At 50.3% G+C, this 58,891-nt stretch overlaps 1 protein-coding gene across 1 annotated transcript; it reads left to right on the top strand.

Moving 5' to 3' along the window:
* Window positions 1–19,310: 19,310 nt before the first annotated feature.
* LOC122478623 (liprin-alpha-1-like) lies at window positions 19,311–52,325 on the top strand. Its single transcript, XM_043572172.1, has 13 exons — window positions 19,311–19,545; window positions 25,284–25,385; window positions 25,657–25,863; window positions 26,620–26,766; window positions 28,286–28,432; window positions 29,962–30,096; window positions 31,640–31,723; window positions 33,690–33,821; window positions 36,704–36,783; window positions 39,907–40,057; window positions 44,755–44,906; window positions 45,572–45,744; window positions 51,955–52,325. Exons 1-12 carry the CDS (start codon window positions 19,378–19,380, stop codon window positions 45,738–45,740), a joined length of 1,674 nt encoding a protein of 557 aa, XP_043428107.1. The 5' UTR covers window positions 19,311–19,377; the 3' UTR covers window positions 45,741–45,744; window positions 51,955–52,325.
* The last annotated feature ends 6,566 nt before the right edge of the window (window positions 52,326–58,891 follow it).

Below are 58,891 nucleotides of genomic sequence, written 5' to 3'. Positions count from 1 at the left end.
GCCACGCAAGGAAAGCAGGTGCATTGCGCACACACAGCGCTCAAGGGTTGGCTCAACATGAAGCGAAGAACAAGCCAAAGCCATCGCTGGTGAAAGTCAAGACCGTGGTTACCTTTGGAGGACGTTCGGTGGGAGTCAGTAGGAGGTAGGAAGCACGGTAAGGTTCCATTTCTTCATCCAGGTGGTGGTTCCAAGAATGTGTTCGCTGAGTGGAAGGTATGGAAGATCAGCTGAAAGTAGTGGCCTAGGATGTTCCAAATGTCCACCGTGTGCCACACAAAAATGCAGCTCTGTGCGGGCTGCTAACCCCCAAGAGAAGCAAGGAAGCCCCACCCATCTGAGTGCAGAATCAGGAAAGAGCATCCAGACACCCCAGGAGCTACCGCCACACCCTCTTCGCCTCCAGCTGTTCATCTGGGGGAGTCCACATCGCCTTCCTAAACATAATTGGCCACAAGACACTGAATGCAGAAGCAGCTGGAAGAATAAAGATCTTGCACTAAGCCAATGCCAATGCCAATGCCATGCTTCTACACAGCGTTGTTCTGAAAATGTACGTATTTTTTGCACGAAAGGTATGAGTACGTTAATCTGTACTAATTTATCGTCTTTAAGTGAATTCATCACATGTGAGATGCTCGGATTTGGTTTGGTTTCCTTAATGTTTGTTTTTGACACAGAGACAAAGGACACGTGAGGGGAGGGGCAGAGGGAGAGGGCCACAGAGAATCTGAGACAAGTCCAGGCTGGCAGCACACAGCCCCACATGGGGCTCTAAACTATCAACTGTGATATCACCACCTGAGCCAGAGTCGGACCCTTAACACAGAGAGCCACCCAGACGCCCGCGTCAATTCTCGGTTTAACCTCACCACAGAAGAGATCAAGAGACACAACCCCCACACACGAAGGCTCTCTGGGGCCCTCAATAATTCCCTGATGTCCAAGTGTCCCGACACCACCGAGTCTGAGAAACACTGACCCAGGGAACAAATGACACTCTCCCCTTCTTCTCCTCAACTTCCCAATTTCTATAGGGTTTCCCCAGCTCACCAGACTCTCTAGGGCCTGGCCCACAGGACGCAAGGGCCTAATCGGCCTTTGTTTGTGGCAGCCGCCTCGGGGGACAGAACGTGTGCAGCCTGTGCGGGGTCAGGGGACGGACAAGGCGGGAAGGTCTCCGACAGCCTCTGAGAGGGCGGGCGGCACACTCCTTACACGACAGCCGCGGCTGAGGCGGGCACCCGGAGAACCTCCCAGAAGCCACTACCTGCAGGGAGAAGGGCCCTTACCGCCTGCCGAGCGGTTAAGCCAGCACTGCCACGGGAGGCGCTCCCACACACACCCCACCGCCACAGAGCGGCCACCATGACTCACGAGAGCCTGCGGGCATCCACACGGACAGGCCGGCCTTCCGCCCGAGGGTGGCCAAATGCTGTCCCCCAAGTGAACAGAACCAGGGCGCCCCGAGCCACCCGGCCTCTCACGGCTGGCACTGTGGCCTCTGCGGGAGTCCGAGCGGCGCTGGGTCCACCAGAACTCACCTGCCTCGATCGGGACGGTCTTCGGAGAAACAGGGGCCCCAGGGCGACATCCTCCTAGGTGGAACACTTCTAGCAAGGGGGAAGCCTGATGCTCAGAAGAGCACCTCCCTCACCCCCCACAGCGCATGCGGGCTCCTACCGCCTGCAAGAGCCGCCGGCCTCCCGCCCACCTCTCCGCCTGGCAAATGCGCTGTGGCGCCAGCACCAACGGAAACTACTGTGTCAGGGCGGAAAGACTACCGGGTGGGATGCTGCACCCACCCGGACGCACTGGGGTACAACGTCAGAGGCGAACCCGATCTCAGCTGCGGACCTTGGGCGATGGACACACATCAGCACAGGTTTGGGGCTGTGACAAAGGCCTCGCCCTGGTGGAGGGTTCGGATACCTGCTCAGGGGAGAGGCTGTGCCTCAGTAAGGGCAGGTATGTGTGTGAAATCTCTGGAGGATCCTCTCACCTTTGCTAAAACTGCTCTAGAAAAGTAGGCAAGAAGCCAAAACCACCCCCAAAAATATGCATGGGCGGGCCTCCGTGCAATCACGGAGCTTAGCCTGTAGCACAAGCCTGTTACCTTGGAATCACTGTCTTCTTTATCCACTGATAGGATGGCAAGGGAAAACAGTGAACTCCAGAAGCTTTCCCTCTGTTTCTGAAGTAAGAACACAGGCATCTTGCCTTTGGGTTCCCACGGTAGATGACGGAAGCTTCCCTTTGCCGTACCCTTATGTGTTTCATATCTATCCATATCTTATTCCTGAGACCATCAGCTTGCCAGGAGGTTGTCCTAGTCATTGCATCCTAAGATTTATCTCATTTTCTGGACCACATGCTTCCCTGGGGAATTCCATCAGACATCTAAAGCAGTTAATATCTATGCTTCTCAAGCTGTTCCACAGAATAGAAATGGAAGGAAAACTTCCAGACTCATTCTACAAAGACAGCTTTACTTTGATTCCCAAACCAGACAGAGATCCAGAAAAAAAAAAAAGACTACTACAAGACAATATGCCTGATGAATGAGAATACAAAAATTCTCAACAAGATACTGGCAAATCAAACGCACAGCATATGAAAAGAATTTTTCACCATGATCAAGTAGGATTCCTATCTGGGCTATAGGGCTGCTTCAATATTTGCAAATCAACCAATAGGATACATCACATTAAGAAAATCAGAGGCAAGAACCACATGATCCTGTCAATACAGGCAGAGAAAGCATTTGAAAAAACATAGCATCCTTTCTTAATAAAAACCCTCAAGAAAGTCAGAATAGAAGGAACATATGAAAACATCTTAAAAGCCACGTATGTTACAAGCCCACAGCTAATATAATTCTCCTGGGGATAAACTGAAAACTTTCCCCCTGAGATCAGGAACATGACAGGCAGGTCCACTGTCACCACTGTTGTTGAACATAGGTTTGCAATTCCTAGAACCAGCAATCAGACAACAAAATGAAATAAATGGCATCACAATGGCAAAGATGAAGTCAAACGTTCACTCTTCACAGACCATATCATACTCTACCTGGAAAACCTGACAGAATCCACCAAAAGTCTCCTCGAACTGATACATCCATTCAGCAAACTCACAGGGTACAAAAGCAATGTACAAAAACCCATCGCATTTTACTATACCAATAACAACGAAACAGAAAGAGAAGTAAAGAAACTGATCATGTTCATAGTTGCACCAGGACCATAAAATACCTATCAATAACCTAAAAATATGAATGAACCAATCCAAAGATATAAAAGTTCTGTATGCTAAAAAACTATACAAGGGTTATGAAGGAAATTGAAGAAGACAAAAAGAAATGGAAAAACATTCCAATTTCATGGATTCGAAGAATGAATATTGTTAAAATGTCAATACCACCCAAAGCAATCTACACCTTCGATGCAATCCCCATCAAAATCATGCCACCATTCTTTCCAAAGCTAGAACAAATAATGCTAACATGTGTATGGAACCACAAAAGACCCCGAATATACAAAGTAATATTCAAGAAGAACACCAAAGCAGGAGGCATCACAGTCCCAGAATGTAGCCTCTGCTACAAACCTGTAATCATCAAGACAGTATGGAATGGGCACACAAACAGACACATAGGCCAATGGAACAGAATAGAGAACCCAGATTCAGACCCACAAATGTATGGCCCACTAATCTTCCACCAAGCACGAAAGAGTATCCAATGGAAAAAAACCAGACTCTTTAAGCACTGGTGCTGGGAGAACTGGACAGCAACATGCTGAAGAATGAAACTAGATCACTTTCTTACAGCATACACAAAAATGAACTCAAAATGGATAAAGGACCTGAATGTGAGACACGAAACCTTTAAAACCCGAGAGGAGAAAGCAGGACAAAACCTCTCCGACCTCAGCTGTGGCAATTTCTTACATGACACGTCTCCAAAGGCAATGGAATTAAAAGCAAAAATGAACTATTGGGACCTTATCAAGATAAACACCCTCTGCACTGCAAAGGAAACAAGCAACAAAACAAAAAGACAACAGATGAAATGGGAAAAGATGTTTGCAATTGACGTATCAGACACAGGGCTAGTATCCAAACACCTATAAAGAACTCACCAAACTCCACACCTGAAAACAAATAATCGGGTGATGAAATGGGCACAAGACATGAATAGGTACTTTTCGAAAGAAGACATCCAGATGGCCAACAGACATATGACAAGATACTCAGCGTCACTCCTCATCAGAGAAATACAAATCAAAACCACACTGAGATTCCACTTCACATCGGTCAGAGTGGCGGAAATGAACAAATCAGGACACTATAGATGCTGAAGAGGATGGGGAGAAACAGGAACCCTCATGCATTGTTGGTGGGAAGAAAAACTGGTGCAGCCACTCTGGAAACACTGTGGAGGTTCCTCACCACATTAAAAATAGATCTACCCTATGACGCAGCCATAGCACTGCTAGAATTCAGGGGATTCAGGAGTGCTGATGCACAGGGGACTCGTACCCCAATGTTTATAGCAGCGTTGTCAACAATAGCCACATGATGGAAAGAGCCTAAATGCCTGTCAATGGACAAATGGGTAAAGAAGATGAGGTTTCTATATACAATGGAATACTACTTGGCAATGAGAAAAGATGAAATCTGGCCATTTGTGGCAACGTGGAAGGAACTGCAGGGTGTTCTGCCAAGTGAAATAAGTCAGGCAGAGAAAGACAGATACCATATGTTTTCATTCATATGTGGATCCTGAGAAACTTCACAGGAGACCAGAGGGGAGGGGAATGGGGGAAACAAGTTGCAGAGAGGGAAGGAGGCATACCAGAAGAGACTCTTAAATACTGAAACAAACTGAGGGTTGATGGGGGGTGGGGGAGAGGGGAAAGTGGGTGATGGCCATGGAGGAGGGCACCTGTGGGGATGAGCACTGGGTGTTGAATGGAAACCAATTTGACAATAAATTATATTGAATACAAGAAAAAACAAAAGATGCTCAAAGTCACTCCTCATCAGGGGACTACAAAGCAAAACCACACTGAGATGCCACCTCACACGGATCAGAGTGTGTCTGTGGGTGGGCAGTCAGCACTGCTGCTTTGCTGGGACACAGTGCGTCCTCCAAAAGCGACAAGGGGTGGGGGGTCTCACGCTTTGGGAAACATGCACAATCAGGAGCAGCGAGGCTCCAACGTAGCTCAGGGTGTCCCGAAGCTGGCCCAAACGTGGCCCATCAGCGTCACTGGGGCTCTTACAGGCTCCCGAGCCTCTGTCTGTGGACGAGGAGGGAGGTGGGGGAGGGGCTTGGAAAGAGCACAGACTTGGGTTATGATTGCAAGGAGGCCCGCCCATGCATATTTTTGGGGGTGGTTTTGGCTTCTTGCCTACTTTTCTAGAGCAGTTTTAGCAAATGTGAGAGGATCCTCCAGAGATTTCACACACATACCTGCCCTTACTGAGGCACAGCCTCTCCCCTGAGCAGGTATCCGAACCCTCCACCAGGGCGAGGCCTTTGTCACAGCCCCAAACCTGTGCTGATGTGTGTCCATCGCCCAAGGTCCGCAGCTGAGATCGGGTTCGCCTCTGACGTTGTACCCCAGTGCGTCCGGGTGGGTGCAGCATCCCACCCGGTAGTCTTTCCGCCCTGACACAGTAGTTTCCGTTGGTGCTGGCGCCACAGCGCATTTGCCAGGCGGAGAGGTGGGCGGGAGGCCGGCGGCTCTTGCAGGCGGTAGGAGCCCGCATGCGCTGTGGGGGGTGAGGGAGGTGCTCTTCTGAGCATCAGGCTTCCCCCTTGCTAGAAGTGTTCCACCTAGGAGGATGTCGCCCTGGGGCCCCTGTTTCTCCGAAGACCGTCCCGATCGAGGCAGGTGAGTTCTGGTGGACCCAGCGCCGCTCGGACTCCCGCAGAGGCCACAGTGCCAGCCGTGAGAGGCCGGGTGGCTCGGGGCGCCCTGGTTCTGTTCACTTGGGGGACAGCATTTGGCCACCCTCGGGCGGAAGGCCGGCCTGTCCGTGTGGATGCCCGCAGGCTCTCGTGAGTCATGGTGGCCGCTCTGTGGCGGTGGGGTGTGTGCATGGGAGCGCCTCCCGTGGCAGTGCTGGCTTAACCGCTCGGCAGGCGGTAAGGGCCCTTCTCCCTGCAGGTAGTGGCTTCTGGGAGGTTCTCCGGGTGCCCGCCTCAGCCGCGGCTGTCGTGTAAGGAGTGTGCCGCCCGCCCTCTCAGAGGCTGTCGGAGACCTTCCCGCCTTGTCCGTCCCCTGACCCCGCACAGGCTGCACACGTTCTGTCCCCCGAGGCGGCTGCCACAAACAAAGGCCGATTAGGCCCTTGCGTCCTGTGGGCCAGGCCCTAGAGAGTCTGGTGAGCTGGGGAAACCCTATAGAAATTGGGAAGTTGAGGAGAAGAAGGGGAGAGTGTCATTTGTTCCCTGGGTCAGTGTTTCTCAGACTCGGTGGTGTCGGGACACTTGGACATCAGGGAATTATTGAGGGCCCCAGAGAGCCTTCGTGTGTGGGGGTTGTGTCTCTTGATCTCTTCTGTGGTGAGGTTAAACCGAGAATTGACGCGGGCGTCTGGGTGGCTCTCTGTGTTAAGGGTCCGACTCTGGCTCAGGTGGTGATATCACAGTTGATAGTTTAGAGCCCCATGTGGGGCTGTGTGCTGCCAGCTGCCAGCCTGGACTTGTCTCAGATTCTCTGTGGCCCTCTCCCTCTGCCCCTCCCCTCACGTGTCCTTTGTCTCTGTGTCAAAAACAAACATTAAGGAAACCAAACCAAATCCGAGCATCTCACATGTGATGAATTCACTTAAAGACGATAAATTAGTACAGATTAACGTACTCATACCTTTCGTGCAAAAAATACGTACATTTTCAGAACAACGCTGTGTAGAAGCATGGCATTGGCATTGGCATTGGCTTAGTGCAAGATCTTTATTCTTCCAGCTGCTTCTGCATTCAGTGTCTTGTGGCCAATTATGTTTAGGAAGGCGATGTGGACTCCCCCAGATGAACAGCTGGAGGCGAAGAGGGTGTGGCGGTAGCTCCTGGGGTGTCTGGATGCTCTTTCCTGATTCTGCACTCAGATGGGTGGGGCTTCCTTGCTTCTCTTGGGGGTTAGCAGCCCGCACAGAGCTGCATTTTTGTGTGGCACACGGTGGACATTTGGAACATCCTAGGCCACTACTTTCAGCTGATCTTCCATACCTTCCACTCAGCGAACACATTCTTGGAACCACCACCTGGATGAAGAAATGGAACCTTACCGTGCTTCCTACCTCCTACTGACTCCCACCGAACGTCCTCCAAAGGTAACCACGGTCTTGACTTTCACCAGCGATGGCTTTGGCTTGTTCTTCGCTTCATGTTGAGCCAACCCTTGAGCGCTGTGTGTGCGCAATGCACCTGCTTTCCTTGCGTGGCTGTGCTGGTCCTCCCCTGCTGTCAAAGGCCCAGTGTGTGAGCACAGCACGGTTTATTCTTTCTCCTGTGGGTGCTCCGGTTTGTGCAGAGGCTGCCTGCAGATCCACATGCATCGTATTGGGTTGCCTTGGAGGAGCAGGGCGTGAGTGATGGCACGTGTCTGTTCCCCACGAGCAACAGCGTACGGGAGCTCAAGGCTGGCTGATGCCTGGTATTGCTTCTACTCGTGTGTTAGCTGGTTGCTGGGGCTCAGGTGCTGGGAGGTAGGGTGTATTCGTGGGACCCGCCCCTGTGTGTGTCTTGGCCACTTACGTGTTTCTTTTGTATAATAATTGCCTTTTGGAAGCCACTTTGTGATTAGGTTGTGTGTTTTGGTTTTTGTTGATTTGAATGAGTTCTTTCTATGTGTGTGGAATCCATCTGTGAATGGCAGAGGTTTTCACATTCTTGTGTATGTCTGCCTTACATTCTCTGTGTTGCCTTATCGTAAGTTTCTTTTGTTTCTATCCAATAGTATAACCATTTGTATGTTTCTTGCCTTGGATTGGCTAGGGCCTCCAGTACTGTGTTGAATGGAAGTGGTGAGAGTAGGTGTCCTTGTCTCCTTCCAGATACGAGAGAGAAGGTTTTCCTAATGTTTTGTATACTTAATATTTTTTAAAGTTTCTTTCTTTCTTTATTGATTTAGAGAGCATGCATGGGAAGGGGAGTGAGAGGGGGGAAAGCGAGTGGATCCCAAGCAGACTCCGCACTGTCAGCACAGAATCTGATGCGAGGCTTGAACTCATGAACCGTGAGATCATGGCCTGAGCTGAAATCAAGAGTCAGACGCTTCACCGACTAGAAGCCACTCAGGTGCCCCAAAGAGTTCAGTATTTTAACACTACATATGACACTTTCCGTGGCATTACTGGTAGATAGTTGGATCAAAACATGAAAATTCTCCTCTGTTTTTAGTTTGCTCTGATTTTTTAACAATCATCAAAGAAATAATAATACTAAATTTTCTGAAATGTGTTTTGTGCATCTTTGGGGACAAGTGATTTGTTTCAATGTTGTGGTTTAACTTAAAACAACTTTTGCCCGTCTAGAATAAATCAAACCTCATGTCTATGCATTCTCTCTTCACTGGATTCCATTTGTAAATAGTGTGCTTTGGATCCTTGCATGTGTATTCAAGAGAGAGGTGGGTGTTCCCTTGCACCCTCTTGTGCTGTCCTTGCTGGGGTTTGGGTTACAGGTCGTGCTGGCCTCCTAAAACAACGTAGGAAGAAGCACTCCTTGTGCTTTCCCAGAAGAGTTTTTGTGTGTGTTCTTTGCTTTCTTTTGGGAAGAAGTGCTAGGCCAACAGCTGGTGTAGGGTTTTCCTTGTGAGAAGGGTTTTCATTGCAGATACCTTTCTTAAGTGGAAATAGGATTTTTCTGATTTCCCATATCTTCTTGTGTCTATTTAGATGAGGCATTTTGTTTTCTAGGAATTTGCTCTGACCTCCCAAACTTTCCAAGGAATAAGTGTCAACTGGTTTCTAATAGCCCTCCTATCTGCAGCATCTGGTGTGATATTGGCTTTAGAACTTCTTGATATTGGGATTTTGTGCTTTGTTTCTTTTTCATAGAACCAACTTGGGCTTTTCTGATTTCTGTCATTTACTATTTGTTTCCTGCAGCACTGATTTCTGCCCTTTTGTTTTCCATCTACTTGGTGATTGTTTGCTGTCCCATCTTGTAGTTCTTGAACTAAATCCTTCATTTGATTTTTAGCCTTTGTTCCTTTCCAGTATGTGTATTGTATTTATTTGCTTATTAGTGTGTTGATTCATTTTAGAATGAGAGCATGAGCAGAATCAGTGAGAGGGAGAGACGGAGAGGAGAGTGTGGAGGAGAGAGATCTTGTAGGGATGAGATTTGGAGAGAGAGATTTGTTTCTGCAGCATGATCTCCCTTTGTTTGATTGTGTGCCATATTATCTTGAACTATCTCATTTGATTTTTAGCCATCAAGTGTTATTCATTTTTTACAGAGAGACGGAGAGGGAGAGGGAGAGGGAGGGAGAGGGAGAGAGAGAGGAGAGAGAGAGAGAATAGGAGAGAATCTCGAGCAGGCTATGAGTCAGCCAGGAGCCAGGATGGGGATTGATCTTGTGGCCGTGGGATCATACCCTGAGCCAAAATCACGAGTTGGTCACCAAGCAACTGAGCTATCCTATGATATATGTATTCTAAATCTATGAGTCTCCCTTTAAGCACACCTTTACCGATCTCACACCTATGAGATCGGCCAAATGTTTATTATCTTTTATGTGAAACTATTTCCTAACTTTCACTGTGGCATCTTTTTCTTAATTCATCACAATGTTTAGGAGCAGAAGACATCTTGATGTTTCGGGGATTTTCTCGTTCTCTTTGTGCGGATTTCTAGCTTAATTCCATGAAGGTATCTGTCTCAGTGTTTTGGGGTAGTTGTAACAAAATACATTGACTGGCTGCCTAATAAGGAACAGAAACTTCTTTCCTACAGTTGAGGAGACTGGGAAGTTCTCAAGATCAAGGCATCTACACATTCAGGGTCAGGTGAGAGTCAGCTTCCTGGTTCATCAACAGCCTGCTTCTCCCTGTCCTCCTGTGGTGGCAGGGGTGACAGTGCTCTCTCAGCCGCCCAGGACTGGTCATCACCGGAAGTCTCCCTGTCTTCATCCCATCACTGTGGGCATGATGAATTGTTGGGGTAAATGAACTGTGAATCTAATGCAATCCCTAAATATGCCCTGCAGTATTTCAGTCCTTTGAGATGAGCTGACTTTCCTAATGGCCTGGCATATATTGGTTTTCATGAACTGTTCCTCGGGCACGTGAAAATAACGTGTATTGGGGGAATGCAGTAGTCTCTATTTATAGGTTAGATGAAGTTTGTTAATGACAGAATTCAGATTTTAGTAACCACTTGAAACCAAGTAAGGAATAGGCGAGAATGAGTTTACTAATATAACTAAGAGCCACATCCAAAATATCATTTCAGTGTATAGCCGGTGTGAGCAAAAATTATGAATGATTTTGAATTCTCTTTTATCACGTTGTCTTTAAAATGTGGTGTGCATTTTATACTTTCCACACGTCGCACTTTGAGGAGCCGCGTTTCAAGTACTTGCAATAGAGCACGTGACCGCATATTGGACAGCCCCGTCCCACTGCCTTGAGTTTTCTGTTGTCGTCAGTTCTGTCAGATACTGAGAGATGTATCGTCAAGACTCCCATCGTGCTTATGGATGTGGCTCTTTTTCCTTTTCTCTGTTTGTGAATTTTTCTGTATTTTGAGATTGCGTTATTAGGTATATGCGAGTTTAGAAGTCTTGTTCTCTTGGTAGATGGAACTTCCATCGCGAAATGTTCCTCTTGGTCTCCAGTAGAGCTTTTTGCAATAGAGGTTACTTTCTTGGAGGGTCCCAGTGGCCACATCAGTTTTCTGTTCGGTAGGGTTTGCCTGGGGATCTTTTCCTTCCACCTGTCTGTGATCTTACGTTTTAAGGTGTACCTTTGTGACCAGCGTATGCTTAGTTTCCTTCTAATGAATTTGAGAGTCAACCTTTTGCTTGCAGCATTTGTGCACATGTCATGACTGATAGAGTAGTTTACACGTACCGTATTATTAGTTTCTTCTTTGTCCCAGCTGTTCTGGGTTCTTTTGGTCTCTAGCCTTCCTTTAGAAGTAGGAGGGAGTTTTTACTTGTACACTGATCTGTTAGGTAATTGGAATATATCTATTTCTAGAGGCAGGTGCATTTTCAACTGACCCCTGCCTGATTCAGGACTTGTACTGCTTCCCTGACACTGCTCTCTCCGTTTATCTTTTCTTTAAGATTTATTTGTTTTTTGAGAGAGACATAATACAATCGGGTGAGGGGCAGAGCAGAAAGGGAGACACAGAATCTGAAGCAGGCTCCAGGCTCTGAGTCATCAGCACAGAGTCTGACGTGGGTCTCCAACTCACAAACCGTGAGATCGTGACCTGAGCCAAAGTCGGACACCCAACTGACTGAGCTACCCAGGCGCCCCTGCTCTTTTCTTTGACACTTGAACCACACTGAACTCCTCTTCGCCTTTTGTTGGGTAATATTTTTAAGTTTTAGGTGGATTTTGGCGTTGTTGTCATTGTTTCGTGCACTTAATGCTTGTGAAGGTTTGTTCTCACAGTTACCCTTTCTGTTGTGACGTTGTTCTGCAAGCCTTGTTTTTTCATATTTCTTTCAGAGACTACATTTCTTTTGTGCAACAAGCTGCTTTAATATTGATTTTAGTTTGTGACTGTAGTTGATGTGTAGTCATGGTTTGTGTGTGTGTGTGTGTGTGTGTGTGTGTGTTGTTTTTGTTTGTTGTTTCTGTTTTTATTTTTGTTTTTGCTTCTGTTTTGCCTGAAAAACATCTTTACTTTGCCTTCACTGTGAAGAATGTTTCTGTTAGGTAAAGACTTCCAGGTTGGTGGCTATTTTAGTTCACCTTTCATACATGCCAATCCATCATCTGGCTTCATTTGCTCGTCTTGAAGAGTCAGCTGGTAGTGTTGTTGTTGTTGTCCCATGGAAGGCGGTATCTTTGTCCTCTCATGACTGTTAACATCTTTTTGCCTCGGGTGTTCTTTGTGGAGTCACTCTCATGGTTCTTTTATCAGTTTTGATTCTTATCTTTGTAGCGAAGTGGTACTACCCATTCTGTGTTTCCTCTACTTTGTGGGTTCCTATTGGACCTTTGTACCATATCTTCTGTGTCTTTTGGGCTTCTGTATTTTCTGGACGTTTTCTCTGTGTATGGTCTAGATATATTTTTACCTAACTATCTTTCAGTTCACTGAGTCTATTCACCTGTGTCTACTCTGATGTGAAACCCACAGACTGAGTTCTTAATGCCATTAACAAGATTTTTTAGTCTTTTAATTATGTTAGAGAGCTAGACAGACTGGGAGCAAGGGAAGAACAGAGAGAGAGGGAGACACAGATGCTGAAGCAGGCTCTAGGCTCTGCACTGTCAGCACAGAGCCCAACGCGGGGCTCAAACTCCCGAATCACGAGATCATGACCTGAGCTGAAGTCAGATGCTTAACCAACTGAGCCACTCAGGCACCTGGAGATCTTAATTTTAGCTCCGATAATTTGCAGTTTGAGAATCTGTTTTGAGTCTCTGAAAATTTCCCATTTGTCAAGAATGGTTTTTGGACAGTTGACTTTTGCATCCAATAACTCCAGTCTATGGGTCTCCTCTTGGTCTGTTTCTCTTCTTTCTTCTTTGGGTCGATATGATGTAAAACCTGTTTTTTTTTTATGTTTATCTATTTATCTTGAGGGAGAAAGAAGGTGAGAGCAGGGGTGGGGGTAGAGGACGGGGGAGAGAGAGACACTGTTGAGGAGAGGCTGTTTTCTGTCAGTAGAGAGCCCAACACAGGGCTCAAACTAACAAACGTGAGCCGAAACCAAGTGTCGGTCACTTAAACGAGTAGACTGAGCTATCCAGGTGCCCCTCTTTTTTTTGTTTGCTTGTTTGTTTCTTTCCTTTTCTTATTAAAATAATTTTTTTTAATATTATTTACTTCTGAGAGAGAGAGAGAGGTAGAGACAAAACTTGAAGAGGGGAGGGGGAGACAAAGTGGGAGACACAGAATCCAAAGCAGGCTCCAGGCTCTTCACTGTCACCACAGAGCCCGACACGGGACTCAAACCATAAAGCGTCAGATCACGACATGAACCAAAGTGGGATGCTTCCCCGACTGAGCTACCCAGGCATTCCTTTCATTTCCTTGCCTTGCTTTGCCTTGCCTTGCCTAGCCTTGCCTTTCCCTTCCTTTCCTTTCCTTTCCTTTCCTTTCCTTTCCTTTCCTTTCCTTTCCTTCCCTTTCGTTTCCTTGCCTTTCCTTTCCCTTCATTTCCTTTCCTTTTCATTTTCTTTTCTTTTCTTTTCTTTTCTTTTCTTTCTTCTTCTTTTTTTCTTTTCTTTTCTTTTCTGTCTTTTTTTTGTCTTGTCTTATCTTGTCTTTTCATTTCTTCTTTGTTTTTATTTTTGTGCTGGACTGTATGGAGAAGCATAGAGGCTCTTCGTGTGCTTGTATTCCTTCAGCATTTCATCCCATACACCCCGAGTGTGGCGGTTATTGGGCCCACTCAGGCGTGAGTGAGTTGAGACTGGGGCTCAGTCTTTGTAAGGTGCAGTGTGAGCTGGGCTCACGCTGTCCCCCACCCCCATGTAGACCTCCAGGGTCCCCATTTGGAGGCCTGGAGTATTTCCGACGACCCGTCCTTGATGCTAGGTCCCAAAGCCCAGTTATTTTCTCCACAGCACAATGAGATGATGGAAGGGTCAGCTTCTCAGGCAGTGCTTGCCGAGTGCCGGGCTCATTTTCGGTGCCTCCCTGTGCTGTCCACAGCTCGGTTAGCTGCGACTTTGTGCTTGCCTTTCTGTTAGGTTTCCTTTGCAGCTCGTTGGTATCTTGCCTCCAGTCCCTGAGGAAATTCAGAATCCTCACATGTGTTGAGGGAGAGAGAGGACTCTGAACATTAGAGTTGGCTCAGCGGGCTTCCCTTTTGTTGGGGCCTCAGTCCTTCCAGTTGTGACTGCCTCGGGGTCTCCTTGATGCCTTCAAACATGCTTCAAATTGAACTCATCTTTCCTAGTTCACGATGTGGTGATTAACAGGCTACTCACATGTATAAGAGCAAGCCAGGGAAGACTGAGAAGTCCTAGCAAACATTTTGGTCATCAGCATTTGTTACAGAAGAAAAGAAAACCCAGTAGTCCTTGCCTAGTACCCGTCGTTCTTCTAAACTGGCCATCCAGTTTGCCCACGCTCAGCCTGAGTCCATGGGGTGGTGACGGTGTCAGCCTCCCAGCTCCCTATCCCCACTGCCATGGCCGCCCTCCTCCCCTGTCAGGTGCCTGCCCAGGGCAGGCTTTGTGATGACGGGCTGGCTATGGCAGGGCAACTAGATGAAGTGGATCGCTTAAGTGACAGTTATTTTGGGAGTGTTTGATCAGTGTCGTTTGTTTCCTAATTTTCATAATGTTTATTTACTATTTAGAGAGACAGAGAGTGTGGCCAGGGGAGGGGCAGACAGAGGGAGACCCAGAATCTGAAGCAGGCTGGGAGCGGGATGCCCCTCAAGCGTACAGGGTAGCCCCCACAAAAAAGGCTTCTGTGTTGGTGCACCCGAATCATCTGCAGAGACACAACCACCCACCCTTGTTGAGCCCTTTTGTGACTCTGCACCATTGTGGTCGCCAGGCTCTGGCTGCTGTGCTCCTCGGAGATGGTGGTGGAGGCACAGTTGAGAAGAGTGTATCTGGACGAGTGAAGGGGATAGGAGGAAATGTCGCTTACTTGTGCACCGTGGTTCCGGAAAGGCCTTTTCCGGAGAGGTCGCTCGGGAGCTGAGGCTGACCGAGCACTCTCCCAGCAGTCTGACTCCGAGGCCAAAGGCCGGGGTCAAGGAGGAGCTTGGCTTTGTTGTGAGCGATGGAAGCGGAAGCGGAGCCAGGTGAGGCACCAGGCAGCTGGTGTTGGGACAGAACCTACCCCGTAAGGAGTTGGGTTTTCAGATAAGGGCCTGGGGTCGTTGTGTCCTCAGGGGGAAGGACTGGCATGATGTTGTTGAATTTTTTATGTTTATTTATTTTTTTTCAGGATATGAAATTTATTGTCAAATTGGTTTCCATACAACACCCAGTGCTCATCCCAAAAGGTGCCCTCCTCAATACCCATCACCCACCCTCCCCTCCCTCCCACCCCCCATCAACCCCGTTTGTTCTCAGTTTTTAAGAGTCTCTTATGCTTTGGCTCTCTCCCACTCTAACCTCCTTTGTTTTCTTCCTGTCCCCCATGGGTTTCTGTTAAGTTTCTCAGGATCCACCTAAGAGTGAAACCATATGGTATCTGTCTTTCTCTGTATGGCTTATTTCACTTCGCATCACGCTCTCCCGTTCCATCCGTGTTGCTACAAAGGGCCATATTGCAGTCTTTCTCATTGCCACGTAGTACTCCATTGTGTATATAAACCACAATTTCTTTATCCATTCATCAGTTGATGGACATGTAGGCTCTTTCCATCATTTGGCTATTGTTGAGAGTGCTGCTATAAACATTGGGGTACAAGTGCCCCTATGCATCAGTACTCCTGTATCCCTTGGGTAAATTCCTAGCAGTGCTATTGCTGGGTCATAGGGTAGGTGTATTTTTAATTTTCTGAGGAACCTCCACACTGTTTTCCAGAGTGGCTGCACCAATTTGCATTCCCACCAACAGTGCAAGAGAGTTCCCGTTTCTCCACATCCTCTCCAGCATCTATAGTCTCTTGATTTGTTCATTTTGGCCACTCTGACTGGCGGGAGGTGATATCTGAGTGTGGTTTTGATTTGTATTTCCCTGATGAGGAGCGACGTTGAGCATCTTTACATGTGCCTGTTGGCCATCCGGATGTCTTCTTTAGAGAAGTGTCTATTCATGTTTTCTGCCCGTTTGTTCACTGGGTTATTTGTTTTTTGGGTGTGGAGTTTGGTGAGCGCTTTATAGATTTTGGATACTAGCCCTTTGTCCGATATGTCATTTGCAAATATCTTTTCCCATTCCGTTGGTTGCCTTTTAGTTTTGTTGGTTGTTTCCTTTGCTGTGCAGAAGCTTTTTATCTTCATAAGGTCCCAGTAATTCATTTTTGCTTTTAATTCCCTTGCCTTTGGGGATGTGTCGAGTAAGAGATAGCTACGGCTGAGGTCAGAGAGGTCTTTTCCTGCTTTCCTCTCTAGGGTTTTGATGGTTTCCTGTCTCACATTCAGGTCCTTTATCCATTTTGGGTTTATTTTTGTGAATGGTGTGAGAAAGTGGTCTAGTTTGAACCTTCTGCATGTTGCTGTCCAGTTCTCCCAGCACCATTTGTTAACGAGACTGTCTTTTTTCCATTGGGTGTTCTTCCCTGCTTTGTCAAAGATGAGTTGGCCATACGTTTGTGGGGCTAGTTCTGGGGTTTCTATTCTATTCCATTGGTCTGTGTGTCTGTGTTTGTGCCAATACCATGCTGTCTTCATGATGACAGCTTTGTAGTTGAGGCTAAAGTCTGGGATTGTGATGCCTCCTGCTTTGGTCTTCTTCTTCAAAATTACTTTGGCCATTCGGGGCCTTTTGTGGTTCCATATGAATTTTAGGATTGCTTGTTCTAGTTTCGAGAGGAATGCTGGTGCAATTTTGATTGGGATTGCATTGAATGTGTAGATAGCTTTGGGCAGTATTGACATTTTGACAATATTTATTCTTCCAATCCATGAGCACGGAATGTCTTTCCATTTCTTCATATCTCCTTCAATTACCTTCATAAGCTTTCTATACTTTTCAGCATACAGATCTTTTACATCTTTGGTTAGAGTTATTCCTAGGTATTTTATGCTTCTTGGTGCAATTGTGAATGAGATCAGTTTCTTTATTTGTCTTTCTGTTGCTTCATTGGTAGTGTATAAGAATGCAACTGATTTCTGTACTTTGATTTTGTATCCTGCAACTTTGCTGAATTCATGTATCAGGCCTAGCAGACTTTTGGGGGAGTCTATCAGATTTTCCATGTGTAGTAGCACGTCATCTGCAAAAAGGGAAAGCTTGACTTCATCTTTGCCAATTTGGATGCCTTTGATTTCCTTTTGTTGTCTGATTGCTGATGCTAGAACTTCCAACACTATGTTAAACAACAGCGGTGAGAGTGGGCATCCCCGCCGCGTTCCTGATCTCAGGGAAAAAGCTCTCAGTTTTTCCCCATTGAGGATGATGTTAGCCGTGGGCTTTTCATAAATGGCTTTTATGATGTTGAAGTATGTCCCTTCTATCCCGACTTTCTCAAGGGTTTTTATTAAGAAAGGGTGCTGAATTTTGTCAAAGCCCTTTTCTGCATCGATTGACAGGCTCATATGGTTCTTATCTTTTCTTTTCTCACTGTGATGTATCACGTTGATTGATTTGCGAATGTGGAACCAGCCCTGCATCCCAGGAATGAATCCCGCTTGATCATGGTGGGTTATTCTTTTCATATGCGGTTGAATTCGATTTGCTCGTATCGTATTGAGAATTTTTGCGTCTATATTCATCAGGGATATTGGCCTGTAGTTCTCTTTTTTTACTGGGTCTCTGTCTGGTTTAGGAATCAAAGTAATACTGGCTTCATAGGATGAGTCTGGAAGTTTTCCTTCCCTTTCTATTTCTTGGAATAGCTTCAGAAGGATAGGTATTATCTCTGCTTTAAACGTCTGGTAGAACTCCCGTGGGAAGCCATCTGGTCCTGGACTCTTATTTCTTGGGAGATTTTAGATAACCGATTCAATTTCTTCGCTGGTGATGGGTCTGTTCAAGCTTTCTCTTTCCTTCTGATTGAGTTTTGGAAGAGTGTGCGTGTTTAGGAATTTGTCCATTTCTTCCAGGTTGTCCAATTTGTTGGCATATAATTTTTCATAGTATTCCCTGAGAATTGTTTGTATCTCTGAGGGATTGGTTGTAATCATTCCATTTTCATTCATGATTTTATCTATTTGGGTCATCTCCCTTTTCTTTTTGAGAAGCCTGGCTAGAGGTTTGTCAATTTTGTGTATCTTTTCAAAACACCAACTCTTGGTTTCATTGATCTGCTCTACAGGTTTTTTTTTAGATTCTATATTGTTTATTTCTGCTCTGATCTTTCTTATTTCTCCTCTTCTGCTGGGTTTAGGCTGCCTTTGCTGTTCTGCTTCTATTTCCTTTAGGTGTGCTCTTAGATTTTGTATTTGGGATTGCTCTTGTTTCTGGAGATAGGCCTGGATTGCAATGTATTTTCCTCTCAGGACTGCCTTCGCTGCATCCCAAAGCGTTTGGATTGTTGTATTTTCATTTTCGTTGGTTTCCATATATTTTTAAATTTCTTCTCTAATTGCCTGGTTGACCCACTCATTCTTTAGTAGGGTGTTCTTTAACCTCCATGCTTTGGGAGGTTTTCCAGACTTTTTCCTGTGGTTCATTTCAAGCTTCATAGCCTTGGGGTCTGAAAGTATGCATGGTACAATTTCAATTCTTGTATACTTATGAAGGGCTGTTTTGTGACCCAGTATATGACCTATCTTGGAGAAAGTTCCATGTGCACTCGAGAAGAAAGTATATTCTGTTGCTTTGGGATGCAGAGTTCTAAATATATGTGTCAAGTCCATCTGATCCAATGTATCCTTCAGGGCCCTTGTTTCTTTATTGACCGTGTGTCTAGATGATCTATCCATTTCTGTAAGTGGAGTGTTAAAGTCCCCTGCATTGACCACATTCTTATCAATATGGTTGCTCATGTTTATGAGGAATTGTTTTCTATGTTTGGGGGCTCCTGTATTCGGCGCATCGACATTTATAATTGTTAGCTCTTGCTGATGGATAGGCCCTGTAATTATTATGAAATGCCCTTCTTCATCTCTTGTTACAGCCTTTGATTGAAAGTCTAGTCTGTCTGATATAAGTATGGCTACTCCAGCTTTCTTTTGGCTTCCAGTAGCATGATAAATAGTTCTCCATCCCCTCACTCTCAATCTAAAGGTGTCCTCAGGGCTAAAATGAGTCTCTTGTAGACAGCAAATAGATGGGTCTTGTTTTTTTATCCATTCTGATACCCTATGTCTTTTGGTTAGCGCATTTGGTCCATTTACATTCCGTGTTATTATAGAAAGATACGGGTTTAGAGTCCTTATGATGTCTGTATGTGTACAGTGTAGCCCCCACAAAAAGGGCTTCTGTGTTGGTGCACCCGAATCATCTGCAGAGACACAACCACCCACCCTTGTTGAGCCCTTTTGTGACTCTGCACCATTGTGGTCGCCAGGCTCTGGCTGCTGTGCTCCTCGGAGACGGGGGTGGAGGCACAGCTGAGAAGAGTGTATCTGGACGAGTGAAGGGGTTAGGAGGAAATGTCGCTTACTTGTGCACCGTGGTTCCGGAAAGGCCTTTTCCGGAGAGGTCGCTCGGGAGCTGAGGCTGACCGAGCACTCTCCCAGCAGTCTGACTCCGAGGCCAAAGGCCGGGGTCAAGGAGGAGCTTGGCTTTGTTGTGAGCGATGGAAGCGGAAGCGGAGCCAGGTGAGGCACCAGGCAGCTGGTGTTGGGACAGAACCTACCCCGTAAGGAGTTGGGTTTTCAGAAAAGGGCCTGGGGTCGTTGTGTCCTCAGGGGGAAGGACTGGCATGATGTTGTTGAATTTTTTGAAAGCTGGTGCTGGTTCTGTGTGGATAGTGGGTTGGGGGAGGAGACAAGAATGGATGCAGTGTAGACGTCATTGGGTAGAGTGGCTCCTTCTAATGTGTGGGTTGAGCGCTAAGATTCGTGCTTTAGGCAACAGGTACAAGCCCCTCACATCACCCATCTCATAAAGCACAGGACAGTGTGCGTCTTTATATCCTATACAGAACTACGTAATGTTTAAAAGCAGCGTGTGTAATATTTACGTGTGTGGGTACAAGGCGTACACTAAAGTATTCACCTGTTCTGGAGTGCGTGGCAGGCACGGTACTAGGTGCTGAACACTATGTGCTGCAGTTACCTCGCCCAGAGACGTATGCGGTTTTACGGAGAGTCATAGAACGGCATGGGAGTGTGTGGTTCGGTGGAATGGGGGAACGTGTGCACAGTGCGGCTGCAGGGTGGCCGTTTTGTCCCATGGGTCGGTGTGGGTCAGACTCGGGGAGGCGGTTTTCCTTGGGAGGTTCGGCTGCCCTGTGTTCTCCTTCATGCACCCCACTCTGTCTCCCGGACGTCTTTCCAAGCACCTCGTAGTGAAGGTCCATCTGGGCGGACTGTGGGCTCTTTGAGTTCCACACGGGCCACCACCCTCCTCCCCACACCTGTGCCTCCTCCTGGGAACAGAGCAGCTTGCTCCCTGGTCCGGTGGTCAGAAGCCAGGGAGATGGCTTTGCCTCTTTCCTGCTCTTCCCTCTCCCTGCTGGTCCGTGGGTCCTGTGGCGTGGAGCTTGCCTGTCTCAGAGGCCATCTGTGAGGTCTCTGGAGATCTGTACCCTGTCATCACTCGGGTGGACTCGGGGAGGGGCCGAGTCCTGCGGTCTTCCCTGCGCCGGCCCCACTCACCTCGCAGCTGCTTGGCTGTGGGGCGGGGGGCGCCTCCTGCTGTGCAGAGATGCTGGCGTTCTGCCCCATCCGTGTACAATACGCCTCTCTCTCTGAGAAGACGGCCTTTCTTTCTGAATCTGTGTCCTGCCTGCTGGCACTTAGTGCTGGGTGTTCCTGAGCAACTTGGTCACTAACTCCTTTGGGGAAACACGTATGCCTTGTGTACAAGGACCGTCTAAACTTCTCCTTTTCTGCTCCTAGGTTGCTCAGTGAGTTAAGCGGCTGACTTTGGCCCCGTCATGAACTTTTTCTTGGCGAGGGAACCCCCGAGACGGGCTCTGAGCTGACAGCCCAGAGCCTGGAGTCTGCTTTCAATTCCTTGTCTCCCTCTCACTCTGCCCGTCCCCTGCTGCTCTCCGTCTCTAAGGAATAAAGAATGACATTACAAAATTAAAACAGAAAATCTATTTCTATTTTCCTCTTTTCTGTTGTTCACAAAGGTCGTGCTTGCTTCGTTCTTCCCCGAGGATGAGTAGAGCTGTCCGTAGAACAACTTGGTGTTCGGGGTTCCACCCTGCCCACAATTGAAAATCCATGTATAAGGTTTGGTCCCCAGAACACTTAACTGTTCAAACTCTCCTGTTGTCCAGTAACCTGAGTAGAGAGAAAAACAGTGCATTAGCACCTGTATCTTGTATGTGTCATATACTATATTCTTCGAGTCAAGTAAGCTAGAGAAACAGTTTTACGTCACAGGGAAATAGGTGCACAGCTCTGCGCTGTATTGATCCCTGAGTTTATTCTCCATCTGTTTCTAGAATGAATTGTCTATCAGAACCCACATCAGTGCTGTCTCAGGTGACACACTACGCTGTTGTTACGTGTATCCTTAGCACTGTGCATCAGAAATGGGAGGAATTGGAAAGATTCCTGTGTATTTACGGATGTAACAATTCATGCATTACCAATGAAGGGTGAATGCTTCATGATGGCCTGGTGTACTCAGTACGATTGCTTCGCCATGGCCTAGGAGATACACGGGTGAATGCATGGTTACAAAGCTTTTCTAGCCTGCAGTTTTACAGCCATATTCCTAATACAGTCTGGACACATTGTTACATTACAAAAACAGCCTGTGATAGTAGGCTGAGAGGCATTTTCTCTGGGCGGGGACCGAGAGAGACCTGCCAGAAGGAAATGTCATTTTTTGAAAGCCAGGTTATGGAACAACACGTTATTCGTTTTATGTCAGATCTTACTGCCCTTATGCCCGTGTGAGGATAGGCTGTCCAAGTGCACACAAGTCTCCACACGATGTTCCTCCTGATGAACGCTTAGGTGGTGGTGACACACATGCGTCCCGGGCGGCCTGGCTGCATGCTCCCTCGATTTTCACGCACAGACGTGTGCATGGCAGGCGAAGTGGTTCACTGAGCACCTTGGTGAGGATTTGCTGTCTGGAAAGTGGGGGTGGGTCCTCACAAATGTGCTGATATGCAGACCTGCATGGGGTGGGGGGGACCCGCTAGATGGGGCAGTCTTGGGCCTTGGGGCCTGGCGGTATGGGGGTGGAGGCGGGCACTGTCTGTGCAGCTTTCCACAAGGGCCTCTCTGTTCCTGGCCAATGTTTCCATAGACGGCTGGCTGGCTTTAGTCCCAGCGCCCTTGTCATGGAAGGGTCCATGTGGGAAAGGAGCCGAGACTCTGCCGGATCACTCCTGGTGGCAGCGTGCTTTCCAGCGATGCCGCTTCCATGCCACCTTCCTCGCCCTCCGTCTGCTTCGCCAGATCTCCTCTCTCTGCTGTCTTCTTCTGTGACCTCCTCTGGGCTTTTCTCTGTGCTCGTGACCTTCTGTAGGATACGCATTTTGAATCCCTGCATCCCCCAACTCTTTTTCTTTTTCTTTTTTTTTCTTTTTGCCATATGCACAGTCTCAGTCATGAGTTTCCTGATTGGCTGTGTCATAGGTCCTGGAAATCACGCACGTCGTATGGACAGTCATCTCTAGCAGGGATTTCTTGATTGTGTTGGGCTTGATGGTTTCCCCAGAGTTTTTTGTAACGTCCCTTGGCATCTTCCTGACTTTCATAATGTTCCCTCTGTGGCGGTTCTCTTTGGCAGCATTGACTGTCCTTCTTGTAACGTGCCTGTGCCATGAGCCTCACAAGTCCTCGTGGCCCCTGGTCCGCAGGCTGACTTAGACCCGCTGCGCTCCGGAGCGAGTGAGCCACCAAGACACGTTTGGTGGTGACCCGTGGGGTTCTGGGTGGCCAGGACATTGTCCGATGTCAGAAGAACTTTAGAGGACATTCCCTTGCTCTCAGCGTACTTCCTGAGTTGAGGGACAGAGCCGGGATGGAACTGGTCCAGGGCAAGGGCTCTGGTTGTGCAGCCAGACCACTGGCCACTGGGACTTGTTGCCTTCAGGAACCTGGGGTGAGCTTCCTACACAGGGCCAGCCGCCCTGCTCACACCCCCGCCTGTATCCGCTCATTCGGTCGCTGCTTCACCCCTTCCTACCCAACATCTTGGTGCTCACTTGTCTTTCTCGTGAATAAATGTCGTTTGTGGCATTTTCCCCCCGACAGGGCACCTCCTTCTGCATGAAAAACCTGTGCAGGCAGCCATGGTCTCCTCAACTGATTTTCTTGGGTTTTCACTTTTTGTGTTGGAGTGGTTGACATGCGGTGGATGGTAGTTCCTGCTTCTCTGCAATCTTCTCTCGGGCGTCTGGGAAACTGTGTCCTTCTTCTTCGTGGTGGAAGCTGCTTCTCCTATCGTCTGGACCATTTTCAAAGCCAAACCCCTTTCTAAAATCACCAAGCTATCCTGTGCCTGCATTGAAATGTGCCAGTTTTCGATCCTTCCCTTCCTTCTGCCTTACGTCGTGATGTCAGGTCTTCACTTGTCTTGCAGTTTGAGTTGAGTCTGCAGGTGTGCCCGTCTCACAGCAGTCCTACATCCACAGAGATGCCACATCTTCCACACGAGACACAAAGATGTCTCACAAATAGCACCAGGTTTTTGCGTGTGCTGGGGTAGCCGCAGCGAGAGCTTCGAGAATTTCCCTTTCTTTGTGCCTCCATGGTCCTCACGCTGGCCGGCTGGCAGCTGCAGCTGTGGACCTCAGGACGTGTCAGGCCATTCAGCCTTTTCTTGTCATACCATGAGTCTTCTCTGCATCGCGGGAGCACGTCCAGCATCCCTGGGGACACTTCAAATGGGTCCCAGGATGTAATTAAGGTTCATGGTATTGCCCTTAACATGGTGAAAATGATGCAGGAACCCTGAGAAATCACTTCTCCTGTGGTGCTTGATTTACTGGAGAAAGGAAGTGCTTACCAAGAGCTGAGTAGGAGATTCGTGGATTCGTGCAACACTTGAGGGGACCTCAATAGCAACAGGAGGTGGTGCACACTTCCCCCAGAGGACAGCGTCTGCTACAGCTTGTGTTATGCGGTTAGGACTTAATCCTGCGTCTCCACATTGGTTTGCCTTTCTCTTGACTGCAAATGGCACCATGTAGGTACGGTCAGTTTCTGTGTGCAAAATGATACGTTTTCTCTTGTTAGAGTAGGTTTGTGTATGTTTTCGGGGAGGAAATGCTCTAATAGCCTAGTATCTGCGTATATTTCATGCACTCGTGGCCTCCCGTTTACTTACTAGTTTTGATACTTCGTAGCTGCTCAGCTCATCTGCCAGTCTTTCCAAATGTCACACATCTCCAGAAAAGTTTCCAATGTATTTATTGGAACAAAAATCCCCACATAGAAATGGGCCTGCACAGTCCTACCTCAAGGATCAGATAGGCTTCTGTGGGTTCACCTTGTCAAGTCAGATTGCAAGGAACGTGGTCAGTTCTGTGGTGACATTCCGTTGATTTGGAAAGGGTTAATTTATGAAAGAAATTGAAGTATGTCACCAGTTTGTACTTGGATTTTCTAGAATTGCTGAAATCAACAACTCTCTTTATTTGGAATGTCAGTTGTTAAGTGAACGTTTATCCCCTCGTCTGTCCTACAGAGACCAAAGCTCTGGGGCGCCTGGGTGTCTCAGGGCATTAAGCGTCTGACTCTTGGTTTCAGCTCAGGTCATGATGTCATGGTTCAGGGATTGAGCCCTGCACCGGACTCTGCGCTCGACTGACTGGAGAGTGTGCGTCCACCTCCTTGGAGCCCACCTGTACGCCATGTCCTGGGCGGGCGCTCAGTATTGGCGGGAGAGAAGCCCCACGCGGGGTGGTGGGCCCTGGCATCACTCTCCTCAGAAACCCTTCCTCCATAATATTTCCTGCTTGCCTATGGAAAGAAGTCGTAAACTCGCCCTTTCGTCAAGAGTCCTACCATCATTTTTGAAAAGTCCATCGGGTAGGGTTGAGTCTGATTGAGCCAGGGGTTCAGGCTAAGACAGCAGCTTTTGAGGACCGTCAGCCTTTCCCCACTGCCGCTCCACAAGCCTGCTTGCCAGACGAGGCCAGAGGCTGCGGATGGGCAGGAGGCTTCTCGGCCTGTTGCTCCCGAGTCAGCAGAGTTCCTGAGTCCTAGACCTGCCAGGCACCTGAAAACGTCTGTCCCCTTGAGTGTCGGTCCCTCCGAAAATCCCCGGGACTCCTGTGGGTGGTGAGGAGGGGACTGGTGTGTGTGATGCTACTTGAGGGTGGTGGGTGCTGGGACTCTGGAGGGCCACGGAGGCCTGGTGTGCTCTGGTAAAGACCCCCTGTGTCTCTCCACTTTTGTCCCCTCTCCGACCCCAGGAGTGTGCAGCTCTCGCTGCAGAGCTCCACACCTGCAGGGAGCAGCTAATGCAGAGAGAGGAGGAGATCGCCAACCTGAAGGCGGAGAGAAACAACACCAGGGTCAGTAGGCGCACTGCCAGTGTCTTTAAACACAGGACACCATTCATGCCCCTTGTCCACATGTCCCCGTGGAGTTGGCTGGGACCTATTGTTCTCAAACCTTGTTTGATCCGTGAGGAGGAGTAAGGCTATTTTCACACATTCGAGGGGGTGGCTCCCTACCTGGGATCTGAATTGAAGGGATTCAGACTTGGTTTTGCATTTGGTGAACTTGAGGCCCGGAATTGAAGGTGTTCTTGAAACACGGTTTTCCTTTTGCCTCTCCCGCCAGCTGCTGCTGGAACATTTGGAGTTCCTCGTCTCCAGGCACGAGAGAGCTCTTCAAAAAACAGTCATACGGCGACAGGCGAAGACTCCTGCCGGCGTGTCCAGTGAGGTGGAGGTGCTCAAGGTCCTCAACTCCATATTGGAGAAGGACAAAACCGAGGCTGAAATGGTGTGCCTAGCCACAGCGGTTCTCAATTTGTGCACATGCTGTGTGTTCTAGGCACACTTTGTGTGTTTGTGTGACTGGAGTTTCCTTTTCATCTTCTTGAATTCTTGTAAGAAGACAGGTCTGTATGGTTAAAAAGCAGTAGTTGGTGGAAATGTTGTGTGTATCGATTGGCTAGTACAGATTGCATAATGTAATTTATTTCGGGGAAGATTTGTCTCGAATGTAAAATTGAAAGGGGTTAACAAGCAAGTTTGTGAACAGGAGCATCCGTGAAAAAGCTTACCAGCATTCTGTCATGTTCTTTGAGGCGAAGGGGTCTTAGGGTAACTGTAGAGTAAGGACTAATGAAACACCTCTGTGTACCAACTCAATCCCTTTGTTTCCAGGTGAGAGAGCAGTTACGTGTGGCACTGGAGGGGTGTAGTTTCGTAGAAGAATTAGGGGCCACACGCAGAGTTCAGCTCCAGACATCATCCCAGGATTTGATTGGAGGGGGTTTCCTTTTTATCCATTGTTTTTAAAACAACACGGGGGGCCTGGGTGGCGCAGTCGGTTAAGCGTCCGACTTCAGCCAGGTCACGATCTCGCGGTCCGTGAGTTCGAGCCCCGCGTCAGGCTCTGGGCTGATGGCTCAGAGCCTGGAGCCTGTTTCCGATTCTGTGTTTCCCTCTCTCTCTGCCCCTCCCCCGTTCATGCTCTGTCTCTCTCTGTCCCCCAAAAAATAAATAAACATTGAAAAAAAAAAACAACATAGGAAGACTAGCAGTGGGGGCCCTCACATGTTGCTTCCCTTTCTGAGTGTCAAAGGTGCAGAGCCAGGTGAAAGAGCTCCTGACTACCCTGTGCATTCTCGTGGCCAAGCTGGAAGAGGACCTAGACACCTCAAGGAAAGACCTCATCCTTTCTGAAGCAAGGAACACCATATTACAAAGAGATGTCCGTGAAGTGAGTGTCAGTTGAAATGGCCACGCCATCGTCGAGCCTAACGTGGGGTGTTTGGTTCGGCCTTGCCCCGTGTGTCCTTCGTCTCCCACGGGTTTTGAACGTTTGGAGTTTGGTAGAAGTAGCAGCAGAACGGGACGTGACTCCGGGGCCTGGGCGGGCTGCCTCCCCGTCTGTGTGGTGGAATCTGTCCTCCCTGGACTCTCCCCTGCAGAGGCCTGGCAGGCAGGCGGCAGAGTGGCCTCGGGTGTGGAGTGTGGGCCACCTGAGCTTGGCCCATGCCATGCTCTCGGTCCGTTTTGGGAACACACTCGGCACGTAGGAACCAGCGTGGTGCTGCCAGGTCGTTTCCGGGGGCACGGCCTTGCGGGGGCGGCGCTGCCAGGGGCCGTCACGGCCACCTCTGCCGCCCTGCCCTCCTCCCAGGGGTTCCGTGCCCCTGGTCGTGGCGGTCAGAGTGAGCGAGGCGCAGCCCGCTGGTTCTGGTGTAAGGTCATGGAGGAGTGCGGCCGCTTCTGCACGTGTGGACGTCGATGGGAATCTGATCATTGTCACAGAAACTAGTAAGGGTAGGATGGTTTCTCTGTGCCTCCTCCTGTCACTGTGAGCTGCCCTTTGCGGACAGTCCCCGCACACCCCACCCCCAGCCCGGAAATGCCACCTCGGAACACCCTGTCAGACCCTTGAGGGTGTAAGTGCACGAGCAGTCTGTTTAGTACCCTAGTGTGGGGGAGATCGTGTCAGAATTTAAAACAAAAGTATTTGCAGAAATTATAGAACCTGTTCAGTGAAGTTGTTGTTTGGCAAAGGTGGGGAGAGACCCCTCAGCAGAGTTCAAGATGCAGAGAATTTAGGAAATCATTTCTTAGGACTCATCACTTTCACTCTTGAGACTGCTGACATAAATTGCTTAGTAAACACGGAGGGCTGGAAGAGGAATCTTTCCCGTGTTGGACAAGAAAAGCAGGGCAGGACGTTCTGGTTCCATTGGCAGTGTCAGATACCATGGGATACAATGTTGTTACAGGGTTAGGCTATAGAAGATGACTTCCAGTTATATGAAAGGTGGAGTTTGGCTTCCATTTGTTAACACTGCTGCTTCAACTCTGTGGTAATTGGATGAGATTTCATCCACCTTTTCCCCGGAAAAAGGATGGTTGTCTCATGGTGTGTGCCTCCAGAGGCAAGTCGCTGTTCTGTGGAAAGCTCAACGGTGTCCGGAGGCAACCGAGGTGATTTCCGGGAGACTTTATTATCCGTTTGTCTTTGAACACCTGGGAAAGAATAAGCCTGGGTAACTGGTCAGAATCCTGAGCAGCCTCCGCACTGTCGGTACAGAGCCTGACGCGGGGCGGGCGCCAACTCACAAAGCGACACCGGCTGAGCCACCCAGGTACCCCGAGGATGCTACTTTTCTGTTTGTTTGGAAAATGAGGATTTCGCCCGGTTTTTGTGTCTGGAGCGTGTTAATGTGTCGTACGCTAATTCTTTCCCTGTTTTCCCTCTGAAATACCTGCTGTAGGCCGTGGCCCAGAAGGAAGACATGCAAGACAGGATCACTACCCTTGAGAAGCGCTGCCTCAGGGCACAGCACAAAGCCACCTCTCTGCACGACCTCAAGGATAAACTTGAAAACGAGATCGCAAAGAAGGACTCTCTGCATCGACAGGTCGTTGGTTTCGTTGAACTTCATTCCACTTTTATTAATTACAAGTCAAGTTAAGGACCAAGTGTCAATGTCAAGGTTTTAGGATCTTAGAATCTTGTGTTGACCAGCGGGGTTACTTCAACGTCCAGGGTTTAATTCTTTCGAATTTTATGGAAGCATGTTATGGGGCTCCCCTCCTTGATTCCTTCTTTGTCTTGTCTTACATGCACGTTACTCTGTTGCCTGTTAGCACTGTTTCCAAAGGAGCAGGGAGTGGCCGGGAATGTGTAGGCAGCTGGCCATTTTGGTTAGTACCTGAGATCGGGGGGAATGGCCGGGGCAGAAGCACAGTCTGGCGTGAGGATGTGAGACCCTGTGCTTTGGGAAGCAGCACGTCTCTTCCTTGGTTGTCTCAGGTCATCCGGCATTGAACAGGAACACCACATCCAGCTTCTTGGAAACAGAGAGAGCTTTGTCTGGTGTGTTTGTCAAATGTGTCAGTCGACCCAACATGATAATCAAAGTGAAATACTAGGAAGCCATTAAAATGACATCGAGGAATGCTGTTTGAGAGCACGTAACATGTTCCAAAGCATGAGTGTAAAGGGCAGATCACGAAATACTATGTGTACAGCATGTGATTTATTTTGGAGGGTTTTAAAGCATGATACGCGGTCTGTATATACACACAGAGCTATATGCACACAGAAGATGGAAGGAGTCTGTGGGAACAAACGTTAACCTTGCAAAAACCTCACCTTGTACATGATTTTTAAAATGACTTTATATATTTTTAATGCTTATTTATTTTTGAGAAAGGGAGCCAGAGTGAGAGAGAGGGAGACACAGAATCCAAAGCAGGCTCCAGGCTCTGAGCTGTCAGCACAGAGCACGAGGCGGGGTTGACCCCATGAGCTATGAGATCATGACCTGAGCCGAAGGTGGACGCTTAACCGACTGAGCCACCTCGGCTTCCCTACAAGTCCTTTAACAAAAAATCTCGTGTCTAACTTTTCCACGTTGAAGGTTTCCACGTTTTTGGTCAAGAGGGAGAGTGTTTTTGTTGAATAATGGTACACTTCCAAAAAGAACTCAACTGGCATCAGGCATGCTCTCAGAAGCTCTGTGCTGGCTGATGTGCCCACCTCAGAATGTCCTATGTAGCGAGCCCTCGGACCACAGTATAAATATGTTTACGAAGGGTTAGGACCTCACCCTTCTCTCGTTTACTGGTCAGGAAGAACGGGCAAGCTCCTCCAGAAGATGGGTTTTCTTTAATGTGTGGGAACTTTGTCTTTGGAAAGACTTCTTTGAAGATACTGAAGAAGAGCAAAGAGTTTGGCAAGACATGTTTTGCGTAGTGAAAGGAGGACCAAGGCCGTGGGTGACTCCTTGCAGAAAGGAAAGGTTTACTCTGAAGCACCTACCAAACTGTTGGCTTCGGTCAGAACTAACAGCAGATCTCTGCATTCAGATTTTGTTTCACTTTATTAAAAATGGAAACGGAGAGAAGACTTGCTACACTTTGATGCTTTGCCTTCATTTCCTAGACTGTGGATCAAAACCGCCAGTTGCAAGAGCGCCTGGAGGTGGCGGAGCGGAAGCTGCAGCCGACCCCGAGGAAGGCCAAGTCGCTGCCCGAGGTGGAAGCCGAGCCGGCCCAGAGGGTGGCCACCCTCTGCAAGGTGGGGCCCCCGTTTCCTTCTGGGTCCCATGGTGGGAATGTCATTTTCATGGCGGTCCGTGCTTGTATCTCATTTCTCACCGGTAACGTCGGCGTGCCAAAGTCCGCGAACCAGCTGAGATCTGTTTTCGGTGCTACTTTGTCTGAGATTGGAATGCTTTTCAAACGGCAGGCATCATCCCCAGTTTTGTTCCCTCCGGTTTTGTCTGACGTGTGCTGTTTGCCGTTGGCTGCATCTAAGACTCACTGCTTTTCAGACTTAAGTCAGCGACTCAAAGCTCAAGATAGTAGCCTTGGGCAAGAGAAGGACAGGGGTGCCTGGCCGGCTCAGTCAGTGGAGCTTGGGACTCTTGATCTCAGGGTCATGAGTCTGAGCTCCCCGTTGGGTGTAGAGCTTACCGAAGGAAAAAAAAAAAACAAAGAAAGCATAGAATTTTTCCGAGAAATGAGAAAATCCTATCCTCTTTTAAACACAATCGTTTTTATTTTAAAAAATTCTTAAATGTTCATTTATTTGACACAGACAGAGAGGGCGAGCATGGGCACATACATGAGCAGGGGAGGGGCAGAAAGAAGGAGATAGAATGCCAAGTAGGCTCCATGCTATCAGTACAGAGCCTGACCCAGGGCTCGAACGCCCAAACCTTGAGTTCATGACCTGAGCTGAAGCCAAGAGTCAGAACCCGACTGACTGAGCCACCCAGACACCCCTTTAAGAAATAAATCTTTAAGGAATTCACTCGGAGGTTCCACAAATAGAGTCGAGGAACGTGCCAGACACAGTCCCTGCCCTCCCAGCTCTCACAGCCCTCACCACCCACAGAGGAAGGCAGCAGTTGAAGAGGTAGTTTCCAGACATGATGTAGTCTGTGCTGGGATCGAGTGATGCACACAGGACGAGGGAGCACATGACTGGGCAGCCAGTCCATCCTTCCGGAACCTGGGCTGAGGGAACCTGTAGCAGGGAGCCTGTCGGTGCTTCTGTGTCACCGGTTCCAGTGCAGTGAGGGTCCCAGTGGGAAGGGGGGTGGGTTCGTCACGGGATAATGGCCCTCAAGGCTGCCATCAAGTCGGGCAGGCGGCATTGGGCGCCCACAGGCCCAGGCTCCAACAGAGCCTCTCCTCCTTTGTGATCTGCATGCCAAGTCTCCGTTTCTTTTCTCGCCTGTCCTGTCTCCTGTCCCTGGTCAGCCGTGTAGCCCGACCCTTTGTCTTTGGACACTGTGCTGCTGAGGAAGCTAAGTTGTTGGAAGTAACTTCCCAGCTTAGGAAGGCAGCACGCCTGTTTGCTCTTTCCGCTTGCTGCTGAGTGGACAGGGGTGTCTCCCGGGGGACGAGGCACCGTCCAAGGATCCGGGACCCGGGGTGGGGATGAGACCGTTGCCTACCCCCGGTCACCAGCAAGGAAGCCCAGTGTTTCCCACTGGCACGCATGAGGCCTGTAGGGACTGTGAGCAGGCAGAAGGCCGCTCACAGCATGTCGTGCGTAGGCACAGTGTGTGGTGTGGGGCAGCCAGCTCTTCTGACCCCGCTGTCGCCCACAGGCCGAGCAGAGGCGTGGCAACATGGAAGAAAGGCTGCGCCAGATGGAGGCCCAGCTGGAGGAAAAGAACCAAGAACTGCAGCGGGTACGTGTCCGGGCGGAGCAGCCGCGCACCTGGCAGTGATTGAGGATGAGGCGCAGGCTGGGGGTGTGGGGGTAGGGAGTGGTCCCTTGTTTCCCACTTCTCCCCACGTGGACGCCAGGCCCCTTCTCGATCCCATCAGGGGTACAGTGCACTCTTGTGCAAGTTGGATGTTAGTGAACACTCCTAGCCTGTGGACAATGTTCTCTGGACGCTGGGGCCCCGTAGGCAGTGCCGCCTAGGGGTGGAGGCACCCGCACAGCCCACCGTGCCCACCAGCTCATTAGCAGCTACTCACGGTTGACGCGGGACCTCGTGGGTGTCCCTTGGCCAAAGCGGAGGTACTGGCCTGGGGTAGGGCAGCCTAGAGGAGGGGTCTCCTTCCTTAGGACATGACACTGAGGTCCTGAAATCAGGTCACGGGCCTGACCTTGGTCCCCACATCCTGAATTTCTACTTGAGATGTAAAGGCACAGGTCGGGGTAGATGTTCCTAAGAAGAGGAATAGCGTCATCGAGCCTTGACGAAAGGGAGGCCCCTGTCCCTTGAATCCCCTGAGATTTTTCCCTGCGGGAGCTGGTCGGACGTCAACATGAAACACCCAGGAGACAGAGCAGGCAGCAGCCTCCCCAACTTGGGACGTCCATCCAAGGCCATCAGGTTTTGTTTTCACCAGAAAACTCAAAACACTCACCCTTAACTTACACCAGAAACTCGTGTGCTTGGCCCTCAGGGTCAGAGAATAAAACATGAGTTTCCGCGGAGTGAAGCTTCTGATGCCAGCGTGACGGCTCGGTTGGCCGACCCCAGCCCGCCATGACACATGCACACAAGCGAGCACAACCAGACGCTAGCCTCTTGGGCCGAGAATTCGACCTCACCTACTTAGAGAAGCACTTCATTGCCTTTAGGACTGTATGGTAGTTTGGAGGGACAGGTGTTGAGATAAGGATTCTATTATAACTGAGACAATTGCAAGGACACTTTTAAGCTGCTTTGCTTGAAAAATACTTGGGTGCTGATCCCTTCTTGTGGGGTGGCCAGGGTCTTTTCCAAGTGATGGCCGTTGCTGCGTGTGAGGTGTGGTGGTCGTGCTTTCTGTTGCCTGCTCCCAAGGAAAGAGGTGCCAGCAGGTGTGGCTTAGAGATGAGGAAGCCCGAACTTGGAGGGACTGTCCATTGCCTAGCCTGCGGGTGTGTCCTGAGGGCTCTTCCTCCTCCCTGGGCCCCCCGACTGCAGGGCACATGTGTACCCCGTACCCCACGGCCCTGCGCCCGGCAGGAGCCCCTGAATCCTGCCGGCCTGTCCTCGCCGCTTCTGTTTTGGGTTAATTCAGGATATGCGGTAGAAACAAGTTTTTAAACCATACGATTGATGAGAGTTCTATAAAACACAGACCCGTGAACTTTGCGGTTACGTTCGGAAATTACTTGAGGTAAATACAAGTTTCCATTACAAAACGTTCAGGAGATGTGTGAATTTCACGAAAAACAGGTGAAAGTCTTTCTCACCACTGAATCTTTCCCAAAGGGGATTTTTTTTTTATCTTTGGGTTTTGTCAATGGATTCATTTCTTTCCCCCTGAGGCCAGATCCGAGCTTCTGTTTCCGCCCCGGAATATTCCTCCTCCCGTGTGTAGATCAGCTGATCCCCTTAAGAATATGCTCTCCTGCATGTACATCTGCCTCCTGAGCCCATCTGAGAGCTAATAATGAGGACATTCGTGAGGGCCCATGCGTGTTTTGTTTCCCAGAAACAAAGGGACCTGCTAAGTGATGACCCCTGGGAAGCAGGTTCCTGCGTTTCTGTGCCCCGCTAGGTCGGTGCTGGCAGTGACGCACAAGCACGCCAAAGAGTGCCGTGGGAAGGGGCAGCCGAGGATGGCGTGCGTGTGGGTCACACCGCTGGTCATTCGCACGCCTGAGCCGGTGTTCGCACTTTGGCTTGAAGCCTGCGTCTTCTCTTTCAGGTAAGGCAGAGAGAAAAACTAAAGGAAGAGACTAATCAACATCTGTCCAGCACTATTGACAAGCTCCTGTATGAATCGGACAAGCGACTTCAGCGTCATCTACAAGAGAGAATGGCTGCTGCGGAAGATAAGGTAGGACATGAGAGACAGCGGCTGAGTGCCCCCATCCTCACAGAGGAGACGCTCACGTTGTGATCCTGAGGAGCAGCGTGGAGCAGAGGCTAACAGCCACTGCAGAAAGTAGAAATGATTCTTTCACGTGGAAAAACTGCAGGCTGTTACCCACTGCCTACGTTAAGTTCCCAGTGTCCTGTCCCTGCCCGACGTATGTGTGCGGGAAGGTGCGTCTCACTGTCTAGAAGAGGAGTATGGTCTGGGGAGGGCCCGAGAGTGAGTATTTTAGGCTTTTCCTAACTGAGACGTAAGGAGTAAGCTAGCTTCATGCTAATCAAAGATGGGCACAGAAACAGCCATAGGCAGTATATAACTAAGGGGAGGGGCCGTGTGCCGATAACCCTTTGTTGAGAGGACCCGGCGGTGGCTGGATGTGGTCGGCAGGCCCTCGTTTGCCACCCCTGTGCTGGAACCTTCAGCCTGGTTCTTGTCTGGGGAGCTAATTTCTACCTCTTTTGTCCAGAACGACCGGTAGGAGTGCGCAGTTCTGTCAGGCATTTAACCAGCTGAAAACAGAGTTTCTCCTGTTCCATCTCCTGCCTTCCCTCTTTTCATCTGGGTTGCAAAGAGTCGAAGCCTGGACTCTCACACCATCATAACGGATACACTTGAGGTGTAACGGGAGGGAAGCAGTATCATAGCATCTCTGTGAGAGAAGCTCTGGTGGGGACAGTTGGATGCGGACCTGATACTACCGGTTCTGGTGACACCTGTGTCCCTGTAGATGAGCCCAGAATCTTCCCTAAGATTGGCACTTGGAGACACCAGTGAGCAATGCTAATTACACGACACACTTGTTTTGGGTAAAACCCATTATGAGGTGCGTTATTATACCCCACGTGAGATTCTACCTTGATCACTGGGGCCAGCCTTTCGGTAGAAAGTTGTATGTGAGATTGGAAGTATATGTACGAAACTTAGGTCAGGTTTCCCAAGTGACTGAGGCATCACAGACCCTAAAAGCTAGTACAAACCAGTGTACCTGCTGCAAGTAAACTTAGGAACTTGTCATACTTACAGTCAGACAGTGATCCGTGAAGAAATTGTACATGGACAAAGTATGAGTAAAGGCTGTTACTGCAGTTTCACAGACAGCATTTCACTCTGTGGTCATGTGACCCGGTTCGTTGGTATGGCCATCCGCTCCATGCCTTGTCTGTGGTGCTGCGTTATGGTAAAGAGAAACGTCGGCATGCTCTAGCATGTGGAACGTTTGAAAGAATCAACACTAAAGGACTGTGTGTACCTTTCTCAGAAGACTCTGTTAGGAGAAGTTGGCAATCTGAAAAAACAGTTATAAGAAACGCAACGTGAGAAGGTATTTCCATCTCTCAATCATTCAGTGATCGGTTGAGACTGGAAAGGAGCAGGGGACCTCTGGGGCTCACACTTCCTCCAAGGCGAGCCACCACTGTGCTTTCGAGCGGCCCCACGCTCGCAAGTCTGAATGGCACGCATGTGGCGGAGTTGGAGCCGAGCAGCCTATGGGGTTCAGATTTCTGAGTCCCTTCGGGGGTTCGCTCGAAAGCGAAAATGTTCGCGTAAACCTTTCGTTGAGTGCAGCGTAGCCCAGCAGGAAGGTAACAGGTGACACGGGTGTCATCCCAAGGGTTCTCGAGGCTGCATTTGAAAAGGTCAAACAGGGACGCCTGGGTGGCACAGTCGCTTAAGCGTCCGACTTCAGCCAGGTCACGATCTCGCAGTCTGGGAGTTCGAGCCCCACGTCGGGCTCTGGGCTGATGGCTCAGAGCCTGGAGCCTGTTTCCGATTCTGTGTCTCCCTCTCTCTCTGCTCCTCCCCCATTCATGCTCTGTCTTTCTCTGTCCCAAAAATAAATTAAAAAAAAAAAAAAACGTTGCAATGGTCAAACAGACGGGTGATGTTTAGTTTTCATGCAGCCTGATGCAAGCAACATGTTATTGTATCATGTAAATAGTGTAGACATGAAGGAGCTACTCTACAATGTTTTTCCACATTCAGTCCTTGCAACCCACGGGGCATCTCACAGTGCCATCCCCTGTGGTTGGGACCAGCCCCATTTTGGGCGCTCAGTTAGCCACGTGCGGCGGTGTCTCCGGCCTGGGACGGCACTGCCTAGGGGCTAGTTGTGTGACCGAAGCTCCTCGTCGGTTTGCTCCCTGGTGCTGCGTGTGCAGACGTGAGGCTGGGCTGCAGAGGGTCCACGACGGAGCACGTGCCTATTGCACAGAAGGGCTATTCCCCCACCGCCCAGAAAGTCCTGCTCCTCTCTACATAATTAGGAAGAAGTCCTAGTGGCTCGGTGTTTCTCCTCTGTAACCTTGCTATGCCTGAGACCTAACTGTTCAGTAGGGTTTAGGACGTTCACTTGGTGATCTGGGTGTTTCCTGGAGGACTCTTGGAGAGAATGGTCTTGGGGTTTGTAACTGCTGAATTTACCCATCGTGGTTATGATGGTCAGCATTTCAGCACACTTGATGCTAGTAGTGTTTTCCATTTGTTCTTGAATTCTAATGAACCTACAGTGTTGTATCAGTTTCAAGTAGACAGCATACGGTTTCAACAATTGCACACGTGACTCTTTGCTCGTCACCATCACTGTGGTCACCGTGTGTCACCATACAGAGTCCTTAGGGTATCACGGACCGTATTCCCTGTACTGTGCTTTTCATCCCCGTGACGGCCTTATTTGATATCTGGATGCTGATGCCTCGTAATCACCATCATCTCTTTTGCCCACCGCCCCTACTCTCCTCTCCTCTGGCCACTACCAGTTTGTGCTCTGTGTTGAACGGACTCCTGATGCAAAGACTAGTTAACCTTGCTTGCAGTGAGTGTCCTTGTCATTTGCTGCTTTGCAGGATCACCTTCTACGGAACTTGGAAGCACTGAGGGCCATATTAAAGCGGGCAAGAGTGAGAGGCTCTTCGCTTCACCACGGGTATGACACTTCCCGGTTCACAGATCTGTTTGAGATGCGGCTGGGGGCGGCTTCCCTCTGTCACCAGTATGACGTGAACCAGCTCATGGTTCCAAAGTAGAACCGTGGGTGTGCTATGGTATGACCCGAACCGGATCAGAGTTACACACAATAACCCTGAGTGTGTTGTAGTCTGACGCGATCCATTTTCCAGGGACCGGCTAACTGATGATGGGGCGGGGCTGGGGGGGACACTGCCCTTCACCGTGCCTAACATGAACCACCTCACAAACACCTATGTTGGCACCTGCTGTGTATCTTCCAGAGGAATCCTTTGGCCGAATGGGCAGAGTGACTGGATGTAGCTCAGGGAGCCGGTAGCTTAGTAGTTGGCAAGAGGGAGAAGTACAACCTCATTCCAGAGGTTAGGTTTGGAATCTCAGGAGACCGGGAGGCATGACAGAGCTCGCAGCCATGGGAGGAGGAGTGGAAGTTAGGGCAAGTTCTGTTCGTGTTTGGGTGGGTTTCTTTGCGGCCTCCCTCCACCGAGTGTGGCAGTGATGGTGTGGGGCTAGGAGGGGTCCAGCGTGCCAGGTTCGGCCCAGCATCCCTGGAAGCTCTGGTCCCTTCCGCAACGCCAGTGGGGTCACCATGGGAGTGCACACGTGGCCATGGTTGTGAAGGTCACCTTGACATTGGTGGGGTTAGCGCAGTGCTCGCAGTTTCTTATATGTTTGAAAAGACTGGAGAATGACATGTAATCGCTGTAACTCTGTTGGGACGTTGGTGAGTCGCCTGTGAGGGAGTGGGTCAGCCGGCTTGTGAGCTGCGTCCTGCAGACAGTAATTGTCAGCGAGGTATTAAAAGGTTTGCTTGCTTCTTTGTAGGAAATGGGTACCATGTGAGAGTCATTCTGGTGTGACAGTGCCTCGAGTAGCTGACTAGGCCCCCTTAGGTGCAGGAAGGAGGCTCCTGCTCCAAAGGCAGGCCCACTCAGGCCTCACTGGGGTCTGTGCGGCTGCCGACGGGGGCTCTCGGGAGAGTCGAGGGTGTGCTGTGGCTGTCCTTGTTGAGCCTGCTTGTAGGAGAGAGAAGTCAGTGCAGGTAGAGTCACAAGCGGCCCTCCCTGTCCACGGAAGTACTGGTGGCACAGCGAATGTGTGTCCAGAGAGAGAAGCACCCAGGAAGATCCAGGCACAGAGCAGCCTCTTGGTTGGCTGACGGAGATCCTCGCCAGCAAGACACCAGTGTGCTGAGTGTCACCATTCCAGGGCTTGAAGACGGGTATGTGTGAGGAGGCCAAGGGAGCAAACAGTGGATGCGGTGCAGGCCACTCGAGTGCATGTTGGAGTTCTCAAGGGAAGGGGCTGTGCAGGCCCCTGGAGGGTGGCACCGTGGGGCAGTTGCCATAAGAGGGACGTCCACGCCCGTCACCCGCCTGAGGTGAGCTGGCCAAGGAGAAAGATAGAGAGGATCGCAGTGCTCCCGTGGTTGCGGAGGCATTGGCCGCGGTCACAGGTGGCCTTGTGGTCAGAAGTCTCCGGGCAGGAGACCGGCTGAGGAACAGGGTCTGTTTGAAGCCATCTCCCAAAGTGCTCTCTCGTCTGGTGGCAGAAGAGAGGCTGCTGGGAGCTGTGTCGCCGTGAGTGGCCAGAGGCCGTGGGGACGAGACTGGGAAGGCGGCAGGCAGGCTGGAAAGCTGAGCCCTCCTGGCACGACCTCATAGCCACGTCTTCTGTTTGTGTCGTCCTCTAGCAAGATGACATGGTCTGGGTTGCAGAGGAAAAGAAAGGTGTCAGACCCACTTCCACACGCAGGCGGGGCAGATGGGAGAGAGCTCTGGGATAGGACTGGGTGCAGGGTGGTGGGGTCGGGAGCCAGGGAGCCTGAGATAGGGTGTCAGAGTCAGGGGACACACGCGAACCTCAGTGGAGCCATGAACCATGCCAGGTCCCATGCGGGGTGGCGTGTGTGGCTCTCCCCGATTGGCGATGTGTCGTGGCCGCACAGCGGTGAAGCTAGACCACCTGAGCTCAGGTGAGCAGTTGTTCTGGGAATGGGGGGACCAGAGGAGGGGAAGGTGGTTGTGGCCAGCGGGCAGTCCCGACTTGGCTGTCTTAGAAGCAATCAGTACCCTGAGGCAGCACGTGTCAATGACGTTTCTTGAAAGGCTGCAGAGAAGAGCTTGAAGCACCACAGAGGAGACGCCCTGTCGTGGTGGCTCTGTCTCCAGGCCACAAGGGGTGACGCCAGGGGCCCCCTCTCTAGTTGATGTGAATCAGATGGGCGTGTTCTGTCTCCCGAGACCATAAGGATTGGTGAAATGGAAGGCAGCCTCTCTTCTTTTCCAGAGAGCAAGGAGCCACTGGACTCCCGTGCAGGGTTCAAGTGTGGAGGGTGAGCCCGTGGCTGAGGCCGGGCACGTGCGCTGGCCGGTGCTCCTTCACAGCTGCTGCCCAGAGCTTCGTGCCCAGAGCCTTTGCTGAGGGGAGCAGCTGACAGCCCAATTAAGTGACTCCACCCTAGGGGCTCGGGGCTCCATGGAACTTTTCTGGAGACTTCTGTGGCCAAGGGGGACATTTGTCTGTTAGTCTAACTGCACAGAGGCCAGAGACGCTTTTGCCTTGGAAACACCGGGCGCATTGCCACCTCCTGTGTACGGGAGCTGCGAGGTGTGGTTCCCGAGGATCCTGCTGCGACTGCCCCTGGGGCGCCCGATAGTGGCTGGTGGAGGAAAACCTGGGGTCACCTGGCATCACAGCAAGGGCCTTGGCACACGTGGGCCGATGGCAGGTGAAGGCCAGAGGGACGTATAGGAGTGCTTTCCGGTCAGTTGGGCAGGAGGTGGTGCAGACACGCAGGACGACAGCTTGACTGGGGGCAGGCGCTGCTCCACCTCGGGGACGTCTGGGCCGCGGGGATGCGTTGCACCTGCTGGGCCCGGGAGACCCTGTCTCCACAGGGCCCGGCTAGCGGGCTTGCACTGGAGCCAGGGGCAAAGACGCCTTCCTTGGAGACCTTTTTCTCTGACCTCATTTTCCCAATGGATGGGTTCTGGCCTGGCTGACAAAGTCCACTTTTCTTTAGATAACAACCTTGGTGTGTGTGTGCGTGTTTGTTTGATTGTTTTCCTCCGTATTTCAGGCGGACGCACGTCGGCAGCATCCCAGCTTCCAGGTTCCGTCTGGCGGACAGCCCCACGGATGCCAGCAGCAGCAGCAGCAGCAGCAGCAGCGCGGTGTTGCGGCGCCACCGGAAAGGCCGTGTGGCCCGTCTGCGACATGAGCCTTCCAAGGCAAGGACCTCCATCCTCTGGGGGCTCTCGTGGGACCCACCTGCCTGCTCCAATGTCTCCTGCCTTTTCCTCTGTCTGTGAGGCTCTTCTGGAACTAAAGGACTGATAGGCTGCTTTCTCTTTTCCCCTTCCCCCATTCTTCTTTTGCTGCCTTAGAATTTACTTTTGAGAGCTTTTGTTCTTTCTTTGTGTAAAGTAGCAATGTGGATTCAGATAGGACCTAGTGTTAAGCACAGCACAATGCAAAGTAGTAAGGGTTTGAAACGCTAACGAAGGTTAAATGAACATGTGTATTCATCCTTAAACAACAAAGAATTCACCTTTGGAGTTTAAGTACTTTTGTCCTTTGTCTCTTCAGCCGCGTATATTTTTATATATTTGTGTAAGTTTTGAGCACCTGTAGTCATGGAACAAGTTTGGTGCAGATATCGTCCCAGAGCTAGGGTGCAGCATGACTGAAAAACCCAGATGAGGGGCGCCGGGTGGCTCAGTCGGTCAAGCGTCCGACTGCTGATTTCTGCTCATGTCACGATCTCTGGGTTTGTGAGATCGAGACCCGGAGCCCCGCAGCCCCGCATGGGGCTCTGCGCTGACCGCGCCTGGAGCCTGCTTGGGATTGTCTCTCTCTCCCTCTCTCTGCTCCTCCCCCACTTGAAATAAAACAAAGAAAACAATAAATAGATAAAAAGTCAGAGGAGAGGCCTGCACCCCTATGTGTGCACAGTGTAGTGAGGGGAGACCAGCAGCGAATGGGAAGTAAAAGGTGATATGTGTGTTAGTTATCTATTTCTGTTTGACAGATGATTGACAAGTCCCTAGATGGGCACCTGTGGATAGCCCCAGAGTGCAAGGGTGGCTCTCTGGGCACTGCCCAGTGTGGCAGTGGAGAGAGAGAGACAGAACTGGCAGAGACCAAGCGGTGAGCTTGGTCTCAGTGAGCCAGGTGCTCAGGGAAAGGGAGCCCGGTGGCCTGGTCGTGCTGGGTGGGGCCAGGCAAGGTGGAGGCCGAGGACCACGGTGGTCTGGTCCAGGAGCCCTTGCGCTAAAGCCCACTCGCCAGAGTTCCAGAGTCTGTGTAGACACAGTAGGGGCAGCTTTCTGGAGGACTTGAACTCTGGTTGGGAGCAGAGACGCAGTGCTAGCTGGAAGGAGACACAGGGTAAAAGTTCTGTGGTTTGTGTTTTGTCATTTTGCTGTTTTGCCCTGGAGCGTCTGTGGTCACTCGTGGCTGGCTCGTGTTGTTTCTCCTGTATCTTCATTTGTCATTAGAGAGTGGGGTTTTGCCCCAATAGGCATAAATTGTCGTTAGCGTATCACTGTATAGTACAGGAGGATACGGGTATGATCCAGATAATAATTTGTAAACGAAGTGTTTCTTCAAAAGAGATAAGGCACTGAGCATAGACGAACGGAAGCTCGATACAGACAGCACGCTTTGCGGTGCCGACACTCGTGTTCAGGACTCCAAATCTCATGGGCTTACTGAGCACAAGTACTGCCTTCTACACTGAAACTCAGGACTCCTACAACGTGAAGCCGGCACCTGCCCCTGAGCCCGTTTTTATCACGTACCTGCCCAGGACACCCTCCTGTAACCAGCACAGTGATTTGTGAGAGGTTGTCAATCAAATTCTAGGTCAGGATTTCACATTCACGTCCAGCAGGGCATTAACAGAGTGGGTTTGTTTGGTGTTATCCAAGGTGTTGCGGGAACTTCGGCATCCCCTAGGGTGATACTGTAAAAGTGTAACTTGGTTTTCAACAAGGAGAACAGTTACAGGAAAGTTTCGAATAGGCACCTGTTAGATGTCTCTGTTCTACAAGATGCCATGTTTTAATAAGTCGTGTATGTTGTAATGGAGTTTTCCATCCCTGAGTGATAATTGGTAGTGTCTCTGGTAAATGTCGAATAACCTATTACATTCAGATGTGTGGTGGAACAAAGTGCTGCTTCCAGGCGTGGTTGTTTCTAAATCTTCTCTCGATTATATCCGTCCTGTTGTTCTCTTTAAAATATGTTTGCCTCGTTTGGTCTTGGAAATTGTAGCTTCCAAGTGTGCAGTAAATCTGATTTCTCTTCCTTTCTTTGCATGCCTCTGTCAGCCTAGTGATGTAAGGAAGCATCGGAGAAAGCGAAAGTGTTTCGTAGTGCAACCTAGCTGTGTTTGTGTGTGGTGTGGGGGAGAGTGCCCGTCTCTTCACAGTGAGCACCACAGCTGGGTAAGGACGAGCGGCTGGCGTGTGCGGGGAAGTACAGGAGCCACTGGGAGCTCGAGCGCGGCGTGCGGTTTCCACGGTACCTGCGACGGCCACCAGAGCTCACCGTTGTCTCTCGTTTGTGTCTTGCTCGCTGCGCTGCGTACTTAGTTCCATGAGACATAGAAGTTTCTAGGAAGAGAAATTACTGAAGCAGAGGCATAGAGTTTCGATTTCGAGATCACCACTTTTGACAGCCGTAGCCAGCAGCATTCAGAGAGCTCTTAGGGTTCGCCACCTGGTGTGTGCAGTGGTTTAGGATCCTGTGACCTGGCCCTCACAGACATCCCCGCGAGCCACAGCTTGTGTGGTTACCCATTTCCAGATGTGCAACCAGAGCCTGAGAGCCTGGGTCCTGTGCATGAGGACACTTTGCAGGGCAAACACTGGCCACGACACCACTCTGCCACGTACCCCACCTTTGCTCGGGCGCCCTTCTCCCATTTACAGTGCCCTCGCTGGGACAGGCCACCTCCTGTGTCCAGAGGACAATGATGTGGGTGTGCCCATTCTCATGGGGAAGCGCCGTGCCTCGGGACGGAACCCTCGACCAGAGAGTCCGCCTCATAACTGGGATGCCTTGCTCCCTGGACCGGACCCCCATCCCAGACCTTCCCAGCCATGCGCTGACAGGGCCGTGCCTCTGATACAGAGCTGGGCGGCAGCTGGGGGAGCCCCTCCACTGCACAGACGGTGTGTCCGTTCAGTTGAATTCTTGCGTTCAAGTGCCAGTTCGGTCCCTGGTTGTTTTGTGACCGGGGTGTATTCATCACCGTCTTTTTTTCCTGCTTTGGTCTCCTGGTAAGGGAGGACAGCGAAAGGTTCATGGCCCTGGGGTGTCCACACCCTGCCCCTCGGTGCACGGTCCTCAGAGATCAGGAGCTCACATCGGCGCCGGGGCACAGAGCACGCCCTGCATTCTGCTGGCTCGTGCTGCCTTTTCTTCGGTAGCAAGACTTTCTCAAGGAACAGAGGGTCGTGTGATGAACACCCAGGCAGGACGGCCTGCTCCCGCAGCTCACTGATGGTTACTTGGAGGGCTCTTTGGAGGTTTTGGGGGATGAAGTCTAGGTGTACGGGCAGTGGGCGTCAGGTCCATGCAGACAGGGCCAGCACGGGCGTTGCACTTCCCAGCCTGGCGGGAGCCTCCCGTTTTGGTTGAGACTGAAATGGCCCATAGGCACAAGTCTGGCAGGACCCAGTGCTGGGCGGGGGCCTGTGTGTGGACTGCGCTGTGACACAGGGGAGGGTGTGCTCCCGGAACCCTCCGTCTCTGCTCACCTCATAGCCTGGTCGCTAGTGTGGCTCCCTGTCCTGTTCCCTTTTGGGTTTGTTTTCTCCATATCCTTGCTTCCACCTGGGTATGAAACCTACTTGTGTTGAGCCAGTCTGACCCTGTTTGGTTTTATGTGGATAATTTGTAGCCTGTTAAGGTAGCCTTTTGTTGTCTGATGATTGTCAGGAAATCAGGAGAGGAGGCAGGTGTTTTGGAGCTGTTGGTTAAGCTTGTGTCTTCCCTGAGCTCAGCTCCACTTGGTGCTGACCGCCATGGGTGTCCCGAGCCCCATGCAGCTTCGGAGGCCCTGGTACAAACCCAGTTGGCTGTGCCTGTCTCACCAGTCCTACACGTGTGTCTCGTGAGATCCGGCCCTGCCTCACCACCAGGACCTGTCAAGGGTCGTAACGCTGGCGGGTCCGTGGCCCCACGGTCCTTTCCAGGGCCCACAGCCACATAGCCGCAGACCCACAGCCTGTCACACAAGGAAAAATGGAGTCTGAAGGGGTTCATTTGTCGTGACGGCAGCCAAGGGACGCTGTGTCTCCACCGTGTCGAGCAGACTGTCTGTAAGCTGCAGATGAGTCCATCAGTTTGTAACATCAACCGAAATGTCCCCGAGAAGCAGAAGTCAGACCCGAGTGTGGGGTCAGGGGGTTGGGTGCCTTGTCACTTTACACACGTCCCCGTAGATTCCAGCCTTGCATCGCCACCAGAGGTGACAGTGGATTAGGCCACAAGCTCGCTCCACTTCCCCCAAACAAAGAGCTTTGGACAATCGTGCATGGGAGGGCTCCGTGCTCACCAGGGTTTGCCCTGAATGGCGTCAGGAAACAAACACCTTCCTTCTCAGCTGGCCGTGGTGTATGGTGACATGGTTTGGGTCTCCGCCTCTACCTTCTGTGGCCAGGCTCCTGGTGGTGGGAGGTCCTGGGGAGGGTACACCCCTCGGTGCAGATGGGCTGGGGGTCTCAGTGGGCCCACTGCCCGGACGCGAATCCACCCTTTCGCCTGGCGTTAGGCCGATCCTAGGAAGTCGTTTTGGACGCTGCACAAAGCACAGCTCATAGCTTTTCAAATGAGTTGCTGCCTGTGATTTCAGGGCTGTGTGCTCCTCTGTCTGGGTGCACGGTGAACTCATGTCACTCTCCTCTCCACCCCACAGTTGCTGCCTTTGGAGGAAGAGTCACAAGATAGCACGGCAAGGACACGATGTGTACCGTCAGCTCCTTCTTCCCAGAGGTCCCTGAGCTTGGACAGGCTGCAGCAAGGGGCACTGCACAAGGCCAGCCACGAGGACATCAGGGACGCCACAAAGTAAGGGGCACAGGCATCGTAGGAGACATGCCTGTGCGCTGGTTTTCAGCTCTGAGAAACCTTTGATCTCTACATGGGGGAGAAAGGGTCGGAACAGCGATTCCAAAGAGAGGCCAATGAACCGAGTTTACGTGCACGTCATTCTTGGGATACCTGCCTGGGTGCCCTGGGTGTGGCCAGCAGAGCAAAAGGCAGGGGGAAAAGACCAGAGTCTTGTGATGCTGGTGGCTGTAGGGCAGCCTCGTTTGCTCAGATCCTACGCACCAGCCGTCCTGAGACCTCCCTTTTCCTCCCGGTGGATCCTGGGTGACATGCTCCCTAGGGCTCCTCCCCTGGGCCGCACTGTGCCCTGTGGGGCTGTCAGGAGCCATGCTCTCTTCCCCCCACCCCCACCAGGCAGCTCCAGCAGCCTCTCTGTTCCTCGCACCACGTCCTGGGGTGGCTCAGGTGTGCATGTCCTCCGTGCTCCCGGGTCACGGCCAGGGTGGGGTGCCGAGCGTTCTCAACCCAAGGTGCTTGGACTCCAGATATACTTGGGAGGGAGAGAGTGTCAGCTCCCAGGGCGCAGCCCTCCCTAGAAGCTGGGGGATTGTGCTTCTAATCACGTGGGGCGGTGTGTCGTGTGACGAGCACGCGTGGAAGATGCTCTCCTGTGCGTCCCCCAGATCCCCAGGCTCTCGGGATGGCCCCTTGAGCAGCCTCAGCAAAACTAGCAATAGCCAGGACTCACTGACCAACGCCCCCAAGAAGAAGGGCATCACAAAATCCATCCGCTGGTTGCTCACCAGAAGACAAAAGGTCCACCCCAGCCACGCTAGCGACGAGCCTGCCTGACCAGGTTGGTGTCCCCTGCGTGTTTCCAGCGTGTGGGTGGTCTTACTGGCCTCATTCCTCTAGATCCGTGGTCTCTCTGCCTGCAGACCCCTCCCCGTGTCGGGAGACCTCACGTGGCTGTGGACACCCCCCACCTCCCATTTCATCACTCTGCTTCCCCACAGCCACTGGATTGGAGCCACTGAATTGAAAACCCTTCCCAAGGTGCCCTGGGACTCAGCAAATTGGGCGGACAAGCTGAAAAACACCAAAAACTTTAAAAAATAAGCATTGTGTTTCTTGTCACCTTGCTGAGCACTTTTCAGCTGTACCTGTTTTTAAAGCAGTAGCTGTTCGTTTGTTCAATAGACTCTATAGCTGCAAAGCAGTATTATGTCCTCCACGGACATAAAAAGGCCTCCAGGGCCTTTTGCTCCTGGAACCATGCTGGGAAAATTCGGTCCCTTAGATGTTGCCGGTGTGTTTTCTTCCACATCCTTATACTTTCTGTAATGAAAACATTAAGATTCGTGAAAGTGCCCTCTGGCTCTCACACCCACTGCTCCCAGAAATGTGTATGTCTTGTAAGTCCAGAGGTCACAAAATTGGCCAAAACATTTCACTGTGTTTCCTACGTTTCTTTTGTCATCTTCGGGAGGTACGGTTTCAGTACTTGGTCATATGAGGACAGCGTTTATTGAGTCGTTTGCCCCAGCATTTGATTCAGTTTCACAGAGTGTGTGTAGGTGACTTTCTCCGGGGCTGAGATGTTCAAATCGCTGACTTGGCTTCTGGGTTACCATAGGTATAACGCAGTGTCTGAGAGTGGATCATACTGTGGTCTCTGTGGACATGCATGGCCAGTCCCAGAAACATACGGTTGACCCTTGAACAGCCAGGGTTTGAAGATCAGGTCCACTTGTATGCAAGTTATGTGTTTCCATGCAGTAGAGTATTGTAAACGTATTTTCCCCTCTTTATGGTTTTCTTAATCACATTTACCTTGTTTTATGAAGGAATACAGCATATACACGTCACTTATAAAATATGTGTTAACCGACTGTTTCTGGTAAGGCTTCTGGGTACAGTGGGCTATGAGGAGTGAAGTTCTCAGGGAGGTGGCGGTGAGGTAGAGCCCCATAAGGCTCCACGAAAGGTGCCTAGTGTTGACAATGTCCGCCTCAGGAGAATGAGTCTCAGAGTTCTTACAGAGTTCTTACAGAGTTCTTACAGAGAAATGTAATCACGATCTGTAAGTGTTTTAAGCGTGTCCATGTGTTTGAACAACTGTTATTTTACCTAGTGAAAGACCTTGGAAATGAACTGGGTATATGTGTTTCCTGTACTGTGTACTTCATTTTAAATCTCTTCACAGTTGACAGAAGCAGTCTTTCACCAGAAGTAACTAGTGAATCATCTGGTGATTTTTCGATGTCTCCTAAAGGAGATGCAATATTTATTACTTTGCATGAAAGTGAGGTGTCCCGTCACAGTCTCTTCATATGCTGGGGAGTCTTTGCAGGTTTCTCTGATTTTCAACTGAGTCCACAAAGCGGGCTTTGCGATTAGAACTGAGACGTTTGTGTTGAAGTGACAAGGTGCCCAGGCTCGGGGCCAACAGTGTTGTCTGACGGGAGGAAGGTTTTCCAGAACACCCGGAGTGTGCAGCTGAAGCATAGGCTTGGGGCACAGAGCGGAGATCCTTGTCCTGCATCACAGGGTGTGGATGTGATGGAGAGAGCTTTCGGCAGCCACCGTGGCCATGGGTGTTTACTGTCGGCAGAGGTGCTGGTTTGGAGGAAGGACCCGGTGATTCGCTGGGTCCTATCGATTGGCCTTAAAGAGGAGGCCAACAATCGCGTAGACGGTGGCGTTCACGGCACGTTGATGGCCTTAGACGGGACCTTCGATGTCACCGCCCTGGCGCTTCTGGTGCAGATCCCGACCCAGAACACACAGGTGACACCGGGCCGTCTGCACCCGCCCACTGCTCTCCTGCTGGAGACCCCGCAACCTGTATTGGAGCAAGGCAGCGCGTAGCTTCACCGCACAGCTAGTCCTCTCTCCCCAAACCCGGTCTGTTTTGCGCGGCACGGAGTCCTCGGTGCTGCCTCCTCCTGCCTGAGCTCTGCCTGTCCCTTCCCCTCACAGGCTCGGGAGACTGGCGTGCGTTTAGCTCTTATGTGGAGAGAGAAACACTCTTGCTTCGTGTGCCACGTGGAAGTTTCATGGCTTCTGTTTCTGATTTCCCTGTGGAATTCTGTTTGACTCATGGGCTCAGTGGAGAATCAGGAATCTTTTGATCCTTCTACAGAACACTGTACACCTTTGGGAATGCCCTCAGTGTCCCCACTGCAAACCCCCCTCCACGGCACCCTTGTCTAATTTCCCGGAGAGCATGGACCCCTCTCCCCAAAGGCCCATTCCTGTGGGCTTCCTGGGGGGCTCAGATGATTCGGCGCTCGACCCTTGCTTTGGGCTCAGGTCATGATCTCCTAGTTGGTGGCGTCGAGCCCCAAGTCGGGCTCCGTGCCGACAACTTGGAGTCTGCTTGGGATTCTCTCTCTCCATCTCTCTCTGCCCCTCCCCTGCTCATGCTGTCTCTCTGCCTCTCAAAGATAAGTAAATCAAGCCCATTAATGGACTCCACATTAACATCTCTGATTGAAAATACACTATTAGGATTCAATGGGTATTGTTTTGAGTTTGAAGTCTTGGTTTCGACGCTATTGCAATATGTTGTCATCCTTTAGATTGACATAACTTTTGGGGTGTTGGCTCGTGACTTCAGCCTCGTACTATCTTGGAATGGGAGTTGAACCACCTTTTGGTCATGGGGACTGACCAAAGGGTTGGTGAAATAAGTTTTCAGCCTAATGATCTCTAAATTTGCGTTAACTGTTAAGTATTATATTTGGGCATGCCTGGCTGGCTGAGTCAGAGGACAGCGTGACTCATAATCTCTGGGTTGTGACTTTGAGCCCTGTGTTGGGGGTAGAGATTTCCTAAAAGTAAAATCAAAAAAAAAAAAAAAAACAGGAACGTAGATTATTATGTTTGTAGGAATCATGTACCAGACTACTCTTCCAAATGCGGAGATAATTTTACCTTACAAGTTAAGCTTAGCTCTTAATTTATTAGCAAATGAGCTTCGGGGCGCCTGTGTGGCTCAGTTGGTTAAGTGTCTGACTTTGGCTCAGGTCATGATCACACTGCTTGTGAGTCTGAGGCCAGCATTGGGCTGGCTGCTGTCTGCGTGGAGCCTGCTTTGGGTCCCCTGTCACCCTTTCTATCTGCCCCTATCTCACTCACACACAATCGTTCTCTCTCTCTCTCTCTCCCTCTCTCTCTGAAAATCTAACAAACAGGGGTGCCTGGTAGCTCAATCATTTAAGCATCTGAGTCTTGCTTTCAGCGCAGGTCATGATCTCACACTTCGTGAGTTTGGGCCTCCCGTTGGGCTCAGCGGTGACAATGGGGATTCTGCTTGGGATTCTCTCTCTCCCTAGCCCTCTGCCCTTCCACAACTCATACTGTTTGTGTCTCTTTCAAAAATAAATAAATGTACCTGCAAAAACGTAAAAAACACCCAAACCAACGAGCTATTGAGAAACCAATATTTTACCAGAGGTGAGGAGTTTGGTTTCTTTCCTTTTGGTATTTGACTTTTGATAGTCTTGAGAAATATTTTTCACATCATAACACATTGACGGCAGCCTGGCGATAGAGCCTGTAAGTTGCCTTTGGGGGCGGCTGGAGGTCTCTCTGCAGTCCAGGGCCCTGTGCTCTGGGGGAAGGTTACAGTCGTTTATTTAAAAAGACACGAAGTGTTGATTTCTCCTTATACAACACCAGGACTGATTTACTCCCACACCACTACTTAAGACTGTCTTCGTTGCCATAAGAACACTCGAGTGTGACGAGAATAGGACACGTGAAAGGGTGCGGTGGGACTGTCCTAGCGTGTAGCACTGTCCGCAGCTTAAAGACTGTTTTGAAAACAAAAAGGTAGTATCTTCTATAGCAGGAAGGTGATTTCACAAAGACAGTGCGGCAGGTCCAGTCAGCCCAGGACTGTCCTGACTTGTGCCCGGTCAGGGTCCTGGCACAAATATGGCCCTGCCTCCTTTACCGCCTGGGGCAGCCGTCTGGGCAGGGGGCCCCCAATGGCTGTCAGGAATGGGGGTAAACAGCTGTAAACAAACTTGCAGAGTGAGGTCATTTTAAAGGGCTGGTAACCTTACTATATATTTTTGGTTTTCATTTCACAATGTGTCCTGTAATTTCCCAGGATGATGATAGAAGCTTCAGGAGGGCACCTTCTTAGAGATAGCAATGTAGATCAAGACACTGTTGACTTACCTGCTGGGTCAGCAGAGACTCTCCCTGCAGGCTTCTGGGTCACTTCCTCTCTGTCCTCTATGCAGCCAGAGAAGATGCTGCTGGTCTGTATGTGACGTGCTGCTCTGCCCCAGCCTCTTGGCGGAGGTATGGGAGGCTCTTGGGTTGGAATGTGAACACTGATGGAGAATGGCCGACTTAATATGTAACAAGGCGTTCAGATGCTATGGCATGCTCAGGCTCAAATGATCTAAGGTTACTCCTCACTTCTGCTTATCAAAGGTTCACAGTGAAAGAGATTTTTTTAACTTTTCTATCTGATGGAATATTAGCGTATTCTCTCAACTACTACAACTAGGCATCGTGGGTGTCCTCAGAGCGTTGGACCAGCCTCAGAGCGACACTTGCAGAGCTACGTATGTGATGGGCAGCCCTGGCCCCTCTTTCACAAGATGGCAGATGGACACGGCGAAAGTGTTTTCATGGCCTCTACTGCCCCATTGCTATTTGAGAGTGAACTCCCGGGGACTCCCCCGGCTGCTTGCGGGTGGAGAGAACCCCACTCAGAAGTGCCCCGGGAGCCCTCAGTGGTTGCTGCTGTGGTTTGGAATGTGTGTGGCTGTATTTGTGCCCTCATGTGCTATTTCAAGACTAACCGCATGCTGCATTTGCACGCTGCCCCTTGTGTTGCTTGGAGCAGGCATAGTATCTGCACCACAGAGGCTAGATTCAGGCAGTCATGTCTTAATCCTGCCGACACCTCCTGTTGGTGAGTAGAGGGCACCGTCCATGCAGGCCACAGTCGGACACCCCATGTCCTGTCTGCGCAATGTCCATGTGAGCCAGGACAGCCGCAGCAGGCTCACTTAGGGACTTCAGAAATACACAGACACGCAGATGCACATAGACAGACTCACACACACATACACATACACGCACACACACACACACACACACACACACACACACACACACACACACACACATGAGCTTCTCTACACCTGCTAAGAGGATTCTGGTGTTTGTGTGCTTACACTTAAGAGGTTGGTGTGTTCTCAGTTTTTCCGGAGAAAACTGTATTTCCACTCTTTTCGTAAAAAAAGAAGTTTGGCTTCAGTGTCTGCTAATGTCTTTTGTGGTAGGGAGGCAGGATTGCTGTCGAAGCAGTAGGAGATTTTCCAGGTCTGAGCTGACCTTCCCGGTCGTTCGGGAGCAAGTGGCACTGGCCTTTGCCTGGTCTGGTGGAGCTCCTAGGTCAGCAGGCCCTGGCTGGCTTGTTTTACGCACACCTTCTTGAATGAACCAGGCCCAAGAGGATTCTAGTCCTCACGTGAGTGACGCTGGTGGCCTCTCAGTTGAGAGATTAGCTTTTAAAAGTGGAAGCACATTGCCCTCTGAGGGGCTGAGTTTGAACTTGGAGATTTCGGGTGTGGGCCCCGGAGCCCAGCCCTCTTCTCCCTGATCTGAGGGCCTCGGGGGTGGGCTTTGTTCTCCTCTCATTCTGTTTTCCTGTCTCAGCCACAGTGTTTGATTGTTGGGAGCTCCTGGCTGGAGGCCAGGTGGAGCCTATGACACTTGAACTTAGGGTAGTGAGTTTGAGCCCCATTTTGGAGTGGAGATTACTTAAAATCCTGAAAAAAAAAGAATAGTTGATTGATTCCTTCATCTTGTTTTTTTTTTTTAATTTGGTAACTTTCAGTCTTAAGCCAGTATGAACTCAATCGAATAATTCTCATTGGTAATGCAAAATGCTTCATATGTTCTCTAGATTCTCAAATCTCTTCAGCCAGGAAGGTCTTTGGGGAGGGGGGGCACGCGCTAGGCCCCACCTGGGGCCCTGGAAGGTGCTTTTCGGGCTGATGTCTTAAGACTGATTCTTTCCTTTATCTTGCAGTTTACCCACACTGCTTCTACCGATGGTCTTGCAGCACGCAGAGCCCAGCAGTGACTACATTTGAAACTTCAACCAGATCTTTCATCTGTTAATCCTTGTTATATGGACGCTGAGATATTTTATTACAGTATTTAATTACTGAAAAATTCGTGAATAGGATCGAGAAACTCATTTAGCATTTAATGTTTCGTACATTTCTGTAACTTTGTCACTCCCTATAGATAGTTCGTTACTTTCATGTATATCCGGGCTATAAATATCCTTTGGAATCAATTGATGTTGTTATATCTCAGTTTAGTCTTTCAAGTGTATGTACTCTCATGGTTGTATGTATAAATCCTACGACAAATACAGGGCTTTTATAACCTGTGCACGTATTGTAATCATCATTGTTTAATTGTTTGTTAAGAAACCCTGACAGAGAAAAGGATTTTACCACGTTTGCAAAATCACCGTGACACAGCCTGCATTATCCTTTACGAATGTCCCTTAGCTCTACACCCATGGTTTTGATATAATCAGACTTAATTTGCAGCAATTGTCATTGTATTTTAATGACTCACCTTAACTACACTTTTTCTAGCAAGAAATGCTTTCTTCTGCAGTGTGAACAGAGTAAAAATATCTGGTGTTAACTATCAGCTAAAGAAACTTGGAGTGGAAAGCTGATGGAAACACTGTGAAAATCTCCCAGGCCGGTATGCTGTTTCTGAGCCTGGTCCCTGGGGGCCTGGGCAGTTTGCCTGGAGTGACCCGCACAACCTGGGAGCTGAGGCCCCAGAAAGCCTGGGTGGGGCAACCTGGCCACCTCTTCCCCGAAACCCTGCCCGCCCCCTTCTCCCCCCCAACCCGAACCTTAGACCCCTGGCAGCAGAACTCTCAGAGGACCAATCAGGGTGCACTGGTCTCCCACCTCGGGCCAGGGTGCTGGGTGCTCAGCACAGAGCAAGATGCAAGATCCTGGAAACAATGTAGAGCAACTCTAATAAAGGCCTTATTGTTCTTACGGAAATCAGCTGTTTAGATTTGTTTGTTAACAAGTTTAAGGAGTGGACCTCATTCTCCATTTGTAGATTTTATTTAATTTTTTTATGTTGCTTTATTATTGAAAGACAGAGAGAGAGACAGAGCATGAGCATGGATGCTGCAGAGACAGGAGAAGACAGAGAATCCGAAGCAGGCTCCAGGCTCCGAGCTGTCTGTCAGCACGGGGCCCGACGTGGGGCTCGAACTCACAAACTGTGAGATCATGACCTGAGCTGAAGTCGGACGCTTAAGTGACTGAGCCACCCAGGCGCCCCATCTCCATGTGTAGATTTTGAGGAGACAGCCATTTCAGGTTATCCAAGTAGCCAACGTAACTTATAATTTTGAGGTGGCATATAAAAAAGCCACCCAGGAATGTGCTCAGATCATGGTGCCTTATTTCTTATGCAGCTGGTACAGAGATAGAAACGACATGTCTCTTTACATTGGACGTTTGACAGTTTCCCTGTGTCTTTCTATTAATCTTTTGTGAACTTCCTGATTGTATGACAGAGTAGGTACCGTCTACTTTGAACTATTTTTATCACGGAATTATTTGCTGGCTTTCAAGGCAGTAGTGGAGCGTTTCCCACTGCCAATAAAGACTAGTGAGAATAAGCTGCCATTGACTTGAGAAGTGGCTGCCGTGGATTTCTCTGGTGCACGGGGCCATGAAGGCACTTGTGCCACGTGGAAGTAGTAGTGTGGAAACCAGCTGATAGAATACCACAGCTGGAAGTGGAAGTTCAGGACAGGGGTGTCCTCCACAGGAGGGCCAAGTGCCCAGACCCTAGGGTGGCGGCCCCGGAATCAGTGCAGCCGGGGGCCCAGGCAATAGGCCAACAGGGCAGGGCGACTCTTCCACGGTCAGGGCCAGCTGAGGCTGCTCTTCCTCCAGGACCCCAGGAGACTGGAGTGTGTGCGTGTGCGCATGTGTGTACAGGCGCGTGCTTTCCACCCAGTCTCCACTCCTCTTCCATCCTGTGTGTGGGCTTTCCTGTCCTGCTGCTGTCCTCTCAAGGTCCCAAGAAGTGCCCAGGGCTGCATCCTTCCCCATCGTCTCAGCCCCTGGCACCCACTAGGCTGCTTCTCCCGAAGCTCAGACCCAGTGCTGAGTCTTACACCAGCCGGTGTGGCAGGCGGGAGGGTCTGCCCGCACCGGGGGCTGGCAGCCACCACCAGGCCAACTCATGAGGCTCTGGCACAAGATCCCTGTCGCTCAGGCGACTCTGGGACGGTTCCTTCCCTCCCCGCCACGGTGAGCACATGGCCATCGGGTTGGTGGATGGACACCGTGACCCGTGGTCCGTGTGTGGTGGGCACAGCTGACGATCACTGGGTTTCATCTTCCTGGACTGTCTCTCCTGCCAGGACTGATCGGCTACTCCTCTGAATGCTGCGTTCCCTTTTTGTGGAGTAATCCTTCCCATCTTTCTTCCGTTAGGGCGTAGTTAGCTTGTTGTCTTCCTGTTCAGAATCTGTGCTGGCTGATTTCTTTTTTTTTTTTTTTCTGCACTTCCTAGTCCTTAGTGTTAAATGTGAGATTTGGAACAACAGAGTGCTTCCTTGCTTTTTACATGTAACAATCTGCTCTTCCCCACCAAAGCTGGGCAAGCCTTAGGCATCTGAAAGTCTCTGGAAACAGATCAATTCACCACAGGTACATTAAGTTGCAGATGTTTTATTAAAACTTGATTTGGTGGTTCCACTTGTGCCTAAAAAACAAATGTCAGTTGAGAAACAGACCCAGCGCCGAGCAGATGTCGAGAGCTTTCGCCTCTCTGAGAACACTCCTTAGCCATACTTGGTTGTGCTCACTCCACACTGAACGTCCGAGGCTTGCAGGCCTTTCCACAGTCCCACCAGGTCCCACCGAAGACCCTTGACTCCCCCGTTGCTAGAGACTCCTACCGGAGGTCACTAAACCCTCATCACTGCTGCCCTTCAGGTCCTGTCTCCAGTGTCCCATCGTGTGATCTGAAGGTAATCGTGGCTTCACGTGTTCTTCCTCGCCTATTGCTAGCTGAGCGCTCAGCCCCCCCCAGAAGGGTGCTCCGTGGTCCGGGGAGTGATCTGTCCCCATGTCCTCTGCAGAGGGGCAGCAGGCACATGCGCAAGTGGGGTTGTTTCCTCCTTCTTGCCGATATGGCTTCACTTGATGGTGTTTCTCAAGATCTCCGAACTCTGCTCTCTCTTACCTTCCTGTCGCTTGACTCCTCAGTGGGAACAAGTGGCCCGGATTCTGCTGTTTCTTGTCCTTGTCTTCCTGTTGCACCTTTTGCAGTCCTGCCTCGAGGCCAGCGCTGTGTCTTCAGCCACCGTTGCTTGGGCAGAAACTGGTGGGGGGCGGGGAGGCTGCGGCCTGCCAGCCTCGCTGCTTGCTGCCCACTGTCCTGTCCTCCCTCAGTGTATCTTACCTGCCGCCTCTCGTAAGAACATCCGTCCTTGCACCTCCCCTCCCGAGGACCGCAGGGTGGTGTCAAGGTCCTCCGCTTAGCTGCACCTACAAAGATCCCTTTCCCAAATAAAGTCACATGCACAGGTTCCAGAGATTTGGACATAGATGTGCCTGCAGGGGGCCCACTGCTCACCCCACCTCCTCAGTCCACCTGTTTCTGGAGAAGGCCTGCCTTGCCTGGTCCTGTCCCAGAGCCATCAGGGTGGGGAGGGCGAGCCCCACCCTCCCAAGGGAAGAGGACTCTCGGGTCACAGGAAGGGCCCTGGAGTGTCCAGGAAGACAGCAGAAGACAGTAGACAATGGTCAAGAGGACCTCTGACATGCATCGGGATTACTTCCAGTTGATCTTCTCACTCGAGTGTGCCGAGCCTCTCCTGGCCACGAATGTGTGTGTGTGTGGGGGGGGGGGGCTCTGCGTTGGTAGAAGACACTTTCAGGGACTACTGAGACAGAAAGCACTCTGGACAGGTACTAGGATGTGCGGGGGAGACAGTGATGCAAGAGAAAACCATCCTGCCCACACGTGAGAGGAAGCAGCATCAGGCCTGGATGCCAGGATGCCAGCCAGGCTGGGCTGTGGTGAGGGCCAGGTGCAGGGAGGCCTGTGTCCCACTGTGCCGCCTCCAAGGCCTCCGTCCGCTGTGAGCCATGGGCATGGTGGCCGCCCACAGGGTTTCGGGGACACGTACCGGGACACATCCAGCAGTTAGAGGGTACGTCGGCCTCTCCTGCGCAACCGGCGGCCACCGTCCCACTGGCTTGGAGTGTCTTCGGTGCATCCGGCCAGCCATCCTCAGAGGAGGCCAACAGAACCTTTCTCCCCTGGCGCTGGGGGGCGGCCCACAGCTTACACTCCAGGCCTCAGTGCCATGGCTCTGGTTTTCAGGCCACGATGCTCTAAGAAAATTAAGTAAAAGCTATTTTTAAACTTATAATGAGAATAAAATAATGGAAATTGCTTTAAAAATTCTTAACTAGGGGTGCCGGTGTGGCTCAGTTGGTTGAGCGTCTGCCTCTTGATCTCTTCTCAGGTCATAGTCTCACGGTTTGTGGGGTTTGAGCATGCCATCGGCCTCTACGCTGACAGCACGGACCCTGCTTGGCATTCTCTCTCTCCCCTCCCCCGCTCACACAAGTGCTTGCTCTCAAAATGAACGTAAAAAATAGAAAATTAACAAAATATTTAACTTGTAATTAAAGCACTGACTGAGGGATTGTCACATTGCACAAATAGAGGGTTGAGGGTGTCTTAGTCTCCAACACCTTATTTTCTTTTCCATTTATGTTACCTTTTAAATTTTGTAAAAATTGTATTCATTTTGAGAGGGACAGAGAGAGAGAGGAGGAGGGGCAGAGGAGAGGGAGAGAGAATCCCAAGCAGGTTCCTCACTGTCAGCACAAACCCGACATGGGACACAATTCTCACCAACAAAAAGATCATGATGTGAGCTGAAATCAGAGTCGCATGCTAAACAGACTGAGCCACGCAGGTGCGCCTAATTTCGATTTATTTTTTAAAGATTTTAAATAACGTCTGCACAGACCCATGACCCTCCTACAAGAGTTGTATACTCCCCTGAGTGGCAGCTGAGTGACCCTGGTATTTTCAAATGTTTTAATGTTTGTTTATTTTTGAGAGGGAGAGAGAGACACACACACAGAATGCTACTGGGGGAGGGGCAGAGATACAGGGAGACATAGAATCCAAAACAGGCTCCATGCTCTGGGCTGTCAGTATAGAGCCTGACGCAGGGCTTGAACTCATCAATGATAAGATCATGACCTGAACCGAAGTTGGACACTCAACTAGCTGAGCCACCCAGGGGCCCCCGTTTTTAACATTTTGCCCAAAGTGCCACCACACTCATTATTTCAAGAGAAACTGTGGCTGCCCCCACCTTGGTTTTTACTCCCCTCCCTACCCCATGTGATACTATTCTAACCGTTCCTCCCCTTGCTTCCCTACAAACTCATTTGTGGCCAGTGTGAGCCCTGGCAAATCCATTTCAGATTTACCCGGTGGCATCTAGGTAATAAAGCGATATGTATCGCTCAGCCACGTGGATTGCAAGGAGGACAACACAAAGGGCTCACGGTGCCACCGTATGTCCCAGTATTTACACGTGCACTCACCCACCGTCTGGGAACTCGACGCCCTGGGTTAGGTCAGGGTATGCATCAATGATTAAGTGACCATGTGGTTTGATACTGGTGGAAGATGGGTGATGCATTCGTGAGGGTTTACTGTACACCTTCCTTTGGCATTTGTGCAGAAGTTTCTAGAATAGAAAACGTTAGTGGTTGTTTAGGGATCCCCTCCGTGCGATAGATGGTCTCAGCCTGGAATGACTGCTCCCTGGCCCTCACTTTGGAACGTAAAGTAGCCCGGGTTCGAACTTTGAGCTGCACTGGCAGTGGAGACATGTCTCCTCTCACAAATCAGCATGCAAGTGCTACATGTCACGATTCCATCTTGACCCTGCTTTCACATTTTGATTCGTGTGACATCACGATGTGTCCTACAAGCAGTGACATCGTAGACTTGCTGAGAGGTGGCCTATGATGACATCAAAGTCGCGATGGGAGGTAGGTGCTTCACTACAACTCCCTTTGAGAGGTGGAGTCTAAGGCCTCCCTTTGAGCCTGGGCTGGGCTCAGTGACGTGCTTGTCGAAATGGATGTGTGGATGGGATGCCGGGGACCCTGTGGTTCTTGTGTGTGACAGAGTGGCTCGTGGATATAAGTGGCATATGCTTGAGACTGGCTTGTTTCTAGGGAAAGAGGGCACTTTATTTCTCTGCTCTGTAATGTCTCACCGTGGGGTGCCTGTCGAGGCTGCTGTATCATTTCTGGGAGTTGGTGGGGAGTCGGTGGCTTGACGGATTGGTGTCTTGATCTCTGGGCAGTAACCATTACTGTTCATTAGAATTGCAGCCGGCTTCTCCCTTTGCTCCCGAATCTCCCTGCTTCTCATGCAGACAGCATTCCCTGTGCTGTGTTTGTCTCCCAGCTGCAACACGGTCCCTTCAGAGAGCTTTCCTTGGGTTATGTAATTATTGATTGATTGATTGATTGATTAATGTTTGTTCCTTTTTGGGAGAGGAAGACAGGGTGAGCAGGGGAGGAGCAGAGAGACAGGGAGACAGAATCAGAAGCAGGCTCCAGGCTCCCAGTTTACAGCACAGAGCTGGACGAAGGGCTCGAATCCACAAACCTCGAGATCATGACCTGAGTTGAAAGTTGGACGCTTGACCTAGTGGGCCACCCTGGTGGCTCTTTTGTGTGTTGTGTTTGCATGTGTGAGTACGTGTTTAACTCACAGTAATAGAATTTATTACTTGTAGCAAAGTCATCATTTACAAGGAACAAACACTGGAGGCCATGAGGAGATGTATGCTGGCAGGTTGCAGCAGTGATTTCTGTTGGCACGAAGAGAAAAGATTTATGCAGCCT

The sequence above is a fragment of the Prionailurus bengalensis genome, unplaced genomic scaffold (genome assembly GCF_016509475.1).
Source record: "Prionailurus bengalensis isolate Pbe53 unplaced genomic scaffold, Fcat_Pben_1.1_paternal_pri Un_scaffold_114, whole genome shotgun sequence".
NCBI lineage: Eukaryota > Metazoa > Chordata > Mammalia > Carnivora > Felidae > Prionailurus > Prionailurus bengalensis.
The sequence above is the reverse complement of the archived record's forward strand: the minus strand, read 5'-3'. Positions and strand labels throughout refer to the sequence as shown.

Excerpts from the sequence above, each read along its gene's own strand:
- LOC122478623 (XM_043572172.1), top strand. The coding sequence starts at position 19,378 with ATGTCGCTTACTTGTGCACCGTGGTTCCGGAAAGGCCTTTTCCGGAGA. Across the intron at positions 25,864-26,619 it reads TCAATTTGTGCACATGCTGT|GTGTCAAAGGTGCAGAGCCA; the intron begins GTGTTCTAGGCA and ends TTCCCTTTCTGA. Across the intron at positions 33,822-36,703 it reads TGGCTGCTGCGGAAGATAAG|GATCACCTTCTACGGAACTT; the intron begins GTAGGACATGAG and ends GCTGCTTTGCAG.